The sequence below is a fragment of the Salmo salar genome, chromosome 14 (genome assembly GCF_965601325.2).
Source record: "Salmo salar chromosome 14, fSalSal1, whole genome shotgun sequence".
Classification (NCBI taxonomy): Eukaryota; Metazoa; Chordata; class Actinopteri; order Salmoniformes; family Salmonidae; genus Salmo; species Salmo salar.
This window is the reverse complement of record NC_138304.1, coordinates 36,108,923-36,167,250: the sequence shown is the minus strand read 5'-3', so window position 1 is coordinate 36,167,250 and position 58,328 is coordinate 36,108,923. Positions and strand designations below refer to the sequence as shown.

The 58,328-nt window shown below is 42.8% G+C and overlaps 6 protein-coding genes and 1 long non-coding RNA gene across 10 annotated transcripts; 2 read left to right on the top strand and 5 right to left on the bottom strand.

The window, feature by feature from the left end:
• Nucleotides 1-201: 201 nt before the first annotated feature.
• On the bottom strand, nucleotides 202-7,511 carry LOC106569411 (angiopoietin-related protein 1-like). 2 transcript variants are annotated; one of them, XM_014140750.3, is made up of 6 exons: nucleotides 7,158-7,511; nucleotides 4,878-5,020; nucleotides 3,885-4,754; nucleotides 2,536-2,729; nucleotides 1,030-1,300; nucleotides 202-901 (listed from the first exon to the last, which is right to left on the bottom strand). In XM_014140750.3, the coding sequence occupies exons 3-6, from the start codon at nucleotides 4,684-4,686 to the stop codon at nucleotides 714-716; spliced, it is 1,455 nt and encodes a 484-aa protein (XP_013996225.1). In that variant the 5' UTR covers nucleotides 4,687-4,754; nucleotides 4,878-5,020; nucleotides 7,158-7,511; the 3' UTR covers nucleotides 202-713. The 2 variants fall into 2 exon arrangements, with proteins under 2 accessions (XP_013996225.1, XP_013996224.1); XM_014140749.3 differs by lacking the exon at nucleotides 4,878-5,020.
• A 2,196-nt stretch (nucleotides 7,512-9,707) lies between these two features.
• tada1 (transcriptional adaptor 1) lies at nucleotides 9,708-19,533 on the top strand. The gene is made up of 8 exons (XM_014140752.3): nucleotides 9,708-9,964; nucleotides 10,154-10,245; nucleotides 10,682-10,747; nucleotides 11,045-11,142; nucleotides 13,531-13,743; nucleotides 17,905-18,056; nucleotides 18,615-18,771; nucleotides 19,137-19,533. The coding sequence occupies exons 1-8, from the start codon at nucleotides 9,891-9,893 to the stop codon at nucleotides 19,287-19,289; spliced, it is 1,005 nt and encodes a 334-aa protein (XP_013996227.1). The 5' UTR covers nucleotides 9,708-9,890; the 3' UTR covers nucleotides 19,290-19,533.
• Nucleotides 19,534-21,330: 1,797 nt separating this feature from the next.
• Nucleotides 21,331-23,135, bottom strand: LOC106569413 (transcription factor Jun). The gene has a single exon (XM_014140753.3). The coding sequence runs from the start codon at nucleotides 22,792-22,794 to the stop codon at nucleotides 21,829-21,831; it is 966 nt and encodes a 321-aa protein (XP_013996228.1). The 5' UTR covers nucleotides 22,795-23,135; the 3' UTR covers nucleotides 21,331-21,828.
• A 2,001-nt stretch (nucleotides 23,136-25,136) lies between these two features.
• fggy (FGGY carbohydrate kinase domain containing) lies at nucleotides 25,137-35,946 on the top strand. 3 transcript variants are annotated; one of them, XM_014140662.3, is made up of 16 exons: nucleotides 25,243-25,500; nucleotides 27,629-27,835; nucleotides 28,050-28,161; nucleotides 28,294-28,445; nucleotides 28,570-28,658; nucleotides 28,772-28,887; nucleotides 29,053-29,181; nucleotides 30,107-30,210; nucleotides 30,617-30,724; nucleotides 31,093-31,154; nucleotides 31,630-31,783; nucleotides 33,688-33,762; nucleotides 34,017-34,137; nucleotides 34,399-34,493; nucleotides 35,132-35,193; nucleotides 35,436-35,946. In XM_014140662.3, exons 2-16 carry the CDS (start codon nucleotides 27,638-27,640, stop codon nucleotides 35,512-35,514), a joined length of 1,656 nt encoding a protein of 551 aa, XP_013996137.1. In that variant the 5' UTR covers nucleotides 25,243-25,500; nucleotides 27,629-27,637; the 3' UTR covers nucleotides 35,515-35,946. The 3 variants fall into 3 exon arrangements, with proteins under 3 accessions (XP_013996138.1, XP_013996137.1, NP_001133658.1); NM_001140186.1 differs by having other exon boundaries at nucleotides 25,244-25,268; nucleotides 35,436-35,944; XM_014140663.3 differs by lacking the exon at nucleotides 35,132-35,193 and having other exon boundaries at nucleotides 25,137-25,268; nucleotides 35,436-35,804.
• Nucleotides 35,947-36,533: 587 nt separating this feature from the next.
• LOC106569414 (peroxiredoxin-6) lies at nucleotides 36,534-43,716 on the bottom strand. Its single transcript, XM_014140754.3, has 5 exons — nucleotides 43,558-43,716; nucleotides 38,365-38,521; nucleotides 38,062-38,208; nucleotides 37,244-37,390; nucleotides 36,534-36,980 (listed from the first exon to the last, which is right to left on the bottom strand). Exons 1-5 carry the CDS (start codon nucleotides 43,647-43,649, stop codon nucleotides 36,852-36,854), a joined length of 672 nt encoding a protein of 223 aa, XP_013996229.1. The 5' UTR covers nucleotides 43,650-43,716; the 3' UTR covers nucleotides 36,534-36,851.
• A 1,637-nt stretch (nucleotides 43,717-45,353) lies between these two features.
• Nucleotides 45,354-48,014, bottom strand: LOC123726686 (uncharacterized). Its single transcript, XR_014380347.1, has 2 exons — nucleotides 47,867-48,014; nucleotides 45,354-47,768 (listed from the first exon to the last, which is right to left on the bottom strand). It is a non-coding gene; the product is annotated as an uncharacterized LOC123726686 (long non-coding RNA).
• A 6,057-nt stretch (nucleotides 48,015-54,071) lies between these two features.
• Nucleotides 54,072-57,954, bottom strand: LOC106569415 (myocilin). The gene is made up of 3 exons (XM_014140755.3): nucleotides 57,309-57,954; nucleotides 56,525-56,608; nucleotides 54,072-55,286 (listed from the first exon to the last, which is right to left on the bottom strand). Exons 1-3 carry the CDS (start codon nucleotides 57,790-57,792, stop codon nucleotides 54,484-54,486), a joined length of 1,371 nt encoding a protein of 456 aa, XP_013996230.2. The 5' UTR covers nucleotides 57,793-57,954; the 3' UTR covers nucleotides 54,072-54,483.
• Nucleotides 57,955-58,328: the final 374 nt, after the last annotated feature.

The window sequence follows — 58,328 nt, the reverse complement described above, 5'->3', positions numbered from 1 at the left end:
ACAAACCATAATTCCTTTTCTTTTTTCCATTAATACTTGTTTTAACTCTGGCTCGTATTGAAATTTGATCAACAGCAAAATTAGAAAAACATCCACACAGCCTGGAGTACATAAGTCAGCTGTGAAAGCGCAATACATGATGCATGATGCACAAATATAGTGAATAGAAAACCCAATGTTTTCTGTTGAATGAGTTACAGCTTCACCTTGGCGCCTGGTTTATTTCAAACATATAAAAAATATCTTAAGGTACATAAATCATAAAAGCATCAGAAGATGGAGAAGTTGGAACAAAGTAGATTGAATGCTTTCTTAAGATGTTATTATAACTAAAGATATTTACACACCTCTAAAATAGGCAACATTTTACCTCTAGTGTCTAGAATGGATATACAGTATCAATGCCATAGGTCAGTTGTTTTGATTTCTTCTCCATTGTAACTGATATGTCTGGTACTCCTTGCTCTAATTCTAGTGCTGCCAGTGATGCCTGGATATTAGTAGTTTCTAAAGGAAGTGCTGAGGGTCTCTAGGCCTGCAGGAAAAACCTGTCGTCTGCCTGCAAATTAGCTTCACATGTGAAATACTATGCCACCTCACACAATGAGGTCACACAATGTTTGTAGTCAATGTCTGTGAGTGGGGTTGAGATAGGCAGTACTGTACATGTGTTGGTTGAGGGTTAGGATGGTCATGGTTCTCCCTCTCTAGTCTCAGTCTATGGGTCTGACCATCATGCGGACTCCCTTCATAGAGTAGAATCCTCCGCCATAGTCCGCCCAGAAGATTCCATCCTGAAACTTGCTGCGGTAGACCCCACCGGAGTACCAAACACCGTTCAGATTGGCCTGGCCACAGGAGTTGTACCACCAGCCTCCCTTATGGAAGTGTGCACAGTTACCTGCATCAAGAGAATATAAATAGTCCATTAAAAGAATCCCATTGAGTTTGGCTCATATGCGTTCTTAAGGACCTACTGGATGTCTTAGGTGTTTAGCCAACAGTATATCAATTGATTGATTGACCCACCTGAGAAGGCGTCCTTGTCTTGGTCCAGTGTGGTGAACTGCTTGCCGTTGTGGCTGCTGAGTGAGTCACCAGCGTTTCCCTGATAGGTGCCCAGCCTCAGGCGGTAGCCCTCGCTCTCAGGCTCCAGGTGAAAGCTGCTGTACTCAGCATACACCTTCTTCCCCACCCAGTCCTCCAGCTCCACTAGAAGTCTGTAGTCAGACTGCTTCCCTAAGTTGTAGATCCCAAGCAACCCCATCCAGTACTCACCGTCTATGTTGCCAAATCCATTCTGAGAAAGGAGGGGACAGAGATAAAAAATGAGCCATTGGTTTTGTAGTCAGAGTGGTTTAAAAAGAGGAATGTTAAAATAAGGAATACTGTAAATCAACTTTTGTCAAAAAGTACATTTGGAAGACAAGACCAGTAATCTTAGCCAATCATCTAATTTACTTTTTGATTATCCTGCAAGTTAGTATTAATCTTCTTTGGACATAATAATATATAAGACAAACAATAATTTGATATTCACATTGAATTACTGTACTGTAATTAAAATTGGCTATACAGATGAAACTAAAGACATTGTGGAATCCATACTGGAAAATAATAAGCATCAATCTTAGAAATGGGGGCTTTCATTGTTCATATTTCAACCCCAAACAACAGTTGTAATCCCTGCTAATGGTGATGACACTGGCCCCCCTGTGTGTGCTGAAAAACCATGACCAATCTGTATCTGGCTGTTCTCCTCAGAGCACTTCAACACTAAATGGCTGTGGTCTGATTTGGTTTCTGATTGTGAATTAAGTAGTCCAGCCAGGAATGATGATTGTCCTGGGCCTCCACTGGTGCTCTGTGTGTGTGTGTGTGTGTGTGTGTGTGTGTGTGTGTGTGTGTGTGTGTGTGTGTGTGTGTGTGTGTGTGTGTGTGTGTGTGTGTGTGTGTGTGTGTGTGTGTGTGTGTGTGTGTGTGTGTGTGTGTCTGTGTCTGTGTGTTCGCATGTGTATGCTAGGGTATGTGTTTATATGTGGTGGATTGGTGGTGGGAGATAGATGAGTGGTTGTGAATCAATGTCGAGGAGAGTTATTAAGTTCCAGTTAAACATAAGCTAGCTAGCCTGGCAGAGCTACATGGAACGCTGAATCAAATCATCAAGCAAGAAGCAAGGCCAACACAGATACAGTTCATCCTTAAGATGTACTGGATGGATGTAGCTAGCAGAGCTGTGGTGGTTTGGAACGTAAATGTTGGAGATTGAGCGGTGGAACATACCTTCCTGCTGGGTCTTCCTATGTTTCATAGTGGCAATCTCAAACTTAATCTCTTCAGCATGTATATGCTGAAACACACATTATATTATATCATAAGTGAAAACACAAGGGGTCCAGGCCTTGGAAAGGATCCCGAGACACCAGACCAGATGAGTTCCTTTGGATAGGTCATATAACGGCACCATTGTTGTCTCTGGCTTAAAGGTTTTGGAAGAAGTGGTTGGACAGCCAGAGGTGTCTTTGTCATTGTCACCTTGTAGGCGTCCCAGTTCCTGAAGAAGTTGACGGAGCCATCCCTCCTGCTCTGGATGACAGTCCAGCCTCCGTTGTCCAGGCCCTGCTCACACCACACCTGCATGGGCCTCTCTGCCTCGTCAGGTTTCAGCAGGTACATACCGCTGGTGCTATGGCCAGCCTCCTGCGCCTGAAGACAGTCCCTGAAAGGACCTGGGACAGGATGGATGGAGGGATGAAGGGAGAGATGGAAGCAGAGATGGAGGGATGGAGGGATGAAGGAACAGAGGAAGTGATGGAGGGATGTATCTGTTACAGACTTTTAATCACCAACCAGATGTAGGCAGCTAAACCAGTGACTTTGTTTAGAACCCATTGATTATTCTAGTTTACCTCTTACTACAGTTCATTTGTTATACATTTGTCTTAGAGAAGATGTGGACAGTTAAAAACAGTGACTCACTGGGTGCAGATGTCATTTCAACGTCTAGTTTTGATTTACATTTGGTTGAGTTGTCAATTAACGTGAATTCAACGTGAAATCAGTCAAAACATTTCATCAGGATTTAGTTTAAACTTTGGGTGGAAAAAATACAAAGTTCCTTTATGTTGATGACTTTTTGCAAATCCAATCAGTTTTCCACGTTAATTCAACATCACCTTGAATTTTTTTCTTGAAATGACGTGGAAACGGTGTTGATTCAACCAGTTTTTGCCCAGTGGGTAAATTGTTTAATGTGAGATTAATCTTTTCCTAGTTTATAGAGGAGGGTAGCTACTGTATTAGTCTGTATTAGCCTGAGCAAGCAGTGGTGAAGTAAACCAGAAGTGCTGCTACTTTGTGGTTAGGGGAAGGAAACCATGTCATTCCAGCCTGGCTTCTGTCCATGCTTAGCATGCGAGGGAGCAGTCCTGGAGAGGGTTCGCTTTCATACAGAGCTGCCTTCAAATCACACATGCTTTATTATTCTAAATGTGTCAGGAATTTTGGTTGATGAGTAGAATCGCACAGGCATTTCCTTTCTCTTTTCTTTCTTCTGATTTCAGACAAGACAACATTTTTATTTCCATCGAGGTCTTTCTTTCTGGTGAGCAGTACCAAACCTAGTTCCAGCTGAACCTAGTTCCAGCTGATATGCAAATGTTTCATAATAAATACTCAGTCTAAGAAGAAAATGAACCTGCGGTTATTCCATTCATACACCCATTGGCCTGAGGTTGTGAGGTTAATTTAGAAATACCTGTTTTACCCTTGGTACCAATCACCCACCCACCCACCCACCCACCCACCCACCCACCCATCCCACCAACCACCCAACCCACTAACCAACCAATCTATCAAATGACTCAATCAATCAGTTGCCTCACCCTCTGTGCTGAAGTTGCCCTGCGGAGCCGTCCGGAGCTCCAGGGTGCCTCCTGTGGGTGCCGGTCCCACTCGGGAGACCCTGTCTCTGGGGAACGCCCGGCTATGGTCCCTCTGGATCTCATTGGTGAACCTTGGGATGCTAACCGGTATGTTCTCCGGCACTACCTGTACCAGCGGTGGGCCCTGAGGAGGCTGCTCCTGCAGCCGGCCGTACACCTGTAGACAGCGCTCCTCCAGGGCACCAATCAGAACCGACTGGTTGTTGACCATGGCGGAGAGCGTGGCGTAGCGGACCTCCAGGTCGCGGTAGCGGGCAGCCAGGCGTAGGGACTCTGCTGTGGCGTTGAGAATGCGTCCCTCCAGCTGAGCCAGCTCCAGAGAGTTGTCTCTCTTCCTGATGATCTCATGAAGCAGCTGCATGTAGAGCTGGGTCACCCTGGAGTTCATGTTCCTGCTCTCCTTCCTCAGCAGCTTCATCTCATTCACCATGTTTCCATCCACATCCACCACCAGCTTCAGGTTGTCCATCTCCCGTCTCTGTTTGGAGAGCAGGTCCCTCACTGCCGCCACGTCCAGACGGGTCACGCGATCCTTGTCCGTGTGTAGGCCCCGGCTGGCGCAGATGGGCCCTGTGATCTTCTGCTCAGGGACCAGGAAGGTGTACGAGCACTTTTTGGGTGGTTCTCCCGTGGCCTCTGGGGCCCTCCGTCTCCGGGTCAGGATGGGGGATCTGAGGCCCTCACTGCTGCCCCAGACAGACAGCCCAAGCAGGACAAACAGGCATAAAGCTCTGGGCCCCATGGTCAGTCTCTTGGTTACTCTTCTCTTCTTCTGCTCATCTGCAGCTGACGGCTGTGTCACTGTTGCACCTAAAACACAGACAGTAAAGCGGGGCAATATGGGGTTGAATTCTTAGCAGTGGTGTGTGCACTGCAGAGCAGGCATGCAGAAATATGTTATCACAGCTCCAATTCTGGCTTCAGTTCACTTACTCTTGGGTGTTCCTTCATGCTACTGCGCCTAACCAGGCTATATCACGTCTGGGTGTGTTCGGTTAGCTCCTGTTCTCATCTCCCCTGCTTAATCAAGCTTCTCCAAAAGCTTCCAGGTTGTATCTTTAGATTTGAGAAAAGGGCTATAGAAAACCTTTGTATTATTATTATTATGTGGAGGGATACTGTTAGAAAAAGTCTGTACTCTTCCATAAAAGAGAATTTTTGTTTGGCATTAAAGGAAGGCAAACATGTAGCCCCAACTATAAATAAAATAAAAAAGTCTCGTAAAGACCTGTGCACCTTTTGGGCACCAGTTGGAGGACAATGATTGTTTCAGACTGACCCATTTTACTCTCATCCTATTTCTCCTGGCTGGCCTAAATATGCAGACATTTGGCACCGGCTGAATTTGGTACAGAATTAAATAGCTGGATGTGTGAGACTGTGAGCATGAATCTCCTGGTTTATGAGTAATGTTTTCTGGGAATCTATTTTAAGAGGAGAGGCTCACATTTTGAACTTATTGGTCTTGACAGCGCAACGAATGGAGAGCAGGGAGGGGTGCTGTTAAAAAATGCATGTTAAGTGAAAGACCCCTCCTTTTCAATAGTTAGCCTGGCTTGCCTCCGGGCATTCAGATTGCTAACAGCAGGCCAAACGTTAGACTGATGTTGCATTTCAGCCAAACCACAACTAGAATGGAGTCTGCAGAGAATGTGGGCCAAAAAGGTTAAATAACCCTCAACCATCCAACACTTTTGACAGGCGCACATTATGACCTACTTCACATCAATAGGCTACCCATCAAAACAAATCCCCTGGATTCAAACATACTGAGGAAGCAAGGACTCACTGTCTCTTGGATGGAAAAAGCAGTGGGGGCACTCAATCATTTCTGCCTGCGGTCTTTCATGAAATATTCTAAGCTGCATTGAAGGGTCCCGTTCCAACAATACTTAATAGGGGGATGGGGGTAGCATTACCTAAACCAAAATGGCTGTGGTGACAAAATTGTTCCCTTTATCACTGTCAAGAGAGAGAAACATTGTTTTACTGCCTGACTTTGAGCAGTAGACAACATAACATTTTCTTGATTTATGTACTATTGATTTAGTTATTTATCATTACCAGTACAGCACTGGAAATCCATTAATTTCCTTTGTGTCAGGCTTTCAGACAAATCAAATCAAAAACACCCAAATACAGACTAACAGATGAAGAATAGTTTTAAGGAAAGTTGGAGGAGAGATTTAGAAAGTGATATTAGAATTTGAGACTTGGTTCTTGAACATAAGCCATCAGCTCTCTCTGTCTCTCTCCTTCTTTTAGTAAAAACACTAATTCATAATCACTCTCAATAATTTGGGTTCAGTGATTGACCCTTCTTAAAAGTTAGTCCCAAACCCCAATTACAGACTCAGATAAGTGACAATGTTTACACAAAAGGCTCAGTATGAGAATCATAGGACTATTAATCTAACAGTGTGTTATTACTGCTATATGTGTCTGTCGCTAACACCCTAGGCCTGCTGGTCTTCATCAAGTCAGCCACAGTCAGAGCATTACATTTTTAATTGACTTATAAAAAAAAGTATCCAAAGTACATTTTCCTACTCAGGCAGAGCCAGACCAATAGCTCATCAATATTAATGGGGCGGTTTGCATCCAGACAGGTCAAACTTGCGGTGACTGTTCTACAGTACAGTAGGCTAGCAGAGGACAGTGCCAGTCTTTGGGGTGAATGCCCTCCAATGCCAGTGGGTCACTGGCTGTTCTGTTGTGACTCAAGTGTGTCTGTCCATTCACTGGCAGGCCCAGGGGTGATGTTTGCTCGGTCTTTTTTTCCCTACCTAGTGTCTGTCTAATGGCTGACGTTTGTAAGTTAATAAACCATTGATAACAGTTAATGCACCTTTAATAGCAGCTACTAAAGAGGTAATAAACAGAAAATAAATGTTCACACGAGTGTAATACAATAAATAAATGAACAATTCATTGTGGTGAATGGTGCCAGTTCTGGTAGGCTTCTATTAAAGTACAAGCCCTTTGTAATGACATTTCTACAAAATAAATTACTTAAATATAATAGACCCCAATTTGGCAATCACAGAAAATAAACAACCACGTATCCATGGAGATGACAGATCTACAAACTATCTCTGGTCTGAACAATACCGGAGCTGGAATTTGCCATTGAGGCATCTGTTGAACAAAGTTTAAGAAAAGACAGACAGGACAGGATAGGATAGGCTACAGGAAAGAAAAGTGTGTACACACCTGTAGCTATGTGTGAAGACAGCCTGTGTGTCTCAACGTTGTTTGCTTCGTCTGCTGGTGCTTGTCAGAGGCTTGTGGGGGCCGATGTCTCAGTCTCAGTTGTGGCTCCTGTATAGCAGCATGCTCTTCACTCTCCTGCCTTCTCCTTAGTACTGGTCTCTCTGTCTCTCTCGCTCTCTGGCCTCACAAACTGGTTAGTGAATGTCTGTGGCATTCACACACACACATACATGCAGACACACACACACACACACACACACACAGTAGGATGGAGGCTGGTCCAGAAAGTTTGAGCTAGCCTGGGGGGATGGTGAGTTTTTCCCTCTGGAGTGGTAGGTTGTCCTGCCTACTACCTCTGTCATAGTGCTCCTAAAGAATAACAGAACTCCTCCTATTATAAGGTTTCAATTGCTAATGAAAGGAAGAAAGGAAGGAGGGAAAGAAAAAAAGGAAATAGCAAAATCCACTAAGCCTGGGTGCCTGGAATTGGTGTGTGGTGATGACACCCGCTCAGGATCACACACACATACTCACTCTTGCCATCGCAGCTTAGAGCATGGAATATGTCTCACTCACACCAACTCTCTCTCAGTCAGGCATAAACATTCAATCTGTGGTTAAACTAGGAAACTTTCCCATATACGCCATACACACGCTTGTTATTAACAACTCTCAATCAATTTTATTTTAGCAAGGCTCTTTGAACATTTCTCTCTCATACATAGTCCATCTCTGTCAAAAACACTGGTCCTGGAAGTCCTGTTAGAAGAACTCCTGATCTTAGGGCTATTGGCAGCTGTGTTTATTTGGCTACGGACACAACATGTGGAGGTCTTAGCAGACAAAGACGTCTTTAGACAAAATGTTTGGGACGTAAATCCCAAGGGAGGAAATCATTTTGAGTGTGGGAGAAGGGTATCACTTGGAAGATACTGGGATGGGGGACTATTAAACTTTCTTGACTGCGGTGTGTGTGTGTGTGTGTGTGTGTGTGTGTGTGTGTGTGTGTGTGTGTGTGTGTGTGTGTGTGTGTGTGTGTGTGTGTGTGTGTGTGTGTGTGTGTGTGTGTGTGTGTGTGTGTGTGTGTGTGTGTGTGTGTGTGTTTATATGTTTTAGTTTCTCTCAAAGGTGGTCATTTGAATATAAAAAGAGGTCTCTAAATAAATTATATCAGAATGTAGAAGGACTTAACTCTGGAGAAAAGGTCCCTTATGAAAGTGAAGGACACACATGAAGAATGTAGCATTTATTTATTATATTTTTAGTTTTATTTAACTAGGCAAGTCAGTTAAGAACAAATTATTATTTACAATGACGGCCTTCTCCGGCCAAACCCGGACGATGCTGGGCCAATTGTACGTCGCCCTATGGGACTCCCAATCACGGCCGGTTGTGATACAGCCTAGCAAATGATTTCATGCTTTCTCCACCCCTCAAAACTCTTTAAGGAACCTGTTACAAATCACATGCACAGATTATATTTTATTATTGTTCCATAGTCCTCAATAAAAAAAGTAGTCAGGAATTATAGTCAATTAAATAGTTTTTATTGCCCTATAAATAATTGTGTTGCTCTGTCGGATTTAGACACTGTATTTTTTTTAAATTGTATTTTATAGTTTTATTTAACCTTTAATTAACTAGACAAGTCAGTTAAGAACAAATTCTTATTTACAATGACGGCCTTGTGCACCACCCTATGGGACTCCCAAACACGGCAGGATGTGATACAGCCTAGATGTGATACTGTAGGCTAGTGATCCAGAGGTACATCTGAATTTTATTTTGCTTCTTTATAGACCCTTTTCCTCCAGTCTATACAAGTATGGATCAACCACAAGAAAAGGTTTTAAATAATTATAAATGCTTTTAATGTCCAAGAAACAGCAAGTGAAAGCCAAACTGAGTGATCTTCTATGAGTGCAAGAATGGGTATTAATCATGTCTCGTTGTCTTGAGATTTTCATATTTTTTAGTGGTGAAAAGATGGTCTTTCCCAAGGTAACTTTTGTACATAATACACAGGATTGAAAATATGTATATTTGTCTAACAGGCACATATTGAATCACAAAGTGCAATATTTAACCCAATAACAATCAATTGAGAATGAGGAAATTGTCCCACACTAAAATAAAGTAAGTTTAGCTGATTCTTGATCTGTGCCTAATGGCAACGTGCACATGGGTCCACCTAAATTGCACCTATAGCTATGTTCAATGTTGGACTGTAAAACCTAAATCATATCTGCTCATACACAGCCACTGAGGGATATAATTAATACACAGCACTGTCTCCTGAGGCACGTGTGCTCTCTGCTGGCAAAAAAGGCTAATTGCAGGTGTGTGTTTGCTTATATTCCAAGTTCATAGGTGGTACTGTTACAATTTTAGCTAACGCACACACTTCCGAGTATAGAAGAAGAAGAAGATGCAGCGCATGAGCGGAATAACTACGTCACAGGGTTAGCAATGCTGCGTTCAAAACAACTGGGAATTGGGAAAAATACGTGGTCAAATCATGACTTCTGTGATATTCAAGTCGGAACACTAGAAAGAGGCCAGAGTTCCGGAGTTGGAATTCCGAATTTGATGACTGTTTACATTTATTTTCCACAGTCGGAGATCGTTTTCCCGAGTTCCCAGTTGTTTTGAACGCACTGAAGTCACAGATTTCCGAGTTTCTGTGAACGCGGCATTATACACATCTGAGTGCGTCACACAATTATAGTCGTTATGGCAGCCCATGCTAGTGAGCTTGAAATTGCTAAGAAAAATTTAACAGAAGCAATTGGTGATAATGTCAAACAGTAAGTATGCTACCGTTGGTTGATGTTGTCCTTACACGGTATGTTTGTTTTACTTTCCTATTTCGGAAGTTGGTTTAAACGTCTACAAATAGATAGCTAGCTAGCTGTCTGCAAACGGCTATGCAGTGACCAGTGTAACCTTAACTAGCTTACTAAATGTTTATTTCCTCAATTGCATATCTTTTAAAGTTACTGGGCGAACTTGAAACTGTGGTTCAAACAGAAGATAAGCAAGGAAGAGTTTGACATCGAGGCTCGTCGCCTTTTGGCACAAGACAACGGTTAGTGCAGATATTATTCGACATTCTCTGTTTCTGTGTGTTGGACCTAGCTGGTCCGTGGAGCCCTGCATCTTTCCATTAACCACATTTTTATTGACTGGCTTCATTATACTTTTGTTACTCATAAAAGTAAAGATGTTACTAGAGTGCTGATGAACTTTTCTCTGAATTAGTGAGCTGTCGTTTCGTTAGTCCAAAATACGTAATGTGAGCACTTTATTTACCGCCACTAGCCATGCGTCTGCACAACGACTATTTTCCTACACTCTATACAAGTATGGATCAACCACAAGGAAAGGTTTTAAATAATTATAAATGCTTTTAATGTCCAAGAAACAGCAAGTGAAAGCCATGTGCATGGACCAGAGCTACAGTTCAATGCAAAAAAAAAAAGATACAATTTCAAAGCTAACAACCAATTTTCCCCCCCTCTCAGTTCATGTCCACAATGACTTTCTCCTGGCCATTCTCACTCGCTGTCAGATCATCATCTCCACACCAGGTAGGTTTTCCTATGTAGAATGTATCAATATCTTAATACAGTTTCCTCACATCAGTATTTATTTTTTTATTTTACCTTTATTTAACTAGGCAAGTCAGTTAAGAACAAATTCTTGTTTTAAATGACGGCCTAGGAACAGTGGGTTAACTCCCTGTTCAGGGGCAGAAACAACAGATTTGTACCTTGTTAGCTCAGGGATTTGATCTTGCAACCTTTCGGGTTACTAGTCCAACACTGTAATCACTAGGCTCCCTGTCTTGACCACAAACCTGACTGCAACCTCATCCTCTTTTCCAGAGGGTGCTGGATCTTTGCAATGGGCAGGTGGCTCAGCCTCCAAGCCTGGCAAGCCCGCCAAAGGAAAGAAGAAGTTCTCCTCCAGACAGAAATTTGATGTGAGTTGTTAATAATAATAATGTATTAATTTTGTAAAGTGCTTTTCATTATCTAGAATAATCTCAGTGCATAAAATAGAATAGGGTAGAAAAAAATAGATATCTCTAATGAAAGCAACAATCAGTCTAGGAAGAACGGTAGGCCAGCCGATAGAGATTAGTCTTAAGGCTTGCTTTAACCTCTCTTGGTCAGGTGGGACGCTACCGTTCCACCCACGGTTCACACTATTCAACAACCAGTGAAAAATCAGAGCGCCAAATTCAAAACAACAAAATGTCATAATTCAAAGTTCTCAAACATACACTTCTCTTTAATGTAACCACATTGTCCGATTTCAAAAAGGCTTTACGGTGAAAGCATAAAGTTAGATTGTTAGGACAGGGACAACACAAGAAAAACCACACAGCCAGTTTCCAAGCAGGAGAGGGGTCACAAAAACCAGAAATTCAGCTAAAATTAAGCACTAACCTTTGACGATCTTCATCAGATGACACTCCTAGGACTCAATGTTAGACAATACATGTATGTTTTGTTTGATAAAGTTCATATGTATATCCAAAATCAGCATTTTACATTGGCGCGTGATGTTCAGAAAATATTTTGCCTCCAATACTGCCGGTGAATCAGCACAACAATTTACAAAAATACTCATCATAAACGTTGATAAAATATTAAACTTTTATTCAAAGAAAACCATCACCTTTATGCAACCGCTGTGACAGATTTCAGAAAAGCTTCACGGGGAAAGCACACTTTGCAATAATCTGAGTACAGCGCTCAGAAAAATACACCAGGCAATACAGATACCTGCCATTTCAGTCATCTAAAATCATAAATGGCATTATAAATATTCACTTACCTTTGATCTTTATCAGAAGGCACTTCCAGGAATCCCAGGTCCAGAATAAATGTTGTTTTTGTTCGATAAAGTCCATAATTTATGTCCAAATACCTCCTTGTTGTTAGCGCATTCAGTAAGCTATTCCAAATGTTGGCAAAAATTTCACGACGAAAAGTCAAAAAAAGTTCTATTTACGTTCGTTGAAACATGTCAACTGTTCTATAGCATCAATCTTTAGGGCCTTTTTAACATAAAACTTCAATAATATTCCAACCGGACGATTCCAATGTCTTGAAAAACGTTATGGAACACAGCTACCTCATCACGTGAACGCGTGCCACAAAACTCATGTCATTTTCTGAGTCACCAACTTCCTGGCCTTCTTGTTCGCTCTCTGTTTACTGCAAAAGCCTGAAACTAGGTTCTAACGACTGTTGACATCTAGTGGAAGCCTTAGGAAGTGCAAAATGAACCCTAAGTCACTGTGTGTTAGATAGCCAATGACTTGAAAAGACTACAAGCATCAGATTTCCCACTTCCTGGTTGGATTTTTCTCAGGTTTTTGCCTGCCATATGAGTTCTGTTATACACATACATCATTCAAACAGTTTTAGAAACTTCAGTGTTTTCTATCCAAATCTACTAATAATATTCTAGTTTCTGGGCCCGAGTAGTAGGCCGTTTAATTTGGGTACATTTTTCATCCGGCCGTGAAAATACTGCCCCCTACCCAAGAGAGGTTAAAAGCAGTCTGAACGGGTGGGTATAATTTGAAACGTTCCAACAGGAATCTGTTCCAAAAACTTCCTAAAGTACAAGGTTGCCAACAAATGCATATAAAGTAACATGATCAATTCACCTAACGTTAGCTAAATAGCTGCCGAATAGGCATCAACACATTGCGTAGCTTATTCTTAATGTTTGTCAATTGGCTACCAGAGTGAGGACAGACATTTTTCGGAATAAACATGCTGAGTGAAAAACGTAATTAATTAGCCCACTTCCTACCCGGTATCATATTCTGCCGCTATACAACTTTATATGCATTATTTGTTGGCAACCTTGTTATTTATGAAGTTTTTGGAACAGATTCCCGTTGGAAAGTTCCACAAATTATACCCACCCCCTGAACAGCCCTAAGATTATCTGGGAGTTCCATAGGCGTGGGAGGAAAGGCCACAGGAGTAGTTTGTGGCTAGAACGTAGGGTGCGTGGAGGTTCATAGGGGGAGAGTAGGTCAGACAGGTAGGCGGGTCTGATGTCATTTAGGGCTTTGTAGACGAGGATCATTTTATAGTAAATTCTTTGAGGAACAGGTAGCCAGTGGAGATCAGCACGAATGGTGTTGATATGGGCAGACTTTTTTGTTTTTTGTTTATCAGAATCCTTAACACACGTGTAACAAATGTGATCATACTTCCTAATTTTCTTCCGTTGTGTTTAAAGAATATTGTTGCCCTTGCATAATGGAAGGTGACAATAATATATGGTTTAGATAATCTTTCTGTTGAAGTATAATGCTGTGTGTGACCCGTTGTATCTTCAGCATCGTTTCCAGCCCCAGAACCCTCTGAGTGCGGCCCAGCCCTTTAGCCCACGGGAGGCGGGGGGTGAGGAGGACGAACTGAAACTTAGTGCCCATACCTTGCTGCTGCCCACCCGTGGCCAGCTGGAGGCCCGCATGATGGTCACCGCCTTCGAGCTGGGCCTGGACAATGTCATGGAGGACGCTGTCAGCACCATGATCCACGCTGTGGAGGTATGTGTGGGCGATACTGGTACAAGATATGAGAAGGGGTGTAGAGTTCATGTTTTCAGTCTAGGGCTTAATCCCAATTTTCCCCCCCCTCCCCATCGTTTAGGTGTCCCTCGGTGGGGGAGTATCCTTCAAACGGAGAAACTAGTGGTAGGGAGAGATCATAACCCTAGGAAATGGGACATCTTTTCATCGTTGGCGCACAGCAGAAACCGGCAAAGGATTGTTTACCACACAATTCATTGACGTCGTGCCTTGTTTATCACAATGCCTGTACTGGCGGCAGGTAGCCTAGTGGTTAGAGCATTGGGCCAGTAACCGAAAGGTTGCTGGATCGAATCCCCGAGCTGACAAGGTAAAAATCTGTCGTTCTGCCCCTGAGCAAGATAGTTGTTCAGGGGCAGTTAGTTAACTGACTTGCCTGGTTAAATAAAAGAAAATTGCTTTTTTTATATTTCTCATGCAACATATGTTCTTACCATATGAGCAACAAATGAAAGAACTGCAAAACAACAATGTGCCCTAATGTACATATCTTCTGGCTTTGGTTCAGTGTGGTAGGACTTTAATTCCATAATGACAGTTTGACAAGTAACAGTCGCATTTTCTTCACTGTCATTTTCTGCAATTTCTTGGGGATTAATGGTTAACCAGTGGAAGTAATTAAAACTACTGTTCTGAATTAATATTTATACCAAACATTTTAGTGTCCATATACAGATTGGCTACAAAGCTTCACATGCATAGAATACAGGTAATATTTTGTATCCTGCTCTACACATAAGAGAAGTTGGCTATGTTACTTCAGCTACATTGCATGACAAATATCGTCAATCTCGAACTTTACTACGAGGAAGATCAATGATTTGAATTTGAAACTTTTTGTTTTTTTAATGACCAAGGCAAGCTTACAAAAATTGTTAATTCAATTTGCAGTAAATGCTTTAGCTGGATTCTTCACATCCACCGGATTTCACAAGGTGACAACCTGGTTTGCTCAGGAGTCCCTAACGCATTAAACACCATGAATTACATTCATACACATGTCAAACACCATATAGCTAGCTATAGTTTCTCCCATTCTTCCCTGCAGATCCCCTCAAGCTCTGTCAGGTTGGATGGGGGGGGGGTGTGTGTCGTCGCTGCACAGCTATTTTCAGGTCTCTCCAGTAGAGGTCGACCGATTTTAATCGGAATGGCCGATTTCAAGTTTTCATAACAATCTGTATTTTCGTCTAGCTCGTTGCGATCTAATTTGCCAAAAGTTTACGTAATTATGACATAACATTGAAGGTTGTGCAATGTAACAGGAATATTTAGACTTAGGGATGCCACCCGTTAGATAAAATACGGAACGGTTCCGTATTTCACTGAAAGAAAAAAAAGTTTTCTTTTCGAGATGATAGTTTCCAGATTCGACCATATTAATGACCTAAGGCTTGTATTTCTGTGTGTTTGTTATATTATAATTAAGTCTATGATTTGATAGAGCAGTCTGACTGAGCGGTGGTAGGCACCAGCAGGCTCGTAAGCATTCATTCAAACAGAACTTTCTTGCGTTTTGCCAGCAGCTCTTCGCAATGCTTCAAGCATTGCGCTGTTTATCAACTCCCAAGATTAGGCTGGTGTAACTGATGCGAAATGGCTAGCTAGTTAGCGGGGTGCGCGCTAATAGCGTTTCAAAAGTCACTCGCTCTGAGACTTGGAGTAGGTGTTCCCCTTGCTCTGCATGGGTAACGCTGCTTCGAGAGTGGCTGTTGTCGATGTGTTCCTGGTTCGAGCCCAGGTAGGAGCTATACTGTTACACTGGCAATACTAAAGTGCCTATAAGAACATCCAATAGTCAAAGGTATATGAAATACAAATCGTATAGAGAGAAATAGTCCTATAATTCTTATAATAACTACAGCCTAAAATTTAATACCTGGGAATATTGAAGACTCATGTTAAAAGGAACCACCGGCTTTCATATGTTCTCATGTTCTGAGCAAGGCACTTAAACGTTAGCTTTCTTACATGGCACATATTGCACTTTTGCTTTCTTCTCCAACACTTTGTTTTTGCATTATTTAAACCAAATTGAACGTTTCATTATTTATTTGAAGCTAAATTGATTTTATTGATGTATTAAGTTAAAATAAGTGTTCATTCAGTATTGTTGTAATTGTCATTATTACAATAAATAAAAAATAATCGACCGATTAATCGGTATCGTTTTTTGGGGGGGGGGTCCTCTAATAATCGGTATCGGCGTTGAAAAATCATCGGTCGACCTCTACTCTCCAGAGATGTTCAGTCGGGTTCAAGTCCGGGCTTTGGCTGGGCCACTCAAGGACATTCAGAGACTTGTCCCGAAGCCACTCCTTCTCTTGGCTGTGTGCTTAGGGTCATTGTCCTGTTGGAAGGTGTACCTTTGCTCCAGTCTGAGGTCCTAACCTGCTCCATAGCGCTTTTCATCAAGGAGCTCTCTGTACTTTGCTCCGTTCATCTTTCCCTCGATCCTGACTAGTCCCAGCCACTGAAAAACACCGTAGGGATGGTGCGAGATTTCCTCCAGACGTGACGCTTGGCATTCAGGTCAAAGAGTTCAATTTTAGTTTCATCAGGCCAGAGAATCTTGCTTCTCATGGTCTGAGTCTTTTAGGTGCTTTTGGCAAACTCCAAGCGGGCTGTCATTTAATTTTATCCATTTAACCTTTATTTAACTAGGCAAGTCAGTTAAGAACAAATTCTTATTTACAATGGCGGCCTAGGAACAGTGGGTTAACTGTCTTGCTCAGGGGCACAATGACAGATTTTTACCTTGTCATCTCGGAGATTCGATCTAGCAACCTTTCGGTTACTGGTCCAACGCTCTAACCACTAGGCTACCTGCCCCCCCCCCCCCCGTCATGTGCCTTTAACTGAGGAGTGCCTTCCGACTGGCCACTCAACTATAAAGGCCTGATTGGTGGAGTGCTGCAGAGTTGGTTGTCCTTCTGGAACGTCCTCACATCTCCACAGAGGAACTCTAGAGCTCTGTCAGAGAGACCATTGGGTTCTTGGTCACCTCCCTGACCAAGGCCCTTCTCCTACCGATTGCTCAGTTTGGCAGTGCGACCAGATCTAGGAAAAGTCTTGGTGGTTCCGAACTTCTTCCATTTTAGAATGATGGAGGCCACTGTGTTCTTGGGGATCTTCAATGCTGCAGATATGTTTGGTACCCTTCCTCAGATCTGTGCCTTGACACAATCCTGTCTCAAAGCTCATGGCTTGGTTTTTGCTCTGACATGCACTGTCAACTGTGGGACCTTGTATAGACAGGTGTGTACCTTTGCAAATCACGTCCAATCAATTGAATTTACCGTAGGTAGACTCCAACCAAGTTGTAGAAACATCTCAAGGATGATCAGTTGAAACAGGATGTACCTGAGCTCAATTTCGAGTCTCATGGCAAAGGGTCTGAATACTTATTTAAATAAGGTATTTCAGTTTTTTATTAAATTAGCAAACATTTCTTAACCTGTTGTTGCTTTGTCATTATGGGGTATTGTGTGTAGATTGAGATTTGTTTTTTATTTAATCCATTTTAGAATAAGGCTGTAATGTAACAATTTGGAAAAGGGGAAGGGGTCTGAATACATTACGAATGCACTGTAGCTTGATAAATAGCAATTTTCACAAGTTAACTTTGACAAAAATATGCATAGTCGTTTGTTTCTACATTAACTAATATATTCCTCTTAACAAAATTTTTTTGCATGATTTGTTATGATTACTTACATTTGCTTCCATCCTAGTATTTATTTATTAATTATTTTTTTTATTTTTTTGGAAGCAACTCTCCAGCCTTGGGAACTTCTTGGGAGTTTTGGGAACCTCTCGGTCTGTGACTTGATAGGAAGTCTGCATCTCTCTTCGCTTTGTTTGGAAGGCCAACTGGAGGGCTGAAGAGGCACTACGCCTCGCTCAAAGTTGAATTGGGTTACCACTCTGACTCTGGGGCTCACGGGATCGTGCAAAACTTGTGGGGGGGGTGTATTGGGATTGAACCTAGGACAGATTATTTTATGCTTTGATACATGCTTTGTCTTCCCCCTTTGTACCCCCCTCCAACATCAGCAGTCCACTCAGGATTCTCTAGGTTACTACTGTAAGTAACCTGTTGCCCCTCCACTACCACAGAACCACCTGAAGGATGTGCTGACTGCCGTGGTGTCCAGGAGGAAGGCCTACCGGCTGCGTGACGGACACTTCCCCTACGCCTTCGGCAGTCATGTCACCCCACAGCCCTACTTGAAGAATAGCCTGGCTGCCTACCAAATCGTCACCGAATGGTAAGGAAGTCAGAGGACAACTGTCTGCAGCTCTCCACTGTCATCTACCTCACATCAACTAGAAGAATGTTAAATTAAATATCTAACTATTTGTGTCAATGAATTGCAAAGAAACTGAAACGTAATTACAATGCTATTATTAGAAAATGACATCCTGGTAAGCAGCCGACTGTAGAATAAAGTGTAACCAATTGTTCTGTTCCAAGTAAACTTCCAGGATCAACTTGAAGGGCCATTTAGCTAGCTTATTGTGCTGTATGTGCATGAAGAAGCAGTAGTAACAGTTAGGTGAGGCAGGAGAGCTGCCAGTTCAGCACCCTGCAAAAAGGATAACTGGATATAGGTCCGTCAAATACATATTTTTAATTTACAAATGGCAAGGTGCAAAAAGGGCAACGTAGTGCATACTTCTTGCACCATTCTGTAAGGTTTTCTTATTATTCCTCGAACTCCTTTGCGGTGTTGGGGCCAGGCAGTAGTCCCCTTTACTAATAGATTACCTTTATGCTCTTGAGTCAATGTCCGTACTGACCCGCTGTCTTTCTCCTTGTCCCCCAGCCCACCTCCCAGTGCGTCTCTCCCGGCGGGTCCACCCCCTCAGGTGTCACCAGACAATACTGAGCAGCAGGCTGCTCTCCTATTGGCCTGTTCTGGTGACAGTCTCCCTGCACCCCTCCCTCCTATCAGCATGTTTGATCTCTTGGAAGCGTTACAGGTGAGGAGATTGCAGCTTCAATTGGCTGTACCATCACATGATATACCTATAACCAAAAACATTTACATTTTAATTGATTTCCTTTTCACTTGCATTCAACAAACTCATTATTATGTCTAGTCAAAAGGCAAAGCTGAACAGAAGGTATTTATGTAAATGTATGTGAAATAAAAAAGAAACTAATCCTTCTACCCACCCCCCCCCAAAAAGATATAGATGTACTATTGTACAGTGGTTGTTCCACTGGATATCATAAGGTGAATGCACCAATTTGTAAGTCGCTCTGGATAAGAGCGTCTGCTAAATGACGTAAATGTAAACTGAAACTACTTTATTGCTAATGTATATGTTTTTTCTTGATGTAGGTCCACCGGGGTGTGATGCCCTCTCACACCATGTATGCCCTGAACATGGAGCGTATCCTCTCCCGGCTGTGGCACCCAAGTCACGAGGAGCTGGAGCAGGACCATGTGCACCGCCAACGCCACGCAGGGAAGGACGGCCTGCTTGTCAGCTGAGACACACACAGACGGTCAGGTGGACACGCAGACAGGTCGTGGTTGGGTAGGGCAGAGACAAATGGACAGATGAAAACAGTGTTGAGGCACCTATGTGGGCCCTATACCCTGCCTTGAAGCAGAGCGAGAGGGAGAGGATGATCTCTAAGACTGGATTAACACTCCACTAGGGGGGCTTTGCAACCAATTCACCACGCAACACAACTTTACACTAGTGTCAACGTTTTAGAACGCTTGGTGGAGTGTAAACCCAGCCTTAGATGCATATCGGTGTGGAAGACTCACAGATCTGTGCTCTAATGTAGAGAAAGAAAGGAAGTCCCAGTGTTGTGGTATGGTCACAGACATGGCTTGTTAAGGCACTAACATGTCTACACACGCGCACACACAGAGCTATATCTCCCATAACCTCTGACTGTTTTTTTTTAAGTGCACTGTTAACAAGTTTGGGTGCATTTCTGACCTTCGGGTGAGTTTGTTATTTTGTCAGTTAATTTGTCAGTAACTTTTGTTGTATTTCTCATACCTCTGAACAAATATTGCGGCCCCTTTTATTTTGATATTGACATGCTCTTGCAGAATTATGCCTGAACTACACTTGGGTCCTTGTTTACTGTAATTTGTCACAGCGACGCATGCATCACAGTATGTATGCAAATATGTATATATGATTTTGTATTTTTTTCACCAACAATTGTTTTTAATATCAAAGTCAAAAATGGCAAAATGAAATAAAATAAAATATTACACTTCTGTTAACACAAGTTTTATTGAATACATTTTTTCCTATTACATGTTCATAATTTGCCCATTTTAATCTTCAATTAAAATAGATTACTAAATAATCTTCCATTGTAATTTCTATCAATGGGGCGGCAGCGTAGCCTAGTGGTTAGTGTTGGACTAGTAACCAAAAGGTTGCATGAACAAGGCAGTTAACCCACTGTTCCTAGGCCATCATTGAAAATAAGAATTTGTTCTTAACTGACTTGCCTAGTTAAAGGTGTAAAATAATGAAATCGTGTAAAGTATCTATTTCTATGGTGGAATAGAAAGTGTCATCTTTGGGAATAGGTGTGTAGCATGTTTCCCCTCATTACTCATGTGCACTTGAGCTCCAGAGACTGAAGAGGAAGTGCTACACTCCAGTCTTGTTTTTTTTTCGGTTCAATTAACTTAGTAGGCCAGACCCAGCTGCTATTGAGCTTGTAGTCCTAAAAAACTAATGATTTACCTCTGGTTGTTCAGCCTTGGGCAAAATTAATGGGGAAAGAATAGTTCGTAGGTTAACATGACCTTTATGAACTATGAAGCCTTTATGTGGGTTTGGTCTTACATAAATGCTTCAAAGTGTAAAAAAGCGACGTTAGCTGATGAAGATCTCATAGAACAAAATGTATAAGCTCCCCTAAACCTGTGTTTACCCCACCTTATTTTAAGCTTTTATCCAAAAACTCACTTTTCCCGTAGGCTTTGTTCAACGAACCATAGCGGAGTTTCTGCCTACAAAAAAATGCAATTAATAATGCTCAAAAAAAAAATTCAATGGTAAACGATCTTAATTTATCCACCATCTTTGGTACGACTACTAGGTGTACTACCGACCAGCATTTTCAACAGGACACCGTATTTTAGGCACACTTTCGCGAATCCTACCTCTTTTCCTAACCTTAACTTGCTACGTTAATTCTCCTAACCTGCAACGAAAAAGTAACTTGGGTATCAAAGTGCCGTGAAAAGAGTGTTTCCAACACCCACCCGTCATAGACAAGGTAGCTGCTCACAGAGCTCTCTTGCCATATTTGGCTTGCTTGCTGCTCATTTCCGACACGATGTCGTCCAATCGTTTGTCGAGGAGTACGGTCCACTACCAAGCGATTACACTATACAGAAGTGACTCAATGGTCTCTCTGTCCATATTTCACTGTCAACAAACATTGAATTAATTCACTGTTCATCCTAGGCTGAACTATTGACCTATTTCCCTGTCAATAAAACGACATTGAAAACCCCATTCTGAATAATTATAACCGCGACAATATTCTTAATGAGAAGTTTTATTCCACATATTTGTCGTTTATACATACATTTCGGATAAAAAGCATAAAAACAGTTATGATAAAGTATTAATTCAGATCTAACATTTGTTATACCCCTTTCACAAAATGGTATTAATGTGTAAATGTTAAGAAAGTAAGGAAGTTGTGTCAGTCCTAGTAGCCTAGCCTACACACACCTGTGAGTCAGTCCTTTCACAAGGTGTGTCAATAATGCAATGTCTCATATAGTGTTACATTGTACAACTTGTTGCTGGTGAGAAAACTCAGTGCTAGACTTGGGCTATTTACATACTAGACAATTCATAGGGCAACAGGCACTGGCACTGTTTGTTGGCCTTGGCCACCACTAGCCTAATTATTCCACGAATAAGTTTAGATTGTCCCCACTCTGTCAGGCGCAAAGACGAAGTAATGCCTTTAGGAGCTGCGTTTGGTCCCATATTGAAATGTCTCTCGCGCAAAGCGCAGTCTTTGGCCGTTCAGAACGCCTGGAGCTGTTGCGTCAATATGAGTTGGCACCCGCTGTTAACGTGGTCCATGACCTTCTGTTTTAGCAGTGCCAGTTCGTCCCGGAGCACGTTGGCAGAGGAGACCAACTCTGTGTGTTGGGTCTTCAGGTTTTTGACCCTGTCCTCCAGCCTCGAGATCCTCTCCAGCTTCCTTTTCCGGCATTTGGACGCAGCCACCCTGTTTCTCAAGCGCTTTCGCTCGGCTTTTATCCGCTCCTGGCTCTCCATGTCGATAGGAGACAGCGGAGGGGTATCGCCGCTCATCTCGGGCACCGTCTGGGGCTCCTCTTTGAATGACTGTAGCCGAGCATGCTGTAGCCGTGGATGCTGGGATGGCCGCTGGGGCTCGATGTGGATTTGGGACGGGACGGCCGTGTAACTAGTGGAGGAGTGTCTGTCGCCGTTAAGTGACGACGCAGAGCTGACAGCCCGACTGAAAGTGCCCAAGTTTGTGTATTCAGGTGGCTCGGGGCGCACGGTGCAGCTGTAGGGTATAGGACTGTCCGACACAGTAGATGAGGGTGCCATGTCGTTGGCAGCATTGGCTTGAGCGTCAGAGCTGCCATTGGGCATATGCTGTTGATAATGAAGCTCCGCGAGCGCCTTTACGAATCCCTCGGCAAAACCCTCTTGCTCGTCGGTGATGTTCTTGGGACAGAGAAACTGAGTTGGGGTCGGTGTCGTCAGCCCATTGCAGGACTGGATGATAAGCCTTTCCAATTCAGGGGAAGCCAGTTTTAATAATCCCACATCAGGGGATGTCAGGATGTCGATAGCTTTCGCCCGCAGATGAGGTTTAAACATTTTAGGGTCGTTGAGGTTGAGTGTCATGCTCTGCTTCAGGGTTTTCGGGTTAAACCCACGATATCCGCCCACTGCGCCTTGCTGACCATTTACAGATTCGTCATATAATGTAGCTTCCATCTTGGTGGGCATCAATTGACGGGTCTTTATCGCTAATATAATTGCTGGAATAAAAATCCAAACATCAAAGGTCGAAATTACAATAAACAATATGGAGTGATAAATTGCAATCTGATGTCCCCAATCTTTTTACAATCTTCGGCCAAGTAATTTTCGAATTTCAACTCGGAGGACAACTCCTGATGTCCGATGTGGAAACTTTTCTTGAGACTTTATAAAATAATAGTATCAAACAAAGAAAATAACTTTACTTCCTCAATCGATAGGCGTCTTTGTTTCAATTAGGATTAAAAAAATATTCGATTCGCCTATTGAAATAAGGTTTTTCTTCTCTAAGCAGATACTGTGTCTGACTCGACACAATGTAGTTTCTACCACTTCCAACGTGGAGACGAACTTTATCCACTTCTAAGCTGCTGCTATACTGAAAATAACAATGATGTCATGTATCAGGCTTCCTATTGGTTTGAGATGATGTGATGGGCGTTACTTTTTTAATGACATGCACGTTGCGTTGACAACCAGCCATATTCCCGCCTCCCGCAAAGGCTGATGGGATTAGGTAATGCAGTAAAAGGAACGTTGTCCTCTGGGATTACGTTTTGTTTTTGAATATCTTCTTACCCGCTTTATTTTGTTACCCAATCTCAGTCAGGTTGACCAGATTACCTTTTAAAATCAGTTTTCACAATATTTGCTTTCTTTCTTTTGCTCTTTGACTTTGTGGGTGAAAGCATGGAAATGTGATATACTTCTGGTGCGTGTGACAGAGTGATGGTGGGCAGGGGGGGTTGTTTTGTTTTTCAGGTGATACTTTATGCATTGGTTATGAAGGGGAATGATCATGTTCAAGTGAATATCAAATGGAACTTTGTGCCTCACATTTTAAGGGGTGTTTAGAGTACAGAGTATAGGTATAACAAATAAGCAACCGTAGCAACAATGTGTTCCTTCCTACACTGTAATTACAAGGTTACTACCATGCAACTACATAGCCTAGGTATTACCATTACTGAATGTAAAGTGGAGCCAACTCTGTAACTTTATTTTTCATTATATATTTCCCCAAATAGATGTAGTCTATGGTTTATTATATTTATGACTTGCAATATGTGGAGAAACTCGTTACAGTAGAGCTCAATGGGCTTCAAAGTGGTGCTCCTCAGTCTCAAGCAAACTGTCTGACTGATAGTGCTGGTATTGTGTCTCTGCTCGGGCCTTGCCGTGAGCTTTAACTCTGTCTGCTCACTCCTTGCAATATTCAACACATTCTATTTAACCCTGACTATAAATAAATGGACAGACCTCGGCCACAGGCCACAAACTGAGGTTAACCCTGAAGTGACATGCTTTCCCTCAGGTTGCCTTGACGGCACAACAACCACCAGCATTTGGAGGTATTTGACACCTTCACTTGGAATTCCAGATTGGAATATTTAGGAAAGTCTGTTCCTCCTGTCACAATAATGATACTAACAACAAATGGGTTCAATGACAACGTTCCAATCCCACAAGCATGTACACAGTCACAGGGACACACCAGGTGAACACACCAGGCCAAAAAACAAAAACATGTGCGCATGCTCTCTCTCTCTTTCTCGCCCTCCCTCCCTCACACACTCATGCATTCTCTGTATGAAGCAAGTAGTACTTGAGACTAGTTTCACAGCAGTCCCTCAGCAGCAGCTCCCTATAGAAGATAAAAGAGGTTTACACATTTCCCCCAGCACGCACCTGTGTTTATAACTGTAGCGGGGAATTTTTCTATCAACCTACCGCTGACCCGGCCATACTTCCTGTTTCTCTGTCCCTGTTTCCTGTCCAGTGGCCTGATGGGTAACCTCTAGATAACACCACCTTCCTCCCCTGGCTCAGCCAGCTGCTTCCACTGCATGGAGGTTTCTAATCAAGAGTTTAGTTTAGAACCCGGCCCAGCTGCTACAAGCTGTCCTTTGTTGTAGCGATGGACCCTTCGTACATGAAAACACTCTTCCTGTCTGTGCTCTGCTCAGACCAAAATGTGGAGAGTTCACTTAGCATGTGTTGATCATAAACAGGAAAGTTAGATTACTCACTCACCCGTGTGTGTTAAACATGTCTACAGTGTTTGTTAAGAACCATCCGTTTCTTCCTGTCCTGCTGCTCTGTTTCTCTGTCCTCTCCTTCCTCTATTCTCCCTCTGTAATAAAATAGGGGTTTCTTGATATCCTCACTTTAGAAATTAAACTAAAATTGTAAATCTGATTTAGTGGCTAGTGTAAATTCAGATTTTTGTGTGTACAATGACGAGCTGCCAGTGTTACAAAATCTCAGTTGACCAAACCAAACCGAGATCCCCTCGCATAGCTGGCCTGCTATGCGAGACCACAACGACTTACCATTTTTGGTCACTAACGCGTTCCGTTGGAAATCAAAGTACATTTCGCTAATCATCAAAGAGTGATTTCGTGGAAGTTATTGACATAAATTGTGATCTTCGAGGTCAGGTAATGTATCGAGCAAGTTGTTAAAGTTTCGTGTCGGGTTGACCCTGTTTAAATCAAATGTTTAGGGAGTCGCTTTTTACACCATGAATTGTCGAATGTAGCAGACTGAACCGAGACCGGAATTATATATAACAAATTGATTCCAAAAAAAATATAAAAGCAACATTGTATCACGTCAACAATCACTCACGCATAGTGCAATACTTGTAGTACTTTCACACTCTATCAACAGGTAGGCGACATGATCCCGTTGCTAGTGAATATCTATCGATACTGTTTTATGCGTAGTACGCTATTTCCAGGGTTGGGGAGTAACGAATTACATATAATCTGTTACATGTAAAGGATTACAAAATGGTAACTGTAATCCGTTACATTACCAGCAAAAATATTGTAATCAGGTTAGATACTTTTGAAAAACGAGGATTACTTCGAGGATTACATTTAAATTCTGAAAGGATGTTTGCGACCAAAAAATCACACTTCTCCGTTTTCTCAATGACATTCAAATCAGCATTGAAAAAAGGCGCAAATGTAAATTTGTTCCAGTTGAGCGAGTCTGAACAGAAGTCAGAGAAACTATGATGACACGCCAAATGGGTTTGATGGATCGCGGGAAAAGAGCAGGAATAGGTTTTTGTAGGCTACAGTCCAAGCTATGTCTTCCAGTGGTGCGACTGCTGTCGGCACCCAAAGATGATCCAACTTGAATAAACGCTTGGAGGGAAGGATGACAGCAGTGGTGTAGTCTACGGCGATACGGATGCCACTTATTATTGATATCTACATAGTGCATTGATGTGAATCCTGCTCTCTCATTTAGCTATTTGCGCCTTACGGATTCTGGTTGTTGTGGATGGCTGTTCACAAATCTAAATGTGTATTTGAACCCAATAATGGTTGAATTCAAGAAGTTTAAGCTGCCTATCAATCATCGTTTTTGAAGCCAGTGGACAGACTGTGAAAAATGCGCTCATGCAACAGCTGCATAGTGGGGATCCCAGCCTATGGAATATAAGTGGGGCTTTTATTGCTCAATCTAATTCATGCTGACAAACAAAAAACATAATCCTAATGGACACATGCTCAAACTTGGACACTTTTTATAGACTTAAGGGGCAATCTGCACTTTGCTACATCCAATTTTGGACTCATAAATTATATATATATATATATATATATATATATATATATATATATATATATATATATATATATATATATATATATATATATATATACAGTACCAGTCAAAAGATTGGACACACCTACTCATTAAAGAGTTTTTCTTTATTTTTGCTATTTTCTACATTGTTGAATAATAGTGAAGCCATCAAGACTATGAAATAACACATATGGAATCATGTAGTAACCAAAAAAGTGTTAACAAATCAAAATATATTTTAGATTCCTCAAAGTAGCCACCTTTTGCCTTGATGACAGCTTTGAACATGCTTGGCATTCTCTCAACCAGCTTCACCTGGAATGCTTTTCTAACAGTCTTGAAGGAGTTCCCACATATGCTGAGCACTTGTTGGCTGCTTTTCCTTCACTGTGGTCCAACTCATCCCAAACCATCGCAATTGGGTTGAGGTCGGGTGACCCTGTGATGTTCTTCCACCATCCAACACACCTCCATCACTCTCCTTCTTGGTGAAATAGCCCTTACACAGCCTGGAGGTGTGTTGGATCATTGTCCTGTTAAAAAACAACTGATAGTCCCACTAAGCGCAAACCAGGTGGAATGGCGTATCGCTGCAAAATGCTGTGGTAGCCACGCTGGTTAAGTGTGCAAGTCCTATTCTTGAAGATCAAGGGATATAACATTCATTGGGATGACTGGAATTCTGATAGACTTTGGTTTTTTAATGTAAAGACATAATTTAATCGTATTATTATATGTAGTAGAAAGTGATGGGTTAGAAGAAGCCTACATAACCAACCCATAAAGTAAAATTTAACATCCATATATGGCCAGCTATGTAAACTTTAACATTGATTTATCCTGCAATAGATGTCATTCAATTGGTAACATACATTTTAGTCTTCTTCTAATACCTCTTAAGGGGAAAGTAATCTAAAAGTAACGGAATGTAATTAGATTACGTTACTGATTTTGGGTAATCCAAAAGTGACATTACTGATTACAATTTTGGACATGTAACTGTAACGGATTACATACCCAACCCTGACTATTTCTTATATCTTTTTTTAAAGAAACACAATAGGTTTGTATGTTTTGATTTAATCTTTTAGACCATAACCTATATGCATGTCTAAAAACAGATCTCTAGACATGCCATGAAAACCTTCTTCACCAGTGATCTATTTTTAATGATTCTGCTCTCTCTGTCCTGCAGGTGTTTTAAATGGCTGGGTCGGACCCAGTAGAGTGGTACTATGTGGGGGTGGACGTGGGGACAACCAGTGTGAGGGCTGCTCTAGTCACCAGGGAGGGCCAAGTAAAGACCACTGCAGAGGAGATGGTCACCATCTGGAAACCTCACTCAGACCATTATGTCCAGTCATCCATTGACATTTGGGCTAAGTGCTGTAGCACAGTCCGGGTAGGTGTTAGAGACTCTGTTCAGATGTGACTAAAGTGCTCTGCAAAGTGATGTACTCTCTTGGAATGTCTTTAATTATTGGCGTAGATTAGTATGATGTCTAACTCCAAGACCTTTTTGAATACTTTTTGCAGTTTTGCAATGTTTTCTCATATTTAGCAGCAATACAAAACATAAACATCAACATGTAACCAACACCATATTCCTATGACAGAAAGTGACCCAGGGAGTGCAGAGGAATCAGGTCAGAGGGGTGGGTTTTGATGCCACCTGTTCCCTAGTGGTCCTGGACCAGAACTTTCAGCCTGTAGCTGTCAACCTGGATGGTGAGTGAGAGAATTATTAAAAATAGATAGAATACTCTAACACTGTTGAATGCTCACAGTTTTATTGAGTCCAACGTTTCAACTACGTATTTGTCAAAATGTCTCCTCCCCTCTCTGTTGCCCTGTGTGTAGGTGAGGCTGAGAGGAACGTGGTGATGTGGATGGACCATCGCGCTGCAGAGCAGGCTGCACGCATCACCAGCACTGGCCACAGGGTCCTGAGCAGGGTGGGAGGGGTAATGTCACCGGAGATGCAGCCCCCCAAGCTGCTCTGGCTGAAAGAGGTTAGAGGTCACCCACTATAAGTCAACAGACAGTTTTATTGTTGGACACCGCTGATTGGCTAGTGCTGAGGTTTATTGCCCTGTTTTTATGTAATTTTCCCCCTACCCATAATTCTTTGGTCAGAACCTGAGAGCGACATGCTGGAGGGACGCTGCCCACTTTCTGGACCTCCCTGACTTCCTGTCCTGGAAAGCCACAGCTTCTCTGGCCAGGTGAGCTTTAGAACAGAAGGAGAGAGGGGTAGGAGGGGTTTGTGTGTGTGTGTGTTTGTGTATCTTGACCAGTCTCAGTGTGTGTATCAGACAGATTCTCCCTTATCCTTCAGGTCCTTATGTACTGTGGTCTGTAAGTGGACCTATTGCCCCACAGAAAAATGGGACACCAGCTTCTGGACAGCCATTGGTTTGGAGGACTTACTGGAAAACGACCATTCCAAAATAGGTGAGCAGAGTAAACCGGTTTTCAACATCAATGGAGTTTTCCTGGATAAATTACAGATAAATAAGAAATATCAAACTCAGTACAGGTTGGTTTTGGTTTCTCAATGGGAGTACCTACCTGTGGTTGTTCTCTGCAGCCAATGTGTGTTTCTCCACACCCACCTAGGCAATGTGACCTGCTGTCCAGGGAGCCCAGTGGGAGAAGGCCTTACCCAAGAAGCTGCAGCCGAACTGGGGCTGGACACGGGCACCGCAGTGGGAGCCTCCCTCATCGATGCCCACGCTGGAGGCCTAGGTAGACACTCATTCCAAGGGCCTCCTGTTTTTTAAAATGTGTAGTTTTTGCGTATACCACTGGTGCTTCATATTGCCGCTAACAATTTATAGATGAGAATATAATAAACATGTAGATTACAACTGAAGAAGTTTTTGTGAGCAGCTCAGTTTGTTTGAGTTTATTATCATCACCTGGATCAGTCACCTAACCAGACCTTGGTCATCTGGTTTCGTTTAGGCAGTTAAACTGCTCATGAACTTCGACTTTTGACTCCTGCTGGGACCTCTGCTGATTACAATTGCATGGGGTCAAACGTGAAAGTTTAAAGCACTCCGTGCTGTTCTAAACTTTTGTACATGTCAGACATGTACATGCACTCTGCTCCTTCACCTCTGTGTGCCTCCTCTTCCCCACCTCCTCCCACATTTAAAACTAGAACCAGCTTGGCAAACATTATCCCAGCAGTAAATGTCAACACTATATTCCACCATGGAGGTTACAGACTCACTTCAAAGAGTGAAGATACTGATTTAACAATCCTCCATTTTGTGGCCCAGTCTCCCCATGGGCTATTATAAAACCCATGTTTTGGAATCATAAAGGATGTTTTATTCTGCTTGTCAAACAAATGTGTTCTTAGTGATAAAAAGAGAATAAGTAGAAGCCTTGTGCACAGCTTCCAACGGGCAGGTTATGGCAGGAACAACTTAGAATCATTTTTTTATTTTGTTTTTATACATGTGTTTTGGGTATTCTCAGTGAACTTTGCAAAAGGTCAAAACGTAGTGGAAATGTCAAGTAGGCAGGGGAATGAGAAATACATTTTTTTCCACAACATACTGTACTTGACAGAAATGTAAATGTACAAATGTTCTTGGTACACGACCTACCCGCATTTTTAACCATGTAAATAATGAGAATATGGTGTGTTTTGTGGTTCCAGGTGTGATTGGTGCAGACGTGAGGGGGTTCTCCCTGCCCTGTGAGGACCAGCCAATCACGTCGCGCATGGCCATGATCTGTGGAACATCTTCATGTCACATGGCGGTGAGTTGGTTAGACTTAAACAGCTCCTGTTGTCATATAATATAATATGTGCCACTTAGCAAATTTGATTTAAAGTGACTTACAGAACATTGACAGTGACAGACATATTCAGTATGTGGGGCCCATGCAGGAATCCAACCCACAACCCAGGTTGCATCTTAGCCAGGTATGTTTATCTAGCATGGCGAATAGTATTGCAATGCCATTCGTCAGCAGTCCTTCCTGGTGACCAATCATGAGGGGTAGACCCTGACCTGCTGCAACCTCTTCATTCCTTCAGCTGGAGTCTAGTGTCATGAGCTTTAAAATCTAGCTCTAGTAGGGGGAGGTGAGGGGGCCTGATGCTGTGTTGAAGCCCATAGCTGTGTTGAAGCCTCTATGTGTTATTCTGTCCCCATGTGTTCAGATCAGCCAGGGGCCCCTGTTTGTACCGGGTGTGTGGGGACCGTACCTGTCCGGCATGGTGCCTGAGTTGTGGCTCAACGAGGGAGGACAGAGTGCTACTGGAAGTCTGGTCAGTTCAGCTCTGCTCCCCTGGGTCCTACTCTACTAGACCAGGCCTATTCAACTACTGGTCTATGGCCCTGCAGAACTGCTGCTTTTCCTTCTCTACCCAGTAGTTCATTGATCAATTCATGTCACCGATTGGCCCAAGAACCCATACACCTGGTGTCTCAGTCTCCTGCTCAGAAGGAGAGAAAGAAAACCAGCATTGCCTCAACCCTGTAATTGTGACTTTGTCCATGTGTGAACTGTGACCTGCAGTAATCTGCTACATATGCATTATACACTGAGAACTGTCTGACACAGTAAGCCTCGATGACTAGGGTTGCTCAAACCAGATCCACAAAACCATAATGTATATTTTTTCTCCTACCTCAGATTGACCATGTGGTGAAAGGTCATGTAGCCTACCCTCAGCTACAGGAGCAGGCGGTGAAAGGGTCAGCTATTTACAGCAAAATCATATCCATTAAAACAACAACATACATTTCACATGGAATAGTACAGAATACACATTTAACATGAACGGCATACTCTATCCAGATATGTAGGCCCAGAATGCTCAGAATCCATCTGAACCCACTAACCTACTAAGAGCACGGTGTAACTGTCTGTTATCACCTGTTCTGGCATGTCAATTGACAAACTTCTTGGGCAATAGGAAAAACAGTTTCTCTCGCTCGTAAACATTTTTTACATTTTTGTCCCGTCTTCTGTTGTGAGAAAATGATTGATTTACTATTGCTCGAAGGCATTACATAGTTCCAATAGCAGCTGAGAAGTCAATTACTTGATACACTTTACAAAATAGATTCCCAATGAGAAACCACCTTCCTACACAAAGAACTGTCAATCAGCAACATAATAAAAAGTAGGTTTCAAAAAGTGTAACATGTCACCTATATTTCCCTGCAGTGGGGAGCATATCTACAGTTACCTGAACAGACACCTGTCCTCCATGGCTAAAGACCTGGGGGCTCCCCTGGAGCTGTTGGCCTCCAGCCTCCACGTCTGGCCAGACTTTCATGGCAACCGCTCCCCCCTGGCAGACCCCACTCTGAGGGGCGCGGTGAGGAGAGACCGCCTCTGGCTCAGGGCTCTGATAGACTGCTCCCAGATCTGTTTATGCTATCTTGCCTAGTCTTATCATCATTTGGCAAGGACAATGACAATAGGAGTTGGCAACACACACATACACACTTTCACACACATCATATGCTGCCACTACTCTAGGCTTTTTTTTTTACTGCTATTATTATTTATTCTGATGCCTAGTCACCCTGCCTTTTATGTACATATTTACCTCAAATAGCTGGAACCCCTACACATTGATCTGGTACTGGTAATACCTGGAACCCCTACACATTGATCTGGTACTGGTAATACCTGGAACCCCTACACATTGATCTGGTAATACCTGGAACCCCTACACATTGATCTGGTACTGGTAATACCTGGAACCCCTACACATTGATCTGGTAATACCTGGAACCCCTACACATTGATCTGGTAATACCTGGAACCCCTACACATTGATCTGGTAATACCTGGAACCCCTACACATTGATCTGGTACTGGTAATACCTGGAACCCCTACACATTGATCTGGTAATACCTGGAACCCCTACACATTGATCTGGTACTGGTAATACCTGGAACCCCTACACATTGATCTGGTAATACCTGGAACCCCTACACATTGATCTGGTACTGGTAATACCTGGAACCCCTACACATTGATCTGGTACTGGTAATACCTGGAACCCCTACACATTGATCTGGTAATACCTGGAACCCCTACACATTGATCTGGTAATACCTGGAACCCCTACACATTGATCTGGTAATACCTGGAACCCCTACACATTGATCTGGTAATACCTGGAACCCCTACACATTGATCTGGTACTGGTAATACCTGGAACCCCCTACACATTGATCTGGTAATACCTGGAACCCCTACACATTGATCTGGTAATACCTGGAACCCCTACACATTGATCTGGTAATACCTGGAACCCCTACACATTGATCTGGTAATACCTGGAACCCCTACACATTGATCTGGTAATACCTGGAACCCCTACACATTGATCTGGTACTGGTAATACCTGGAACCCCCTACACATTGATCTGGTAATACCTGGAACCCCTACACATTTATCTGGTACTGGTAATACCTGGAACCCCTACACATTGATCTGGTAATACCTGGAACCCCTACACATTGATCTGGTACTGGTAATACCTGGAACCCCTACACATTGATCTGGTACTGGTAATACCTGGAACCCCTACACATTGATCTGGTACTGGTAATACCTGGAACCCCTACACATTGATCTGGTACTGGTAATACCTGGAACCCCTACACATTGATCTGGTAATACCTGGAACCCCTACACATTGATCTGGTACTGGTAATACCTGGAACCCCTACACATTGATCTGGTACTGGTAATACCTGGAACCCCTACACATTGATCTGGTAATACCTGGAACCCCTACACATTGATCTGGTACTGGTAATACCTGGAACCCCTACACATTGATCTGGTACTGGTAATACCTGTATATAGATAGCTTCATACCTGTGAATTATTATTATTTTTTATAATATTTTTTAAAACTCTGCATCGTTGGGAAGGGCTTGTAAGCAAGTATTTCACGGTAAAGAAAACATCCGTTGACAAATACTTTTTATTTTATTAGTATCTGATTTGAAGACAGCACAAACCGATCTGGGACCAGGCTAGGGCTCTGACCCTCTGAGCTGGGAAATCATTCAGAAACAAATGTCATCACACTATATAAAAGCCAATGAAGGGTTTTAAGCCAAAGTGTCAAATGCCAGAACTGTATGACTTTGCTTATAAATGATTTGTGAAGCATCTATTTAGTTGTTATGAATCCTTTATGAATGCCCAACAAAGCTTTTCTAAGTGGTACTGAAGGTGCTCTGTGTGTGTACAGGTGGTTGGGCTGCCATTGTCCCAGACCCTGGATGACCTGGCCCTGCTTTACCTTGCTACTGTACAGGCACTGGCTGTGAGTTTCACTACTAATAATCCATAGCGCTTTTCTGAAACCCCAAAAAGCTTGAATACTACATTTTAATATAAACATGTCAGACATTACTTGAAATATGTACCTAGATTATCCTATCCTAAATGATTGTGTGTTGTTATGATAGCCAGAGGAGTACGTCCTCCCTGTAAGTTGTAAAAAGGGCTTTATAAACTAATTAGATTGATTGGTTGGTTTTATATCGCAACAATCCCCTCCTGCCTCTCTCCTTTCAGCTAGGCACCCAGCATATCCTAGAGGCCATGACACAGGCAGGACATGACATCACAACCCTCTTCCTGTGTGGGGGGTTGAGTAAGAATCCTCTTTATGTGCAGATTCACGCCAATGCCACAGGTGTGTGATGGAGGGTGATCTAGTCTGTGTCCAGCCGCTGTAAAACATGTGAAACGGGAAGTACTACGTAACCTGAACTTGGGAAACACCCACACTGAAAACTAACCTAGATTATTTCAGTTGAGGTTCTGAATTACTATTTAGAAATGTATATTTCTCATTATGAAGAGAGTGAGTTAAACACTCCTATTAATTCCTTATTTGTAAAATAACTTGAGTGCTTATGAAGGGATCTAACAATACTGCGTGTTGTCAACTCAGGGTTGCCCTTGGTGCTTCCTGCCCAGACTGAGGCTGTGTTGGTGGGAGCAGCAGTCCTAGGTGCCTGTGCTTCCCATGATTATAGCTCCATACTGGTGAGTGCAGAACACACACATACACAATAAACACAGCAGTAGAATATTTAGTTCGACATCATAGCAGCTCATTCCTGACTCCATACTACCATCTACTGGAGAGGAACTAAGGTAAAGGAGAAATGCACGGATTCCCTTGCTGTGTCTCAAGGAGGAGACTTGTGCAAAGTCTGGTGAGATGACATGGAGGTGGCTAGATAGCTATCTAAAGAGAGGGCTCTGGGGGTGTCTCTCTGGCATTCAGCAGCATACCTCTGAACACCGGGTAGTGGCCCACCCCGTAAGCCAGACGTGCTAAAAATAAGAATGTGTATTATTGTTTGGACTGGGTCGCACCTGTCCCCTCATTTGGAGTCATAACTGCTCATGCAGTTGGTGCTGTCTGAGGATTTGAGCTAGGGATGACAGACTAGGGATGACAGGGCAGTGTGAACCAAAGAGCTTATACAGAAGGATAACTATAAGGCCAGGAAAGGAGAATTCTACTTCCTACGTACTGTATGTCACAAACTTCATAGACAGTTGAACCTTCCCTTTTCAAACGAGGTCATGGGCTGTTCTCAACCTCACCCCTCCAGATCAAAACTCAATGTGTATAATTTATTGATCACGGCTTGGTTTATGAATGCATGTTTTAGGAGGCGATGGAGAAAATGGCCAAAGTGGGAAAAGTTGTTCAGCCTGACCACGAGCTCTGGAGGTGAGACGAGAGACTGGCCTGCATCAGTGTTGGGTTTCATTGGTCAAACATCTGTGGGTTGTGCTGGAGGCATGTGCTGGGTACAATGATGAATTAACATTAATGTTGGAAACATCACTACTGATATATGAAAGTATATTTGTTATCAGGTCAGTTTGTAATTTTGTTCTAATGATGTCATTCTAATAATGTTTGTATAATGTTCTAGTATCTGACTAGAGGAACTGTGTTCTCTCTCTTAGCTTTTACAGGAAGAAGCACTCTGTGTTCCTGCGCCTCCATGTCCACCAGAGGGAGTACATGGCCCTTATGAATGACTGACTGAGAACCAAGAGGTGCTACTGTCCAACCTGTTGAAATAGCAGACAGTAATCCCAACACCGAGGTTGGATTAGACTGAATGCAATATCAAGTAGAGACTGTGGATACAACTATGATATCAGACACCCCAAATTAGTTGATTCCGAAAATCAGCTGGACACAGTTACCCAATACACCTATTAGGAGAAAAGAGTCTGAATTAGAACGTGACTTATCAAATGCAAAATGGTGGTGACACTATCCATCTTGAGTTGACGCATGGGGGAAGATGTAGGAAATGAATGCAATATTCCAGTATATAAGATGTGAAGTCCTGGCCTGAAAATCTAATATGGCCTACAGTTCCATCCACAGTACACTGATAAGAGTTCAAAAGGCACTGACAGAAAGTCAACCTGTGAAAAGCAATAAAACAGTCATCTTCAAATATTATGCAAGTTTATAAGTATTTGAAATTGTGCCCAATGTCACTTTTTCACACCTAGGCCTATTTGCTATCATGAATCCCTATCTCATGTCCTCTCTTTGATCTCTCTATCACACACATTATTTCTCTGATGTCCTCTTATCACATCTCTAACCTCTGATCTCATCTCTAACCTCTCTGTCTCCTGCGGTCCAAGCAGGCCATAGAGGAATGTGTGTTCCAGTTCCCTGTGCTGTACAGGATCAAAGACCATAATCTCCTCTGATGTTGTCCTGGTGACACAGAGGAATGCTCAAATCCCACACAGCTGAGTTAACAGGACTGGTTCACGTCCAGACCCAATGGCAGAACATCTTGCACCAACCAGACCTGTATTTGATTTCTGTCCAGCTATGTTACATATAGTCTCTCATGGCGGCAGGCTGAGACTGTTATTTTAGCAAATTCAGGTTTAACTCCAACCGGGCCTCGAACCCAACACCTTAGCCGTTACACCATGAGATCCGATCCTCCGGACAAGGTTGGTAGGTGTCGGGTTACGGTTGCTTTATTGACTGCAATAAGTAACACTGAAGTGAAACTAAAGGCTGTGTTGCTGTTGAAGGCGTTTTATTAATCGTCTCGCAATTAGAAGTAAGGCAGCACACCTGTCCATAAACCTGATAACTACACATTAAACTCAATAAATTGAGTTGTCAGCTATGTGTCTTTGAAGATGCGAGTACTACAACAAATGCAACATGAACGCGTCCTGACACCATATTATCAGCAAAATGCTACCAGTCAATCTGTGATATGATCAGCACTCCACCATCGTAAGGAGAATGGCAATTTCATTAATTGTCCTCATCATCTCCTTCTGTGGTTGTGTGGGAGGCTGTGTGCTATAGGTGTGATCCTCTGCTGCCCCTCATGGCTGAGGTGTGTAGCGCAGGTACTTCCTTTCTGAGGGTAGCTCTTTGGTGTAGACCCCTGCAGGGAACATGGCTGCTGCCTCCTCCTCAGGGATGTTAGGAGGAACCATCACGCGCTCGCCAGGCTGGACAGAGAGAGGGAATGAGAAGGGGAGTTAGCAGAAAAAATAGAAATGGGCATAAGTGGCATGCCAATTGATATTGGACTGACAATAGATTCTAAGTATTTGGAGAACAATAAAACAAGTTGTGTGATGAATGATGATGTTAACTTATTGTCTATTGGGTCACTCAAGCTGCCATTTATATTTGACTGATAATACTTCCTGAAGGATGCTGCAAATTCTACTGTCAGGTTATAGAGCTTGACAGGGATTGGCTGACTGACCTGCCAATCAGCAGGGGTGGCCACCCGGTTCTTTGCTGTGAGCTGCAGGGAGTCGACCACTCTCAGGATCTCATCAAAGTTACGCCCCGTTGTGGCAGGGTAGAGCAGGGACAGCTTCAGCTTCTTGTCTTGGCCAATCACAAAAACCTGAGACATAAAAACATGTCACACTTTGGTGGGATGGCATTAGGCAAGCAATCATCATATAACAAGTACTTTTGGGTGTCGGGGAAAATGTATGGAGTAAAAAATGTATTATTTTCTTTAGGAATGTAGTGAAGTAAAAGTAGTCAAAAATTATAAATAGTAAAGTACAGATACCCCAAAAAACTACTTAAGTAGTACTTTCAAGTATTTTTACATAAGTACTTCACACCACTGGGGATGCATTTACTCACATGGCAAATGGTTAGCGGGCGAGAGAAAGTGTGTGTATGGTGTGATAGAGCGAGAGAGTGTAGCAGATAAGGGCTGTGTTCACTAACAGGCAGCCATCATGCGGTGATATCACCCTCATTGATTCATATAAAAAGATAACATCATGCAGCAAGGGGCCTTGGTAGTGAGTGTTTTTGCCAGATGGGGTGGTGGGGCTTGGGGGGAGGGGTAGTTAACTCATACTAGCCAGTGAAGGTAGGCTGCTTGCATCAGCATGAATAAGTAATGTTTATGGAAAATAGAGCACCAGAAAGAGGAGGACGATCTCATGGTGGGCAATGACTTACCGGAAACTGACAACCAGTAGAGAGAGATACTAACAGGAAGAAAGCGAGAGAAAGTGTGGCTGAGAGTGTGAGTATGCATGTTTTGACACTCACACAGCGGGCAGTGAGGGGCATGCCGTCCTTGTCCTTCTCATTTGGGTCCAGCATGCCCAGGGCCACTGCCAGCTCCCTCTGATTGTCTGCTATGATGGGGAAGGGGAACGCACAGCCAGACTCCTCATTGTTGTAGGCCAAGATGTCCTACAGGACCACAGCACAGCCGTCCATTACTAAACACTGGTCATTGGTTTACACACTCAAAACTGGGTGTCACAAATGGCACCCTATTCCCTTTTGACCTGGTCAAAAGTAGTGCCTTATAAAGGGAATAGGGTGCCATTTGGGAACAGCCTATACCTTGGTCCAGCCATGGTGATCCTCCAGACTGTCAATGGACAGGGCAATCATCTTCACGTTCCGCCTGCTGAACTCGTCGCTGAGTTTGGCTGCTCGGCCCAGCTCTGTGGTGCAGACAGGGGTGTAGTCACTGGGGTGGGAGAACAGGATACCCCAGCTACAGAGAGAGAGGGGGGGAATGATGGACAGAGGGAGAGGCAGGAAGATATGGAGAGATTAGTAGGGGCCTAGCATAGGAATGTCAGCCTTTCTGTCTCCCTGCTCCTGTGTTTCTGTTTTTGTGGAGCGGCTAAGCTGTAAAATTTGACTCAGTCGTTCACTTTGTGATAAACGTACCACATTTGGTACAGAGGTAGATTTAGGTACCTTGAAAATATATAGATATGGAGTCACCACATATTTGCCTCCTGGGGGCGTGGCAGCCCTTTTTCAAAATGGCCCTCGACTCTAACACTATGTTACAATTCAGAAGGACTGCTTTGACGAAAAGGCAATAAATTAGTCACGGTGCTAGACTTATTGACACTGAAAAGATTAAGATATGGAGCCACCACAGATTTGGCCCCTGGGGGCCAAGGCAGGTATCTTACAAAATGGCCACTATTGGTAACACAATATTGCAGTCACAGTCATTTTTTTGTTGTTGTTGATAAACACCAAATTTGGCAAAGAGTTCGATTTATATATCCTGAAAATATTTAGATAGCACACCCTATCACTTTTAGAGGTCCCTTAGGGAGCAGTAAGTACACATTTACCCGATGCTGCCTCAGTCACCACCAAAAGTCCATGGCATACCGAACTGTGGCATAGCCTTTACTTTGTTGAAATAGCAGAACATATTCAAATGCAAGTAGAAAAACTAGTGGGTCATACTTTTGATCATGAAACTGGTTGAAAAAAAAAATATTACAGCTTGAGAGATTTGTTGTCCACAGCAATTGTGAACTATTCCAACTCAATGGCTGGGGTATTTTCCTAGGTACAGCTGAAGTTAGTGTATTTGCTCCTTGCATTGCAAAGTAGCTTTAGTAGCTATTTTCTCTGGAACCCAACGTCTTAATCAGTAGACCAAAATAATATTCTGTTCTGGGCCGAAGCTGGTTGTAAGTCGCAGGCAGGGCTACCTCATCTATAGAGCGTTCTAACTCACCTCCGATACACACAGTCTGAGAAATATTAGTTTTCCTACAAAAATAACTGCTGTATTTCCCTATCTACTCATTGTATTGTTCTGTGTTAAACATTTTAAACAGATCCAGGCCAATAAGTATAGGCCATGACTTTTACAAAAGTTAAAGAAGTATAAGCCATGACTTTATATACAGTGCATTTGGAAAGTATTCAGACGTCTTCTCTTTTTCCACATGTTGTTATGTTACATGTTACATTTTTTGGGAAATATTTTTACATTTATTAAATGTACCGTTCAAAAGTTTGGGGTCACTTAGAAATGTTCTTGTTTTTGAAAGAAAAACAATTTTTTTGTCCATTAAAATAACATCAAATTGATCAGAAATACAGTGTAGACATTGTTAATGTTGTAAATGACTATTGTAGCTGGAAACGGCTGATTGTTTATGGAATATCTACATAGGCGTACAGAGGCCCATTATCAGCAACCATCACTCCTGTATTCCAATGGCACGTTGTGTTAGCTAATCCAAGTTTATCATTTTAAAAGACTAATTGATCATGAGAAAACCCTTTTGCAATTATGTTAGCACAGCTGAAAACTGTTGTCCTGATTTAAGAAGTAATAAAACTGGCCTTCTTTAGACTAGATGAGTATCTGGAGCATCAGCATTTGTGGGTTCAATTACAGGCTCAAAATGTCCAGAAACAAAGACCTTTCTTCTGAAACTTGTCAGTCTATTCTTGTTCTGAGAAATGAAGACTATTCCACGCGAGAAATTGCAAAGAAACTGAAGATCTCGTACAACGCTGTGTACTACTCCCTTCACAGAACAGTGCAAACTGGCTCTAACCAGTACAGAAAGAGGAGTGGGAGGCCCCGGTGCACAATTGAGCAAGAGGACATTAGAGTGTCTAGTTTGAGAAACAGACACCTCACAAGTCCTCAACTGGCAGCTTCCTTAAAAAGTACCCGCAAAACACCAGTATCAACTTCAACAGTGAAGAGGCAACTCTGGGATGCTGGCCTTTGGAACCACCAAGATTCTTCCTAGAGCTGGCCGCCCAGCCAAACTGAGCAATCGGGGGAGAAGGGCCTGGGTCAGAGAGGTGACAAAGAACCTGATGGTCACTATGACAGCGCTCAAGAGTTCCTCTGTGGAGATGGGAGAACCTTCCAGAAGGACAATCTCTGCAGCACGCTACCAATCAGGCCTATGGGCACAAACCCACCGTCGCTGGACCAGACAGGACTGGCAAAAAGTGCTCTTCAATGACGAGTCGCGGTTTTGTCTCACTAGGGGTGATGGTCGGATTCGCGTTTATCGTCGAAGGAATGAGCGTTAGACCGAGGCCTGTACTCTGGAGCGGGATCGATTTGGAGGTGGAGGGTCCGTCATGGTCTGGGGCGGTGTGTCACAGCATCATCGGACTGAGATTGTTGTCATTGCAGGCAATCTCAACGCTGTGCATTACAGGGAAGACATCCTCCTCCCTCATGTGGTACCCTTCCTGCAGGCTCATCCTGACATGACCCTCAAGCATGACAATGTCACCAGCCATACTGCTCGTTCTGTGAATGATTTCCTGCAAGAGAGGAATGCCAGTGTTCTGCCATGGCCAGCGAAGAGCCCGGATCTCAATCCCATTGAGCAAGTCTGGGACCTGTTGGATCGGAGGGTGAGGGCTAGGGCCATTCCCCCCAGAAATGTCCGGGAACTTGCAGGTGCCTTGGTGGAAGAGTGGGGTAACATCTCACAGCAAGAACTGGCAAATCTTGTGCAGTCCATGAGGAGGAGATGCACTGCAGTACTTAATGCAGCCGGTTGGCCACACCAGATACTGACTGTTACTTTTTTGACCCCCCCCCCCCCCCCCCCTTTGTTCAGGGACACATTATTTCATTTCTGTTAGTCACAAGTCTGTGGAACTTGTTCAGTTTATGTCTCAGTTGTTGAATCTTGTTATGTTCATACTAATATTTACACATGTTAAGTTTGCTGAAAATAAACGCAGTTGACAGTGAGACGCTCCCCATCCAACCTGACAGGGCTTGAGAGGATCTGCAAAGAATGGAAGAAACTCCCCAAATACAGGTGTGCCAAGCTTGTAGCGTCATACCTAGTAAGGGGTGTGTAACTGGTGGCAGAGAAGTCAGACGCAGGAGAGCAGAACTGGGTAATAACCGGAGCAGTTTAGTAAACAAAACCACCGGCATCCAGAATAACAACATATGGGTACAAAACCCGTCGCGCACCAGAAAACAATGTGCACAAGCACTTACAACAAACAATAACGCACAAAGATATGGGGGGAACAGAGGGTTAAATACACAACACGTAATGAGGGAATGAAAACCAGATGTGTGGGAAAACAAGACAAAACAAATGGAAAATGAAAAATGGATCGGCGATGGCGAGAAGACTGGTGACGTCGACCGCCGAACACCGCCCGAACAAGGAGAGGAACCGACTTCAGCAGAAGTTGTGACAACCTATCAATAATCAAGGCTGTAATCGCTGCCAAAGCTGCTACAACAAAATACTGAGTAAAGGATCTGAATACGTCAGTAAATGTGATATTTCATTTTTTTTATTTTTTATACATTTGCAAAAATGTCTAATAACCTGCTTTTGCTTTGTCATTATGGGGTATTGTGTGTAGATTGATGAGGGAAAAAACGATTTAATCCAATTTAGAATAAGGCTGTAATGTAACAAAATGTGGAAAAAGTAAAGTGGTCTGAATACTTTCTGAATGCACTGTAGATGGAAGGTTTGTGAAATAGTGGTTCAGTCTGTTGTCATTTAGTAAGATGGCTGCCACAGCTCCCTGGGGCCTAAATCTGTGGTGACTCCATATCTAAATCTTTCCAGGGTCCATAAATCTAGCTCTGTGGCAAATGTGGTGCTTTTATCACAAAGTGAACGATTGAGTCAAATTTTACAGCTTAGCCGCTCCAGTAAAACAGAAACAGGAGCAGCGGGACAGAAAGGCTGACATTCCTATGCTAGGCCCCTACTAATCTCTCCATATCTTCCTCTCTCTTCCTCTGTCCATCACATTTTCAGGGTACATAAATCTGCATTTCTGCCAAATGTGGTGCTTTTATCAAAAAGTGAACGATTTATCAGCTTAACCACCCTACTATTTTGGTGCTGTACTCAACACACACCCTTTCTACGCATCACTATACGCCTGGCCCTGGCTGCTTGTTGAGCCAATTGTAAAATACAGGATTTTTAATACAGTTTGTCTTTGCATTACATATATTATTTGAGCACTATTGTTTTTTAGGGTAAGAAATAATGAAATGTTTAATAGATCAGGGTAAGAAATAATGAAATGTTTAATACAATTTAATAAAACATGTTGATATTAACCCCGATTATGCCAAGCAGCCTAAAGATTTATTTGATCATGTAAAGAACCAGGAAGAAAAATATAGACGGCCTCAAGTGTGCCCACAGAGATCTTGTCTTGTTGCAGCAACTGACATTTCAGTGTTGTCAGCGTTTTCATTGAGGGGGCTCAGAGAACAAATGATTTGAGCTGCAAGCAAGCAGTTTTTTTCTGACGTCTCAACCTAGTTAGACTGACACAACCAACTGGCCTAGATCAAATAAAACCACAGACCATGAGTAAAGATACATGTCTAAATATTATTCAAATAGGGGAAGAATAGCTGTTTATTATTATATCTACGAAACAAATCCGGATGCCAACACATCCTCGCTATACCCAATAACGTTAGGTATCAGATTAAAATTCACACCAACACAGTTTGAGAGTACAGTAGGATATGACAGCTATCAGCATAATCAACCTTACGACTTTTGCCAAACTATACTAAACCTTTATTTTTACATGTGAATGATTTAGGCCTAATGTCTTTAGAAACAGGTGCCTTAATGAATGCAAATGATATAGTGAAATCGAAAAGAGAACATAAATTATATAACGGAAAACTGGAATCTCAGGTAGTATATTCCAAAATTCCAACACGTGATTTCAATCGATGGCATATTTAATGTCATATCAGCCTTTAAAATTACTTACGAGTCACCCAAAAAATCATGGAATTTAATTTTGCCCTTAGTGGTTTCGGCCTCAAAATTTGGAAACACATCTCCTAGCAGTAGTCCTGGCATGGTCGCAATGAAGACCCGCGCACCAGTAGCAGCATACTAATGAAAGCAGGTTCAAATCGTCTAACCCGGAACAGGTTTTAACACTTATAATTATCATTTTTCAAGTGTCAAATGTCATTTTTTTTGTAGACGTGATTTTTTTCACTTGTCCAGTGTGTGTTTACAGGTGATACAAATTCTAAAACTATTTATAAAAAGCGTTTACAGGTGATTTGGACGCGTTATCATTTTTCACTTGCTTTTTCAAGTGTCAATAGTACATTTTACACGTGTTCTTTACACCTGTCCAGTCTGCATTTACAGGTGATTAGAACGATTGTTATGGTCATTTTTTCACATGTTCTATATACCTGTCCAGTGTACTTTTACAGGTGATTAGAACGCTCTAACCCAGAGACTGGGTGAGCCGAGCCCCGGGGACATACTGGTTGTTATTAGCCATCAACCTGCGGCTCTCCAAGCGGCTAGGGGTGTGCGTCTCTGAGGACTCCTCCAGTGGCAGCATTCTGCCCCTGGTGAGGCAGGTGGAGATCACTGGTCACTCCGTGTGTCACGTCCTGACCCTAGTAAGATGTCATTTTCTATAGTAGAGTAGGGCAGGGTGTGACAAGGGGTGTTTTGGGTTGTTCTATGTTTTCTATTTCTATGTTTAAGTTCCGTTTGTCTATTTCTATGTTGGGATTGTTTGGGGTTGATCTCTAATTGGAGGCAGCTGATCCTCATTGCCTCTGATTAGAGATCATATTTAAGTAGGGGTTTTTCTCATTGTTGTTTGTGGGTTATTATTTTTTTAGTGTGTTTTCCTCTCTGCGTCACGGTTTGTTGTTTTGTGTTTTCAAGTAATTTAAGTGTATTGCATTTCAGTTTCATATTTAATAAATATGTTGAACTACGAACACGCTGCATTTTGGTCCGCTCCTTCAAACAGACGTGACACCGTGCCCTAGTTCATCAGCACCTTATACTGTCTACTCCGCAATGAAACCATCCCTTTAAAGCTGCATTAGGTTATGGTCTGGACAATGTCACACACAGAGCTGCATAATTGGCTAAAAGCTCATCAATTCACAAAAGTGTCTGATATTGCATTAATATCCTTTATAATACCTGCCAATTAATTTTGCGTTCTGTGGTAGGTAAAGAGCAGTATCCATTTTAATCGTGGCTCCATCATCGAGTCGGTCTGTAGTAGCTGGCATGGCGGTGGGCCTGCGCCAAATACCAGGGCCCATGGAAAGTTCCCTGCCTTTAACCTGACGATTTACAGTGTCACCTCTGCAGAGTCAAAGGAAATACAGAAGCGGCTGTTCACGATTATAACAGTATCAATGCGTTTACATAGCACTGCATTTGGGTTGTTGATTAGAGTTCAAGGGTTTGTCATATTTTCCTAGTGGAAGAGTTCCCAGGATGGGCAATTGATGGCCTTCTATCAATTGCTTTTTAAGACTTTAGAACCTTGTATGGGGCAATATTTTACCGTAATGACTTTTGTGGTATGGTGACTTGAAACACCCTGTTGACTGAACAACTCTTCCTTGCTCACTCTGTTTCTCTCTTCCCCCTCCCCTTATCAGCTCTACTCCTGGTCCAGATTGTGAAGACTTTGTTCCATTGTCAGAGGCCTCCCGCCCAGAACCGCTCCAACATGTCCCCTACCTTCTTCGTGGAGTATTTCATCAAATGAGACTTTATTTCAACCAGTAGAGAATGTGAAATGCTTTATTGAAAGAAGTTAATTATCCAAATGTTAAATACATAAAACATGCATTATAAATATAATTGTAATATTATAAATACAAGTTCAATCTGTACTTCAATGCACATCTGTTGTGCATTATAAAAACAGGAGGAAAGAGGTGGCGAGAGAGCTGTAACAGACAAAGGGAAAGAGGTAAGAACAGAGGAGCAGGGAAGACAGTATATGATTAATGAATCACAGTGCTACCCTAATAATCACTCAGTTCATCACAATAACATAGTGTCTCTAGTGGTGTCTCCTAACCAGCCTTGGGCTCCCAGTCGGCCCGAAAGTTATCTTCAGTGCAGGTGAGGTGGTGATGATGGGACCGGGGGTTGGCATCCTCTCTCACATCAAAACATACATGCAGACAAGAGACAGATGGCGATAGCATGTTTAACATATATATTCTAACAGCCATCCTAATCATCAGAAGGTAAAATGCTAAACTGACCTTGGATCATTAACTCTGGGACTACTACGTCTCTATCTGTATTTCAATGTAAAGCATCTCTTTAATAATACTTCCTGTTGACCCGACCAAGTGACCTCTCACCTCTGATCATGCTGTGCCCTCTATGTAGCCAGTTCACATGCTGATATAACCTAGAGGACTTAGGGAGAAGGGGAGAGATGGATGTAGTGAAGGAGAGACTTTTAGAGAAAATAAGGTAGTTAAAGAGACAGTGTTCAACAGGAATCTGTGTGTGTGGCCTCACCTGGTGTCCACACCACTAAGTGGCTGCAGAGTTAATGTATGCTGGAAAAACATGCACAGACTTACGAGGACAAACAATATAACGCAGTTATAGAAATAATGAAGTGTCTTACTATTCTCCATGGTTGGCCCTCTTGCCTATTCATTGAAGGTGGAAGGAGCCACAGTTATACACCTGAGCCTGCTTACTGCACAACCCATGAATCAGATAGATACATGAGTGTGAAGGTGTAGGTTATAGGGTGTCTAATTGTTCTACATTTTTTCAATATGGGAGACTTAAATAGCCTGTTTTGTTTTTGTACAGACATCACACCCTTACCTAAACGGCACCTTCACCTGAGAAGTAGAAATTAAAAGGAGAGAAACTGGGAATTGAATAACTGCAGTTGACATAGCTAAGTAAATGGAAGAATACTCTTATTGCAATGTGGATGGCTCTTAAAAGAGCCTTTGGTTGTGCATAGTGCAGTCTATGGTGTTGCCAGGGAACAGCACACTCTTCAAAGAAGTAGGAGGTGAAGCTCTCTCGCCTCTTGCTGCGTTGTTGGACCCCATCATTGAAACATCCTGAAGAGCAGCAGACTTCTCCTATGGCACATGGCGGTGGGTTGCAGATCCCCTCCTGGTCCTCGTGTCCATTATGTTATGCAGGACACAAGTAGCCTTCACACGCCTGAATTCCCCCAGGAGGCAGTCCCAGATGGCCCTGGTCACCCAACCGAGCAGTGCCCTACACGGTAACTGTAGGCAATCGTTTTGAAAGAATGTCCTGTTACAAGGTATCTGTAGGAATATGGAAGATAATGTCATTATTAAACTTTCACATCACCAGGTCATTGTGGATTACTAAAGTATAATATCCCTTATAACAAATCATGATAACATTGGAGAGATATATGCATGTGTAGCATGTGACAATAGCAGGATCATATCAAGGATAGCATCACAAATGAATACATAAATACCACTTGATGAGTTGATCATTTGAATCAGCTGTGTAGTGCTAAGGCTGAAACATAAATGTGCACCCCTTTGAGTTCCCAGGACCAGGACTGAGAACCACTGCTCGTCATTGGGACCTCTTCATCTGCAGACAGGCTTCTGTATCTGAGGACAGAAAACCTCACAAGAAACAGACTTCATTATACTAAAATTAACCTGCACTGAATATTATGTTACTATTATCACTGTCCTCACTTATTGGGACTGGAACTAGAAAACTCCATATCCTATCCAGAATAGCCTACTCTCTCACTTTGACAGTTGGAGCTGCTATCTGTTCACCCTTCTCCATGGCTGTTAGCTAGCTACCTACCTACAAATGCATTTTGAGTGTTTTTTTACAGTGATAAATACATCAAGATAGCTAGCTAATACGATGTTAGGTAGCAGGTGATATTTAATTCACTTAGCTAGCGATCTATACGTATGTAAAGTTGGCTAGATAGCTAACGTTAGCTAGCTACATTAGTAGCTCATTTGAGTTAGCCTGCACTGTAGCTAGTTAGCTAATAATACATGTTTTGTTTTTACATTTTCGAAATGCAACGTTATTTACTTAACTTACTTGAATAGGTTATCCCAGCCATGTGGACGATTGGAAACAGGGAAGAAACGTTTTTGTCACCAGAGAGTTTTAGAGCATCTTTAAATGTACCTGTGAATAACATAATGAAAAGGAGAATGGATTAAAGTATTTACCCATTTAATAACCAGACCTTCATACAAACTTGCTATGATGAATTCTTGACGCACAATCGAACTTGCTGCCATATGCTTCCAGCACACCCACAAGCGAGCTACTCTGGGCGGCCTAAACCGCACGCATCCATTTACCGTGCGCTAGTGTAGACAAGTCGTTACACATCTGGCCACGCCACGCTGGCTGCCATGTTCGCCCACTTCCTGCTGGCCCAGCTGGTGGTGACGCCCCCCCACTACCATTTTCTCCTTATATATGTTTGTTGTGGTATGCAATGCATTTACAGTATTTCGATCTGTTCTATGAATTGCCAAGTGGCATTCAGTTACAGTTGATGAAAATGTAAAGCCTAATAGTGCATTTTGTCACTCTATTTATTTTTCTGTATATTTACTTTACATAGCCCCCATAGCTATTGTCGTTTGAAAAATATATATATTTTTGATGTGTGGGCAAGAATTAACGATATATTGTTTTAATTGTGTGTCACAGGTTCAAATGGTAAGTGACAGACAGTGTTAGATAATGACAACCTATGACTTTCACACTGAAATAGGATAAAACGAAGGGAAGTATCGAACAACATAATTTATTTCAGAGAGGAAGTGAAATTATGTTGGTAAAACCGTGAGAATGAGAGACATAAAAATCATGCATGGTTCCTGGTTAAGAGACCCTTTCCATATACAGTAGGATGCTGTGGTATTGCCCTATTGTCGTGTATGTTTCTGTCTGTGTGGGGGTGAAATGGTACCATTCCCACCCCAAGCAAAGTTCCATTAGTGTGCACAGCAGCTGCTGTCATTATTAGTCTCCTTACAGTGTTACCACACACACACACACGGTGGTAACACCCTAGCAATATCTACCCTCCCCATTGTTGTTGAATGCCCACCCATGCCAACATTCTGTAGAACCCCCCCCCCCCATCCTAACGTAAATGTCTCTAGGGGTTAACAGTTTACATAACACTTGGTTCAAGCCATTATGGAGGTCAGAATTAGATACTAGCTAGCTCGGTCCGATAGTTCCGGTTGCTATGTTGATGAAGTGGCAATGTGTTGATGAAGCACATGGATTCCAGGCTAGGTTGATGAAGTAATCAGCACCTAAGCTATAGACCTACGGACTATTCTATAGGCACGTAGTTGTTAGCCTGGAATCCACACTGAATATGGCTCAATGCAGATTCCAGGCTACATAGCTAATTTCTTAGAACTCATTGAAATGATACTAGACATGTCAACTACTGGCCAGCAGATGGCACCACATGACCGGTTAAAAACAAACCTGCATCGTCTCTTCTGAAACGCTTAGCTCTTTGTGTACTCTGGTATATTCTGTAGTTCACTGTGCATGTCAAGGCTTTGGTGGCTTTTTCAGCATGCAGTTATATACTCAAGTTTTAGTATTGGATGTGTGGTCATGAAAATTCTCAGTGCAAATTGTTCAAATGTAATTTAATTTTTTTAATTTATTTTGTATTTAACCTTTATTTAACTAAGCAAGCCAGTTAAGAACAAATTCTTATTTACCATGACGGCCTAACAAAAGGCAAAAGGCCTCCTGCGGGGACAGGGGCCTGGGATTAAAAAGAAAAAAATAAATACAATATAAATATAGGACAAAACACATATCACAACAACAGAGACAACACTACATAAAGAGAGACCTAAGACAACAACATAGCAAGGCAGCAACACATGACAACACAGCATGGTATAAACACAACTTGGTACAAACATTGAGCACAGACAACAGCCCAAAGGGCAAGAAGGTAGAGACAACAATACATCCCACAAAGCAGCCACAACTGTCAGTAAGAGTGTCCACGATTGAGTCTTTGAATGAAGAGATTGCGATAAAACTGTCCAGTTTGAGTGTTTGTTGCAGCTCATTCCAGTCGCTAGCTGCAGCAAACTGAAAAGAGGAGCGACCCAGGGATGTGTGTGCTTTGGGGACCTTTAACAGAATGTGACTGGCAGAACGGTTGTTGTATGTTGAGGATGAGGGCTGCAGTAGATATCTCAGATAGGGGGGACTGAGGTCTAAGAGGGTTTTATAAATAAGCATCAACCAGTGGGTCTTGCGACGGGTATACAGAGATGAGGAGTATAGAGTGCAGTGATGTGTCCTATAAGGAGCATTGGTGGCAAATCTGATGGCCGAATGGTAAAGAACATCTAGCCGCTCGAGAGCACCCTTACCTGCCGACCTATAAATGATGTCTCCGTAGTCTAGCATGGGTAGGATGGTCATCTGAATCAGGTTTAGTTTGGCAGCTGGGGTGAAAGAGTAGCGATTACGATAGAGGAAACCAAGTCTAGATTTAACTTTAACCTGCAGCTTTGATATGTGCTGAGAGAAGGACAGTGCACCGTCTAGCCATACTCCCAAGTACTTGTATGAGGTGACTACCTCAAGCTCTAAACCCTCAGAGGTAGTAATAACACCTGTGGGAAGAGGGGCATTCTTCTTACCAAACCACATGACCTTTGTTTTGGAGGTATTCAGAACAAGGTTAAGGGTAGAGAAAGCTTGTTGGACACTAAGAAAGCTTTGTTGTAGAGCATTTAACACAAAATCCAGGGATGGGACAGCTGAGTATAAGACTATATCATCTGCATATAAATGGATGAGAGAGCTTCCTACTGTCTGAACTATGTTGTTGATGTAAATTGAGAAGAGCGTGGGTACTCCCTTGGTGACAGGCAGTGGCAGAGACAGCAGATATTTTGACTTTATACACTACACTCTTTGAGAGAGGTAGTTAGCCAACCAGCCCAAAGATGTCAGGTGCGTCGTAAAAAGTGGACCAAAACGCAGCGGGTACGTGAATGCTCATCTTCCTTATTTATTTGGAAAAACGTGAACACTTAACAAAAATAATAAACAACGACGACGACAACGACGACGAAAACAGTCCTGTAAGGCTAACACAGCTATACACGGAACAACTACCCACAAAACCCATGGAAAAACACCCCCAACTAAATAGGACCTTCAATTAGAGGCAACGAGGAACAGCTGCCTCCAATTGAAGGTCAGCCCAATAAACTAAATATAGAAATATAAGAACTAGAACAAACATAGAACTATATTAACATAGAACATAACCCCACAAAAAACGAAACACACAAAACAAATACACCCCTGTCACGTCCTGACCAACTACAATAAGAAAATGCCCCCTTTTCTGGTCAGGACGTGACAAAAGACCCCTCAGAGACACCAATAATCCTTAGCCGGCCCAAAAGAATGGAATGGTCTACCGTATCAAAAGCTTTGGCCAAGTCAATAAAAATAGCAGCACAATATTGCTTAGAACCAAGGGCAATGGTGACATCATTGAGGACCTTTAAGGTTGCAGTGACACATCCATAACCTGAGCAGAAACCAGATTGCATACCCAAAAGAATACTATAGACATCAAGAAAGCCACTTTTGGTAAACAGGGCACAATAGAAATAGGCCTATAACAGTTAGGATCAGTTTGATCTCCCCCTTTAAATAAGGATGAACTGTGGCTGCCTTCCAAGCAATGGGAACCTTCCAAGAAAGGAGAGACAGGTTAAAAAGGTTGGAGAGAGGCTTGGTGATGATAGGGGCAGCAACCTTAAAGAAGAAAGAGTCTAAACCATCTGACCTAGATGGGTTTTTGGGGTCAAGTCACTGAGTCACCTCGGACTTAGTGACTGCCTGCAGGGAGAAACTTTGTAACGGAGCAGCGGAAAAAGAGGGAGAAGCATCGGGGATAGTCGCATTAGAAGGGGTGGGAGATGAGGAAATGTTGGACGGGCAAGGAGGCATGGCTGAGTCAAATAGGAATCCTGACTAAATGAAGTGGTGATTAAAGCGCTCAGCCATGTGCTTCTTGTCAGTAACAACCACATCATCAACATTTAGGGACATGGGCAGCTATGAGGAAGAGGGTTTATTCTCCAGGTCTTTAACAGTTTTCCAGAACTTCTTGGGGTTAGACCCCCAGAGTGAGAACTGCTCCTTAAAGTAACTAACTTTGACCTTCCGGATTGCCTGAGTGCACTTATTTCTCATTTGCCTAAACGATAGCCAGTCAGCCTGAGTATGCGTGTGCCGAGCCTTTCGCCAAATGGAATTCTTGAACTCTTCAAGATCACGGTCGAACCAGGGGCTAAACCTGTTTTTAATTCTCATTTTCTTTATGGGGGCGTGTTTGTTAACAATACCATTGAAAATATCAAAAAATAAGGTCCAAGCATCTTCGACAGAGCTGATTCTATACCATTTACAGAGGCCAGTTCATGAAGGCTTGCTCATTAAAGGACAGGTCGTTTCATTGAGCTACCATTACGAACACAGGCTGTAAAACAGTGATCACTAAGGTCATTACAGAAAACACCAGACTGATACCTATCAGGATTATTTGTGAGGATAACATCGAGGAGAGTAGCCTTTTCTGGGTGTTTGGAGTCATACCTTGTGGGATTGGTAATAATCTGAGAAAGACTTAGGGAGTCCCATTGCTTTAGGACTTGGTCAGGTGGTTTAAGCATGTCCCAGTTTAGGTCACCAAGCAGGACAAATTCAGACTTAGTGTAAGGGGCCAGGAGAGAGCTAAGGGAAGGTAGGGTACAGGCCGGTGCTGGTGGAGGACGATAGCACCCAGCAACAGTCAACAAAGAGCTATTTGAAAGTTTAATGCTTAAAACCAGCAAATCAAATTGTTTGGGGACGGACTTGGTGGAGACAACCGAGCGCTGAAGGTGATCCTTGGTAAAGATTGCTATTCCCCCACCTTTGGAAGATCTGTCTTGTCGAAAAAGGTTATAACCAGAAAAGTTAACATCAGTATTCAAAACACTCTACCTTAACCACGTCTCAGTAATGACCAACACATCTGGATTGGAGCTGTGAACACACACCTTCATTTGATCCATTTTAGGTATTAAGCTTCTATTGTTAATGTGCAGAAAACACAGGCTTTTACGAGAGCAGAAATCAGTGAAGCAGATATCAGAGCACAAGTCAGAATTGGGACCAGCAACAGTAGATGGGCCAGAATGTACATGCACATTTCCAGATATCATCAGCAGTAATACAATCAAGGCATGGCATAGGAGAGGGGAGCTCTGCAGTGCTGATTTATGACATCTGAATGTGCATCAGATGGCAACAAGATCATATTATACAGCAATTTCATCAGGTAACATGAATACAAAGCCGGCGAGAGGTGGTTAGAATAGGATGGGAGGCCAAAAGTCAGTGTAACCAATAGAGAGTCAGAGTCCCGAGTGTGGGAACAGTCTGTCCCACGGTTGGGTAAAGAAAGTTTGTAGTCAACAAAGTATGCAGGAGTCATGAGGCAAATAGCAAAATAGCAAAATGCACAAGAAAAAAATAAAATATATAATGACTTGGGGCTAGCCATTGTAAGTTCAGAGTCACTCGTCACAACAGTGCGTATGTGCTGAAGGCGAGCAAAATCTTGGGAGAGAGGGGTGCGTGTGGTGGAGGTACCTGTACCAGACAGGGGGAGATTCGGCCAGGGCAGACGGTGAACAGATCGCCAGGTGGAATCCAAGCAGCAGTGCAGCAGGCAACGGGAGTAGGTGTCACACCCACTTGGAGAAGCTTTTATTTCTGGAGGCAGATTTCTTGTAGAAAATGCCAGTGAATGGTCTTTGAACATCAGGAGGGGGCTTCAGAGGATGTTTCAAAGACTCCTGACACTTGTTGGGCCCAAAGGCCTCGACACCTTTTACTTCACACATTAGTGCTAATTGAATTTGTATCTGGTCTGTCCTTGCAAGCCTGGGAGCCTTAACTCAGCATTCAGTCCCCATAAAGTCAAATATATCATTGTAATGTACTTTGTTTCATTTTTTCATTTTTCTTTTTATTCTTGGCTTTCAAAATAGCATCAGGTCAAACACTACTCACTCAGTTCCAGGTTGGATGCTGTCCTCAGGTCTCTGCTGTTTGTTGGCTAGAGCACCCTCCGTATAGCTTGGAAAAAGAAAAACCTTGGAAGCAGTAATCTCTAGGGTTAATTTTGGTCAAAATTAGGTTGTAGATTTGGAGTTTTGATCTGGAGCGAAGGCCATGCTGTGGAGGGTAGCATCCTGCATATGTACCTGCCGAAAAATCCAAGTTTATCTAACTCCAAATCTATCCTTTTATAAAAACAAATGTTGAAAAATGTGAGAGCTCACATGCAGCTGTGTCTCTCTCTCTGAGGGGGCGTGCCACTGGACTGAACAACTCTTTAGGGATCTCTATCATTTTAATATTTATTGAGAGATAAAATTACATAGAAATGGTAATTGGAGCACATATAATACACAATAGTGAAGATACAACTTGAATATAGACTCAACATGGACAGTACAGTACATTTTAAAATTAAAATAAGTAAAATACATCGTATATAATACAGGAAGAGCATATCTCAGATTGTTTACATGGAGTTCCACCTTAGTGAATCTCCTGCCATTCATTTTATTGTAAGATTCATTCATTCATTCACTTATTTACATTAGTAGAAAAAATGCGTTCTAGTAGACAGAGTAGCACAGGCCTCGCTGTGATCTAATTATAAAGCTGTTAGTAATGTTGTTGGTTGATAATATTCTAGTAACAGCGTATGAGTTCACGCCACACCAGTCCATCATCTCTGCCCAGCCTCCTCTTATTGGCTGCTTCTGCTGGGTCTCCCCAAGCTGACGTCGTAGGTGATCATGTGGAAGTTGTCCCAGGCGTAGAGCTTCCTCTGGGCGTGGTTGTAGTCCACCATGCTGTTGTAGCGGTAGTGGTTCTTAAAGGGCACCGCCATGCCTCGGCCCTGGCCGGTGGCCGTGTCGAACACGTGGTTGACGGTGGTGTCTGGGGCGATGTAGCTGGCTACCGTGTAGAGCCGACCACAGATCATGAAGGAGTTAGCCACTGTGTTCTTCCTGATGTTGGTCTCCCAGCTCCTCTTCACCTCCAGGCTCTCAGGGTCCAGCTGGGACACCACGATGGCTCCCTTGGCCTTGCTGGTGCTGTAGATGGCCCACAGGCCCTGCTCGTCCACCGCCAGGTCGATGTCTGTGTAGCCGCCCCAGGAGTAGGGGTGCTGGCCGTGGAAGCCAGCGTGGGGGAGGTCCAGGCGTGCCGCCAGGCTCTCGTAGGCAAGGTCGTAGCGGAGCAGGGTGCGGCTGCGTCGGCGCTGGTAGTAGAGGGAGCCGCGGAACAGGGTGGCCCCTGTGCTCTCCACGGGCTCTGGCAGCACCATAACCTTCATGGGGAAGCCCTTGGCAAACTGCTCCATGTCCTCATAGGCGAACAGCTGGCGGACGTCCGTGCCCACTGTGTCGATGCGCCACACCGTCTTGTTTCCGTATGGAGAGGCCATGGGCTCAGGGTCCTGCAGCCACACCCCGTACTTCCCTGTGATGCTGTCAGCCTTTCGGTGCAGGACGGGCTCTCCCACAGACACCAGCTCACCACAGCCTGGACACAGATAGAGGGTAGTTACATTAAATTCAATCTTTGTCTCCACAAGGGAATTATGCCAAGTAAATTGGAATATGTGCTTTGTGAAATATACAGTACATTTTTCTCAAATTTCATTATCACGATCACTACCTTTATGATCATCTCTCATTTATTTTAGTTTTTAGATGTGACGTGCATATACATTCTACACTGAATAAAAATAGAAGCACAACATGTAAACTGTTAGTCCCATGTTTAATGAGCTGAAATAAACGATCCCTGAAATAGTCCATATGTACAAAAAGCTTATTTCTCTCAAATGTTGTGAACAAATTTGTTTACATCCCCGTTAGTGAATATTTCTCTTCACCAAGACAATCTATCCACCTGACAGGTGTGGCATATCAAGAAGCTGATTAAACAGCATGATCATTATGCAGTTTTGTCACACAACACAATGCCACATATGTCTCAAGTTTTGAGGGAGCGTGCAGTTTTAGAGAATTTAGCAGTATGCCCGACCGGCCTCACAACCGCAGAAAACGTGTACGGCGTTGTGTGGGCGAGCGGTTTGCTGATGTCAACATTGTGAACAGAGTGTTCCGTGTTGGTCAGTGGGGTTCTGTTATGGGCAGGCATAAGCTATGGAAAATGAACACAATTGCATTTTATCGATGGCTATTTGAATGTACAGAAATACCTTGATGAGATCCTGAGGCCCGTTGTGAGGCCCATTTTGTTTAAGATACTGTATCTGTGACCAACCGATGCATATCTGTATTCCCAGTCATGTGAAATCCATAGATTAGGGCCTAATACATTTATTTAAATAGACTGATTTCCTCATATGAACTGTAACAGTAAAATCTTTGATATTGTTGCGTGTTGCATTTATATTTTTGTTCAGTATAGTTGGTGTATAGTGACTTTAAGAAGCCACTAGGGGGAGATAGATACAAGTTAGAGCAGTGGTTTTCAAACTTTTTTTACAGGGACCCCATTGTTTTGCCGGAATTTCTGTCGACGCCACCCCAAATCTAACCTTAAAATCTGTACATTTAGATTTTTACATCAACAAATAACATTCAATTCATTACATTTTCCATATCTCTCTTCACAATGAAAAGAAACCAATAAATATATTTACTCAATAAAAAATGTATTTCTCAACATTTCTTTGTATATTGTCCCATACAATAATCTGTATTCTAAATGTTTTGTTCCCAAAAACAAAAACAATCCCAAAAAACGACCTGTGTGGTTCTGCCCAGCGTCTTGAATGAGATGTGATGCTGGGACCTCAGTCACCTCTGCCTTCATCTCCTGATAGAGAGAGTCTAAGAGGACGAGAGAGAGAGAAATAACATTTTTTTTCAATGGTTTATTTGGTGGCTGAAGTCATAAATAACTCAAAACATACAGCATCAATAATCCTGAACACATTCAAAGATGACACACTGACAACATGAAGGCATCTTGATATGTGCCCCAGTCATTTGACATACAGCGCGGCCCCCTATTTAACAGAGTTATTGCATTCCCCAAAGGATCTCAGACACTTAAACTAACATGCAACACGCACAAGTGACAGAGTTGTAAAAGGAGCATCCGTGTGGTAAATACCATTCCGCTAATGCAACCAAGCAGTGCATACTGAAACCTGACCTGTACTCCACTCAGTTTACATTATAACACTTTGATTTTGACCAGATCAGATAAACAAACACTCACCTTCCACAGATCCTAACTCACATACACTCCTAGAAAAAAAGGTGCTATCTAGAACCTTAAAGGGTTCTTCAGCTGCCCCCATACGATAACCTTTTGAAGAACACTTTTTGGTTCCAGGTAGAACCCTTTTGGGTTCCATGAAGAATGCTTTCTACAGATGGTTCTATCAGGAACCAAAAAGGGCTCCTATGGGGACAGCTGAGGAACCCTTTAGGAACTATTTTCTCTAAAATGATATATAATAATGCATTTTCACACAGTTCAGGGGTGGGTTATAAGTGATGAAGTGAGACAGTAGAGACTCACCGCTGGCTGGTCTCTGGTTGAGCTTGTGAAGTGGGAGTCCTGCTCCAGCGGCTTGGTGCTGGTGGCAGGGTCTCTGTCGCAGTGTCTCAGCCTCCGCACTCAGTTCGTCCACCCTCCTCTGGAGCCCCTGCACCTGCCTGTTCAGCTGCTCCTTGTCCCCCTGCAGCTGGCTCTTATCTCTCATGGCCTGGGAGTATGCTTCCTGGATGGTCTTGTCACCCCCAGCCCCTGGACCCTCTCCCCCGGCTACCTTGCCCCCCAGCAGCCTGCTGACCAGGGCCTCCAGCAGGGTGAGACGAGATTTCACCCCCTCCATATCTGGTCCTCCGCTGGTCCCGGAGCAGCTCGCCTCGGCAGGGTTGTCCACGGTGAAGGTGTACTGACAGCGCCCGGTGTGGTCATTGGAGCGTCTCAGGGAGGCTCTGTCCTGGCTCTGGGAGCTCAGAACCAGGCAGGTCAGACACAAGGCTACCTGGAGCCACATTCTGGAGGATCACTCTCTTGGTCCTTCAGGAGTTGTTCTCTTCCTTTCTTTCTTTCTTTCTTTCTTTCTTTCTTTCTTTCTTTCTTTCTTTCTTTCTTTCTTTCTTTCTTTCTTTCTTTCTTTCTTTCTTTCTTTCTTTCTTTCTTTCTTTCTTTCTTTTCTTTCTTTCTTTCTTTCTTTCTTTCTTTCTTTCTTTCTTTCTTTCTTTCTTTCTTTCTTTCTTTCTTTCTTTCTTTCTTTCTTTCTTTCTTTCTGATGGATCAGAGGACCTGTGATGGAACCTTTCAGGTCTCTCTGGTCTTTTGTCACTGTCTGTTGTTCTCTGAGTTAGAACGCGCTGCAAGTGGGATATTTATACAGTCAACTAGCATAGTGTAGGAGGGGACAAGGATCATGGCTGCACATCTGATGGGGCATGGGGGGGGGGGTAGCTAGGGGGTGTGACACCATGTGTTCAAAGATGGAGAGTGAATTTAACACAGTTAGTTTTTTTCTGTCTATGTTTTATTGTGTCTGTCTGTAATAGTTGTTTGTCT

Excerpts from the sequence above, each read along its gene's own strand:
- tada1 (XM_014140752.3), top strand. The coding sequence starts at position 9,891 with ATGGCAGCCCATGCTAGTGAGCTTGAAATTGCTAAGAAAAATTTAACA. Across the intron at positions 9,965-10,153 it reads ATTGGTGATAATGTCAAACA|TTACTGGGCGAACTTGAAAC; the intron begins GTAAGTATGCTA and ends TATCTTTTAAAG. Across the intron at positions 10,246-10,681 it reads CCTTTTGGCACAAGACAACG|TTCATGTCCACAATGACTTT; the intron begins GTTAGTGCAGAT and ends CCCCCCTCTCAG.
- LOC106569415 (XM_014140755.3), bottom strand. The coding sequence starts at position 57,792 with ATGTGGCTCCAGGTAGCCTTGTGTCTGACCTGCCTGGTTCTGAGCTCC. Across the intron at positions 56,609-57,308 it reads CAACCAGAGACCAGCCAGCG|ACTCTCTCTATCAGGAGATG; the intron begins GTGAGTCTCTAC and ends TCGTCCTCTTAG. Across the intron at positions 55,287-56,524 it reads CGCTGGGCAGAACCACACAG|GCTGTGGTGAGCTGGTGTCT; the intron begins GTCGTTTTTTGG and ends ATCTGTGTCCAG.
- LOC106569414 (XM_014140754.3), bottom strand. The coding sequence starts at position 43,649 with ATGCCAGGACTACTGCTAGGAGATGTGTTTCCAAATTTTGAGGCCGAA. Across the intron at positions 38,522-43,557 it reads CATGATTTTTTGGGTGACTC|CTGGGGTATCCTGTTCTCCC; the intron begins GTAAGTAATTTT and ends CTCTCTCTGTAG. Across the intron at positions 37,391-38,061 it reads TGCCCCTCACTGCCCGCTGT|GTTTTTGTGATTGGCCAAGA; the intron begins GTGAGTGTCAAA and ends TTTATGTCTCAG.
- LOC106569413 (XM_014140753.3), bottom strand. The coding sequence starts at position 22,794 with ATGCCCACCAAGATGGAAGCTACATTATATGACGAATCTGTAAATGGT.
- fggy (XM_014140662.3), top strand. The coding sequence starts at position 27,638 with ATGGCTGGGTCGGACCCAGTAGAGTGGTACTATGTGGGGGTGGACGTG. Across the intron at positions 28,659-28,771 it reads GCCACAGCTTCTCTGGCCAG|GTCCTTATGTACTGTGGTCT; the intron begins GTGAGCTTTAGA and ends CTTATCCTTCAG. Across the intron at positions 33,763-34,016 it reads CTACTGTACAGGCACTGGCT|CTAGGCACCCAGCATATCCT; the intron begins GTGAGTTTCACT and ends CTCTCCTTTCAG.
- LOC106569411 (XM_014140750.3), bottom strand. The coding sequence starts at position 4,686 with ATGGGGCCCAGAGCTTTATGCCTGTTTGTCCTGCTTGGGCTGTCTGTC. Across the intron at positions 2,730-3,884 it reads GGGCAACTTCAGCACAGAGG|GTCCTTTCAGGGACTGTCTT; the intron begins GTGAGGCAACTG and ends ATCCTGTCCCAG. Across the intron at positions 1,301-2,535 it reads GGAACTGGGACGCCTACAAG|AATGGATTTGGCAACATAGA; the intron begins GTGACAATGACA and ends CTCCTTTCTCAG.